This window comes from Pinus tabuliformis, chromosome J (assembly GCF_031772625.1).
Source record: "Pinus tabuliformis cultivar Carrire ecotype Pingquan chromosome J, CPIR1, whole genome shotgun sequence".
Lineage (NCBI taxonomy): Eukaryota > Viridiplantae > Streptophyta > Pinopsida > Pinales > Pinaceae > Pinus > Pinus tabuliformis.
This window is the reverse complement of record NC_142295.1, coordinates 1,046,600,783-1,046,672,871: the sequence shown is the minus strand read 5'-3', so window position 1 is coordinate 1,046,672,871 and position 72,089 is coordinate 1,046,600,783.

Below are 72,089 nucleotides of genomic sequence, written 5' to 3'. Positions count from 1 at the left end.
CATACCTTTGATACATCAATTGGATGAATCCTCTTGTGATGCAATTATGTCCATTTTTTCTACTATCCCCTTCTGCACTTTTTTGGACATCTCTTTTGGCGTGGAATTTATTGGTTTTCCATCCATTTTTTTATGTGGATATGCATGATATTCTTAAAGAAAAGCACATATTTTTTTTTTTGAATGAGATGAAAGTAAATATAGAAAAAAATTGTTATGGTAATTTTTGAGACATATTATAAAATAAAAACATGTTTAAGAGTAATCCTCTTTATGTCATTCATATTTTTTTACTTTAAGTTTTATTATTGCAATCCTCATAGGTCTCATTGGGCATTGCAATATATAACCTGATTTTTTAAGTCTTTGGATTGATTTTTGTACAGTAAGTGGAAAGTACCTATATAAGTTATTTCCATTATATCCCTCATAACTTTGTTAAAATCACCTTTCAATAGAAATTCAAAGAAAACTTCATATGGATGATCAAATTAAATAATTTCTTTTCAATATTTGCGTAAATCTTTTACACTTTTTTGCACTTAAATTATGAACAATCTTATCAAGTTTCATAAATTTCTTATGACATACAATAAGAAATACACATAATTAATCCAAACCTATGGATAATTCAAATATATTAATTTTTTAAATAAAAATTAAAGAAATCTCCTTCTAAAACTGATGCAGGAGCATGTGACTCAGAGGGAAAAAGTCTTCAAACATATTCCAAAAATCCAAAAAAATCTACAGGCAAGGGAGTGGGGTCCTTTAGCCTGCAATTTCCATGTTTTTTTAGTGCAAGATAGGATAAAATTGAGAATAAAACATGCTAATTATATCATAGATGGATAAGCTATAATAAAGCTTTACGCTTTAAATCATTCTATGTAAAGCATGCTTTTGTAATAGATAAGGTCCGAGAAGGCCTATCCATTAATATAAATAAAGAGGCAACGAGACTCGCATCAGAGAGGAGCGAGCCGGAAGCATTATTCTTGAAAAACGTTTCTCTCTAGGTATGGGAATTAATGGTTTTCTGTTAATATGTATGCATGTATCAGATAGCTTATTTTGCTGTGTATCGAAAGTGTTGAATTGCCTTATTTCCCCGCATGATACTTGTTTGAAGCCTTTATGGCCGTTTCCCTTTCATTGCTGCATCCACAGGCTCTCTAAGTCCTTTTATAAAGCCCAGAGGATAATTCTGTTTACACAGAGGATGCGTGATATTTTCCTTAAGCAGAACATTGTTCCAGACGTGACATCTTATTTAGATTGGTTCTTGCCCTTATCGGGTCCGAACCAAATATCGCATCGGAGAAGAGAGGGCCTTTGGAACTGTTAAGTGTGCGCTCCGACATACCGGAGCCGAAATATTATAAAGCGCAGCTTAAAGGGACGTCGGATCCGCGGGGGCATTCGCATCGCATATTGGAGGCATTGGCGCTTTAGAGATCGTCGATAGTGATTACCGATTGTCGCATCGGGGAAAAGGGAAAGGAAAGGCATTAGCCGCCACCGATAGTGTTTTGGGTGTATAACCCTCCATAAAGCCGCCGATAGTGTTTTGGGTGCATAATCCTTCCATAAAGCCGCTGATAGTGTTTTCGGGGTGATTCTTTAGAATTACTGCACCAATAGGAGTAGAGGCCCTGTTTGTCAATTAGCAAGGTTTGTGGGGGGGTCAGAGAGAAAGAGAAGTTGAGGCTGATATAGAGGAGATTGCTGCTAGATTTGGAAGGTTATCCTTATCGCCTGCGCCCACGCCATCATTAGTGGTATCAGAGCCACCAACTGACATTGAATTGAATCTCAGGAGCAGGAGAAGGATGGATTTTAGATTTGGAAGAGGACGAGGATGTGGTGGAAGAGGACGGCCTGTTGCAAATGCTGAATTAATGGAAACAGTGCAACACCTGCAAGCTAGATTGGATGCACTAACTTCAGATAGAAATATAGATGATGGAGATGTTAGTGAACCTGAGATTGAAGCTACAGAGGAGGAAGCTGTAGAGGTTACTCCTGAGATGAGGTTCTTTCAGTCAGTGTTGAGATCCACAGCCAGACCAAAGACCGAGGTATCGGTATACCAAGGAGGACTGAATCCAGAAGAATTGATAGAGTGGATTAATAGCATGGAGAAATTATTTGATTATGAAGAAACAGAAGATGAGAAGAAAGTACAGTTTGTTGTCACCAAGTTAAAAGGCCATGCAGCGCTCTGGTGGGATGGTGTGCAGGCAGAAAGGAAGAGACTTGGTAAGCAACCAATCAAGAATTGGAGCAGGATGGTAACAAAGTTAAGAGGTAAGTTTTTTCCAAGTAATTATCAGCAAACATTGTTTAGACAAATGCAAAATTTCAGACAGAGATCTTTGACAGTAAAAGAATACACAGAAGAGTTCTATAAGGTGAGCATAAGATTTGGAGAAGCCCAAGATACAAATGAGAAGGTGGCTAGATATATATATATATATATATATATATATATATATATATATATATATATATATATATGGCCTCAGGATGGATATTCGAGATGAGATAAGTCTACTGTCTCCAAAAATAGTAGAGGAAGCTTATCAGATAGCACTGAAAGCTGAAGAAAAACTCATGAGGAAGCAGTCTGCCAAAGGGAGAGGGACTTTCAGAGGAAAGGGAAGTCAAGGTGGTAGAGGAAGGTCTACAACAACTAAATATGGAGCTAGCAGTAGCTCAACCTAGCATGCACCCACAGGAGGTGATGCAAGAGGCAGAGGGAGTTTTTCTAGAGGAAGAGGAGGCAGAGGAAGAGGCAGAGAAATAAGATGTTACAGATGTAACAAGCTGGGACACAGAGCTTTTGAGTGCCCAGAGAATGTAGAAACAAAGCAGAGGAATGCAATCGTTGCTCCAGTTGAGGGAGAAACACCAGTGGCAGTAGCAGCAAAAGAAGAAAATACACCAGAAAGAGGAGAATCTTTGGTAGTTAATAAAGTTCTACTTAAGCCAGCAAAGGAGATGGCTGAACCACCACAAAGGAAGACTTTATTCAGGACAGTGTGTAAAGTTCAAGGGAAATGTTGCCAGATGATCATTGATAGTGGCAGCACTGATAATTTGGTCTCTACAGAAGTAGTGGAGAAATTGAAGCTGAAGACAATGAAGCATCCAACACCTTACAAAGTGTCATGGTTGCAAAAGGGACATCAACTATTAGTAAATGAACAGTGTGAAGTGGAATTTCAAGTGGGAAAGTATAAAGATAAAATTGTTTGTGATGTGATGCCCATGGACGTGTGTCACATATTGCTTGGAAGACCTTGGCAATATGACAGAGGAGCCATACATGATGGGAAAAGAAACACCTACAAGTTTGGAAAGGATGGTGTCAATCATACGTTGCTGCCTCTGCAAGAAGAAGATGTACCAGGACAAAAGACTGATCCAAAAACTCTATTACTTGGAGGAAAGGAATACCTGAAGCAGATTGAAGAAAACGAGGTAAATTTTGCTGTAATTTGCAAGCCCAAGGTAATAATGACCTCTACTAAAGTTTTTGATTTACCCATTGAAATTCAAGAAATGCTGGAGAAATATTGTGATATTATTGTTGATGATTTGCCTAATGAATTACCACCCATTCGAAGAATCAATCATCATATAGATTTGATTCCTGGAGCAAGCCTACCTAACAAAGCAGCATATAGAATGACTCCTGCAGAAAATGAAGAAGTTAAGAAACAGGTACAAGAATTGCTTGACAAGGGGCTAATCAGAGAAAGCTTGAGTCCTTGCGTAGTGCCAACAGTACTGAGCCCAAAGAAAGATGGAGGCTGGAGAATGTGTACAGATTTGAGAGCCATCAATAAAATCACAATCAGGTACAGATTTCCGTTACCTAGAATTGAAGATTTAATGGATTGCTTGATTGGAGCAAAATATTTTTCAAAACTAGATCTTAAAAGTGGGTATCATCAGATAAGGATAAGAGAGGGGGATGAGTGGAAAACTGCTTTTAAGACCAATGAAGGACTATATGAATGGAGAGTAATGCCTTTTGGGTTGTCAAATGCACCAAGTACATTCATGAGGCTCATGAATGAAGTTCTTAAAGAGTTCATTGGTAAGTTTGTAATAGTATATTTGGACGATATATTAGTCTATAGCAGGTCCAAGGAGGAGCACATGAGGCATTTAAATTATGTCTTACAGAAGCTACAACAAGAAAAACTATTGCTGAATCTGAAGAAGTGTTCATTCATGAAAGAGGAGTTGGTGTACTTGGGATTTGTTATTTCTGCTGAAGGGTTGAAGATGGATCTAGAGAAGATCAAAGCAATTATGGAGTGGCCTTCACCCAAGAGTGTTTTTGAGGTAAGGAGTTTTCACGGTCTTGCTAGTTTTTACAGAAAATTCATTAAGAATTTTAGTAAGATTAATGCACCTATTATTGAGACCATAAAGAAGGATAAACAGCCATTTAAATGGACTGCTGAAGCAGAGAAAAAATTTCAGCTGTTAAAGAAGAAAATAACTGAAAAGCCTGTTTTGGTCCTTCCTGATTTTAACAAACCTTTTCAAGTAAAGTGTGATGCCAGCGGAGAAGCAATTGGAGGAGTTTTAAGCCAAGAAGATAGACCAACAGCTTACTTTAGTGAAAAGCTAAATGATTCAAGAAAGAAGTATTCTTCTTATGATAAAGAGTTCTACGCAGTTGTGCAGTCATTAAAGAAATGGAGGCATTATTTAATGTCAAAAGAATTTATTCTTTATTCAGATAACCATGCATTACAGTTTATAATGCAGCAGCCAAAGCTCAGCCAGAAACATGCTAAATGGGTAGAATATCTTCAAGGTTTCCATTTTGTGTTGAAGCATATAACTGGGCAGTCAAACAAAGTTGCAGATGCCTTAAGTAGGAGAAATGTATTGCTTCAAGAAAGTCAAATCCAAGTGTTGGGTTTTGATTTTCTTAAGGAATTATATGAGATTGATTCAGATTTTAAAGAGGCATTTGAGGCTTGTAAAAATCCTATTTTGGCGGATAGGAGCAAGTGGTTGGATTATTTCCTACAAGATGGACTGTTATTTAAGAAAAATCAGTTGTGCATACCCAACTGTTCAATGAGAGAGAATATAATCAAAGAGAAACATAGTGGAGGACTTGCAGGACGTTTTGGTGTAGAGAAGACTTTTGAGCAACTCAACAGATTTTATTTCTGGCTGAAAATGAAATCTGAAGTAGAGAAGTATGTAAGAAATTATAAAGTTTGCCAGTATGCAAAAGGAAGGAGCCAAAACACAGGGTTGTATATTCCATTACCAATTCCAGATAGGCCTTGGGATATGGTAAGTATGGATTTTGTGTTGGGATTACCAAAGACTCAAAGAGGTTATGATTCAATTTTTGTTGTAGTGGACAGATTTTCAAAAATGGCACACTTTATTCCATGCTATAAAACTAGTGATACTTCTCACATTGCTAACTTGTTTTTTAAACAGATTGTAAGATTGCATGGGATGCCCAAAAGCATTGTCTCAGACAGGGATTCAAAATTCGTTGGACATTTCTAGAGAACACTATGGAAGAAGCTGGGAACTAAATTAAGTTTCAGTTCTGCTTATCATCCACAAACTGATGGACAGACTGAAGTTGTGAACAGAAGTTTAGGCAATCTTTTGAGGAGCCTTACTACAGAACATCCAAAGCAATGGGATCAAGTTTTAGCACAAGTTGAGTATGCATATAACGACTCACCGAACAGGAGCATAGGACAGAGCCCATTCCATATTATTTATGGAATGCATCCAAGAGGAATATCTGAATTAAGGAATTTGGGAAAAGAAGAAATGAGAAGTGCAGAGGGTGAAGAATTTGCTTCAAGAATGTAGATGATACAGCCCAAGATCAGGAGACTCCAGAGATTAACTGGGTAAAACAGTTACCCACAGCAAAGAATTTACAGCCAGAAAGAATTCTGGACAAGAAAGTGCATAAGAAGACAAGGGGACGAGAGTACTTCCAGTATTTGGTAAAATGGAAGGGACAGCCAACCGCTGAAGCTACTTGGGTTACAGAAGACGTTCTACAGAAACTGGGCAAATCCGTAGATGAGCTCATGGATAGGAGCCCATGAAGAATTTTGTCCTCTGGAGTTTGATGCAGGAGCATGTGACTTAGAGGGAAAAAAATTTCAAACATATTCCAAAAATCCAAAAAAATCTACAGGCAAGGGAGTGGGGTCCTTTAGCCTGCAATTTCCATGTTTTTTTAGTGCAAGATAGGATAAAATTGAGAATAAAACATGCTAATTATATCATAGATGGATAAGCTATAATAAAGCTTTACGCTTTAAATCATTCTATGTAAAGCATGCTTTTGTAATAGATAAGGTCCGAGAAGGCCTATCCATTAATATAAATAAAGAGGCAACGAGACTCGCATCAGAGAGGAGCGGGGCCGGAAGCATTATTCTTGAAAAACTTTTCTCTCTGTGTATGGGAATTAATGGTTTTCTGTTAATATGTATGCATGTATCAGATAGCTTATTTTGTTGTGTATCGAAAGTGTTGAATTGCCTTATTTCCCCGCATGATACTTGTTTGAAGCCTTTATGGCCGTTTCCCTTTCATTGCTGCGTCCGCAGGCTCTCTAAGTCCTTTTATAAAGCCCAGAGGATAATTCTGTTTACACAGAGGACGCGTGATATTTTCCTTAAGCGGAACATTGTTCCGGATGTGACATCTTATTTAGATTGGTTCTTGCCCTTATCGGGTCTGAACCAAATATCGCATCGGAGAAGAGAGGGCCTTTGGAAATATTAAGTGTGCGCTCCGACATACCAGAGCCGAAATATTATAAAGCGTAGCTTAAAGGGACGTCGGATCCGCGGGGGCGTTCACATCGCATATTGGAGGCATTGGCACTTTAGAGATCGCCGATAGCAATTACCGATTGTCGCATCGGGGAAAAGGGAAAGGAAAGGCATTAGCCGCCGCCGATAGTGTTTTGGGTGTATAACCCTCCATAAAGCCGCCGATAGTGTTTTGGGTGCATAATCCCTCCATAAAGCCGCCGATAGTGTTTTGGGGGTGATTCTTTAGAATTACTGCTCCGATAGGAGTAGAGGCCCTGTTTGTCAATTAGCAAGGTTTGTGGGGGGGTCGGAGAGAAAATCGATGAATCTATTAGTTTAATGACTGATACGCATATAGAAGGAGAAAGAGAAGTTGAGGCTGATATAGAGGAGATTGCTGCTAGATTTGGAAGGTTATCCTTATCGCCTGCGCCCACGCCATCAAAAACTCCCATGTTCCTTTTGAAACAAATTCCCAAGAAGGATTGCAGAACTAATTGGTGTCATCATCATGGAGGCTTTGGCTATTTTGTAAGTAATTTTTTTAATGGATCTCAACCTCTACACAATTTTCTTGTAATTTGATTGAAAGTGTAACCTCAGTGCACAAAACACATGCAATCATAGCCTAATTCAAATCCATTATGTTTTTGGACCTTGTCAATACATTTCTTATGTAGAGTCAATTCATATTCCTTGTTTCATTGATCAATGCTTTGTGATCCTTATCAAGATTTGACTATAGAATTTTGGTCTATACTTTAGTTCCCTGATACATCAGTAACTTTGTTACATGGATTTGAGTGATAATCATCTTATGGGAACAATTCCTCCCATCCTAGGCAATTTGACTCACAATGGAAAGTTGTAAGTTGCTTGCATACTTAAATGCTTGAATTATACCCTTTGGTTCCCTGCATCTTGACTATAACTTTCATTCATTTTCAAATTTCAAGAAACTGATTATGTTACTCTTTCCTTTCTAATTTTCAGATATTTACACAGTAATAATCCCGGAGGATCTATTCCACCGTATTTTTGAAACATGACAAATATGAGATACTTGTAAGAACTTTAAATCACATCTATAAAATCTTAGAAATTGGATTTGAATGATAAGAAAACCCCCACTAGTAGTGACCCATATATTGATATGGAGGCATCCAAATGAAAATTCACTTACAGGGAAGATTCCACCCAAGCATGGTGGAAGCACATTCAAATCTAGTTAAAAAGTACACATTAATCATTGAATTTTGTGGATTTTTGCTGCAAGCATTTAACGATACTAAGTTGTATTTTGTTAGGACATAAACCCTGCTAGAAATCATCTTGAAGGTCCAATTATAGAGAACATTAGTTGATGTGTTTCTCTTAAATACCTTAAAGTGATATAATATTCAAGTCTACTAGAGAAATTATGGTATATAATCTTGTTATTTGTCTAACAATATTGAGGTTGGGTCTTCTCTTGAATTTTTTTGTGTAGAAATGTACATGTGAACTGTTTGAATGGAACTATTTCTTTGGAATATTGTAAACATGACAACCTCACTTATTTGTAAGAGTCTGTAAGCCACAACCAATGAGATTCATTTATATAACATAATGAACCATTGAAGTTTTTAAAAGCACATTCAAAGTGATTAATAGATTTTGTTGTGGTTTTTACAAAAAATTGTCCTCCAACAACATGAAGGGAGCAATTCACGTATAGATGCAAGCAATTCACATAGCAATTCTTGCAATCCAAGGCTAGTAGAGACAATTTACTATGACTGTGTCCCTGTGATAAAGAATAAAAACCATTATTTTCTTCACTTTAGCAAGGTACTCAACTAGGAATCCTTCTCAATAACAGTGGCAAAGGACATAGCAAATTTTAAGAGTATTCTTCTTGGAATTTCATAGAGGGTAGATGTTCAAGTGTTTTAGACCTTAGTAAAGCTAAAAAGAATTTTTTTATGGCACATGAAGTCTGCTCAAATATATGACATATTTCATATGATTCTCCATTTAGTTTGAAAAAATAGGCTGAATGAAATTGGTTTTACAAATTAATTGGTTGAAAGGCCCAATCCAAAGTAACATTAACTTGTTGTCTTACTCTGTAGCTATGCTCTAGCTTGAAGAAATGATACTCTAGGTTCAAAACTTGGTAGGTTTTCTCTCTATGCTAAGAACATTACATGGGGTTGGACTTAGGATGCACTATGAGAGTCAACTTTTAGTTGTTAGATAATATTGTTGTAAATTGATATGTTTTTGTCTTAATTGTTAATTTTCTTAAAAGTGTTCCGTCTTAAGTGGCCATTGTCTTAAATGTAAATTTTTGCCTTAAAATATTTTTGTCTCAAATTGTCTTTGTTTTAAATATAGAATTTTCTCCTAAAATAATTTTGTCTTAAGCTCTTTTTGTCTTAAATATAAAGTTTTATTTTAAAATATTTTTGTCTCTAATTATTTTTGTCTTAAATATAAAGTTTTCTTAAACTGTATTGTCTTAAAATATTTTTGTCTCAAATTGTTCTTGTCTTAAATTAAAAATTTTGTCTTTTTGTCTTAAATATAAAGTATTGCCCGACTAAAAATATGCCAAATACATATCACCAATACATAATTTTAGATAGCCAATTATAATGTTATATCCCCTACTAATTTAACAACATAATTATAAATATTTTTCAATTATATAAAAAATAAAATTAAATAAATAATATCATCTGTTAATTTCTGATTAATTATTACAACTATAAATACAAAATTAAATCTAATAATACATACTAAAATTAACGCTTATATTAAAAAAATGTTGGTAAAATATAAAATTTTATTATTGATTACACTTTCCGATTCTTGCCATACTTCTTTAGGTAAAACCAAAATTTACCTATTACGTGAAAAATGCATACATAAAATTATTTTAAAATAAAAATTGGAATCAAATTAAAATCCAAAAAATGGCCATTTATAAATCTAAATCAATATAGACTTTGTATATTGGATAAAATATAGATAGAACAAAGCATTCCTTTTACAATATCAATTGTACGCGCTATAAACTTATGATATGTATGTCTTAGCTGCGGGTATCTTTAATCAATTTAATTATTTTAATTACTTTCTATTAATGTTGTTAGGATTAAGCTACTTTCATGTTAATTGTATATTATTCGAATTTTTAAAAATAAGATATGGGTTGATAAATTTATCATTCAAAAAATTTTAAGAAATTTTAAGGTCTAATTTATTAGATATTATTAAATATAATATTCAGAAATGTAGAATTTTTTTTGGATATCTTTATAATTTTTTTTCTTTGAAATTAAAATGCATTTGATTAATTGTTTATAACTCTTATAACTTTCTAACTTTGATATAACATTATCTAACTTTGATATAGATATAAGTTAATGGGTTATAATAATATAATGGTACTCATTAATAATGACAATAATAGTATTTTAGTGTAAATTTAATCATACGAAGATCCTAGGTTAGATTCAATTCTCTATAGAGATAGGAAAAGAGTTAACCATGCTACTTACATACTGCCACTGGGTAACTCAAGTGCTTTGACTATACTAAAGTAATAGTGAACGGATTGACTGGATAACAATTAGTGATATTGTATTGATATTGTATTCGTTGTTGATTTGAAAATGTAATTATCATAAATTTTATGAAAAAAATTAAGTAATTTTATCTGACAATTTTTTTAATTATTGTAATTATAATAACTATGATATATGTGAAAAAATAATAAGCAATATCATCTCATGCATTTTTTTTGTTTGTTTAATTATTGCAAATATAAATACATAACTATAATTGTTAATATATATTCAAAAAATTAACATTTATAAATCACATATAGAAAAATATTAAAAAATAATTGTCTGCAAACTATAGAATTTTATTATTGATTAAAACTTTCTATTATTTGTATGATATTATGTGGAAAAAAATAAATTTTACAAAAACTAACAATATATAATTGTATCTATTATGTGGAAAATGCATAAGTAAAGATATATAAAAGATATTTTAGCTGCAATTATATCTGTACATTTTTTGGATATGAAAACTGATATAAAATATAAGTTAATGGTCCAATACCTAGAGGCATTTCTCATAGATCAGTGCTCATTATATACCACCAATATATAATCTTATGTAACATGACTTTCTTAAAGTAATATTGATGAGTCAACATGATTAGTGATGTTATAAGCATTGCTGATTTGACAACATAATTATGATAACTTTTATCATTGTGTAAAAATAAAATCATCTAATGTATATTTTTAATTAGTTAAATCTAATAATACATACTCAAAAAATTAACATTTACAGACCATATATAGAAAAAAATTTATAAAAATAAATGTGTGTGAAATATATAATTTTATTATCAGTCTGTTGCAATCCTTCAGTCAAAGCATGTTCAATCTTATTAATTCTAGCAGTTTTCATATACATAACAAAAAACAATAGAATTTTTTTATTTAAATTTTTCTTAAATTATTAAAACACTTTTATAATTTTGAAAAATATACCTGTTATTTTTCAATAACATTTTAGTGAGACATAATAGCATTAGTGAAATAGATTCTTATTTTCCTATTTTAAAACGAAAACAAAAATAATTACTTTAACAATAAAACTACTACTACTCTCTATCCCTTAAAACCTGATAGCTACTGCCACACTCAATCCCTTAAAACCTGATAACAACTACTACTCTCAATCCCTTAAAATCCCTTGGAAATTTGAAGAATATGAGCTCCCTCTTACGTTCAAAACTTATTCACATCGAGCACCACTCCCGAACTACCGAACCCCTCAGCTTATCTCGATGGCTGACTTTTCGAATATTTGGAAATTTGAAGAATATTAGCTCCCTCTGATTGTTGAATATGAGAAGAATGAGCAATCAAGATAAAGATGCTCTACCTAACAATAAAATTATCTGTTAACAAACCATTTAATTTAAATTATTAACAATACAATTATAATAAAAAATTTCGGATTGAATTAGAGTTAATCAATATAATACATGGTCACTTTTATATATATATATAGTTAGCTAATCCATATATATATATCTATCTATATATATTATTATTTCTAGTTGACTAGTCCCTACCTAACAATACCTAACAATACAATTATTTGTTAACAAACCATTTAATTCAAATTATTAACAATACAATTACAATCACAAACTTCAGACTGAATTGGAGTTAATCAATATAATACATGGTCACTTTTATATATATAGTTAGCTAATCCATATATATATCTATCTATATATATTATTATTTCTAGTTGACTAGTCCCTACCTAACAATACAATTATTTGTTAACAAACCATTTAATTCAAGTTATTAACAACACAATTACAATCACAAACTTCGGACTGAATTGGAGTTAATCAATATAATACATGGTCACTTTTTATTTTTATATATATTATTATTGAAGCAAAATATATATATATATATATATATATATATATATATATATAATTTCCAGTTGACTAGTTCCTTGTAGTAGCTTATGAGGATAGCTCGCCAAGAATCAAATTGGATCACGGGGAAACATAAATCCTCCACCTCAAGAAGATCTTGTTGTCGTTGTTATCGGCGCTTTTCTTCTAATGCGGGATGAAATTTGATTTTAGCGTCATGGAAGTCCAACATTCAAAACTCGTGGTCCCTCGGAGTCGAGCAGCCAATGGTGTGTGGGAATTCAAGTTAAAACACCACAAAATTACTATTGCAAATGTTTTTGACATCTTCTATAATGGGATTGAGAGGAACATAGACATAAGCAAAAGCTTTCTACTAAGACATAGTAGAACACAAAATTTGGAAGTAAGAAGAAATTAATTGATGAAAAATAGAAATCACAGATTTCTATGATATTGCAAGTTTTTCTTTACATTTTCCTAGACATAGTAGAACACAAAACACAAAATTTGGAAGTATGAGAGGAACATAGATAGAAGCAAACGCTTTGTACTGAGACATAGCAGAACACAAAATTTGGAAGTAAGAAGAAATTAATTGATGGAAAATAGAAATCACAGATTTCTATTATATTGCAAGTTTTGCTTTACGTTTTCCTTGACATGGTAGAACACAAAACACAAAATTTGGAAGTATGAAGAAATTAATTGATGGAAAATAGAAATCACATATTTCTATTATATTGCAAGTTTTGCCTTACATTTTCCTAGACATAGTAGAACACAAAACACAAAATTTGGAAGTATGAAGAAATTAATTGATGGAAAATAGAAATTACAGATCTCTATTATATTGCAAGTTTTGCCTTACATTTTTAGGTGAGGTGAATTACAAATTTATAAATGAGGAGAGAAGTTCTAGAATTATCTAATTTTATCATGTGAAATACATGATTGCATAGTGAAGTTAGAAGTCGAGGGCGGTGGTTGGCATTGGTGGTAACTTTCAGCCTAAGTGTTGGTGGAGAGAAGATGACTCTGCGTCAGCGTCTACTATGCTCTTTGGTTTCACATATAAAATTTTCCCACTTGAAGCCAAGTGAAAAGTCCTGAATCAAGTCACACTAAGTCCTAACATGCCTCTATATAGCTCATGTTTATTTCTTGGTAGAATCTTAGTGAGCACATCAGTAGGTTCTTAACTATATGGATCTTTTCCAAGCATAGTTGTCCTTCCTCCAACACATGATGGATACAATGGTACCTTAAGTCAATGTGCTACTTTTGAATGAAATGTTGGGTTTTTTTCCAAGTGAATAACACTTCGACTATCACAATATAGCACATACTTGTCCTGCTTTATTCCCATCTCTCCGAAGAATCATTGCATCCACAACTTCTCGTTGCAAGCTTTTGTTGAAGCTATGTACTCATCCTCCGTTGTGGAGAGAGCTTCCATTCTTTGTAGCCTTGACACCCAAGATACTGTTGCACTACAAATGTATACAAATAACATGTAGTGGACTGTCTTGTGTCCATATCTGCATGTGTAAATCCTTGAAGCATGGTATCATTATGACCAAAACATAAACAGTAATTACTAGTACCCTTGAGATACCTCAAAATCCATTTTACTGCTTGCCAACATTTTTTTCATGTATTGGAAACTCACTACTCCCACTGAATATGCAATGTCTAGTCGTGTACATACCATGACATACATCAAGTTTCCCACTGCTCAAGAATAAGGAATATTGCTCATTTCTTCCCTCTCCTTGTCATCACTGGCACATTACTTAGTACTCAACTTGAAGGAGGTTGGAAGGGGTGTACCAACTACCTTGGCATCCTTCATATTAGATTTTACAAGCATGTTCTTCATATATTTTTCTTGTGACAGCCAAAACCTTTTTTTTCCTGTCACACATAATCCTCATGCCCAATATTTGTTGTGATGGACCCAAATCCTTCATTGCAAATTTGTTGTCCATATATTTCTTCTTCCTATTGATCATATTCTTATCTTTCCTAAAAATCAACATGTCATCCACATATAACAGTTATATGATATGCTTTCCTTGATCATATCTTTTGATATAGAGACATTGGTTAGCTTCCAACCTTTGAAAATCATGTTACAAAATTAACGAATCAAATTTCTTATACCATTGTCGAGGTGCCTGTTTCAACCCATAGAGGCCTTTCTTCAACTTGCAAACTAGGTCTTCTTTGCCTCTTTTTATGAAGCCTTCTAACTGCTCCATATAAATTTCTTCATGTAATTCACCATGAAGGAAATCAATCCTTACATCTAACTGTTCCCATTCTAAGTGTAAAGAAGAAACAATACCAAAAATTACTCTAATGGGTGGCATGTTTACAATAGGTGGGAAAATATCAGTGAAGTTAATACCTTCGTTTTGGGTAAATACTTTCACCGCTATCCTTTCTTTATACCTCTTGTTATTTTCGTCACCTTCATGCTTAATATCGTATACCCATTTGTTTTGTAATACCTTTGTACCTTTTGGGAGATTTACCAATTCCCAAGTTTCATTTTCTAGCAAAGAGTTCATTTCTTCCTCCATTGCTTTCTTCCATTCTTTATTGTTCTCAACTTTACAAGCCTTTTGAAAGCAATTAATCTCACCTTCATCAGTTAATAGGATATAGTTTTAAGGAGGATACCTTTGTGAAGGCTTATGAGGCCTAGAAGATCTGTGAACCAACTATGGTGGTGCGTTATAAGGTTGAATCTCCTATAAAGGTTCCTGTGAGTTTCCTCCTTCTTGATGTTCATCACTTTCCACTTGTTATCATTCCTACTCTTGCATTTGTTGTCGAGTTTCTTGCATTGGTGGGATGTTTTAATGTCACTCTTCAAACCTGTCAATAACTTTATTGACCTCTAACTGACCTTCAAACATATTAAACATTTCTAACTAATTAAATATAATATTCTTACTTATAATAATTTTGTGTTTGACTAGATCTCATAGATGATAACCAAATTCTTCATCCACATATCCCAAAAAATGCATTTCATATATTTATCATCTAGCTTAGTTCTATTTTCTTCGGGAATATGTACAAATGCTTCACATCCAAATATTTTCAAATGGTAATAACTCATATTCTTACCAATCCAAAATTCTTTAGGAATTATGCCATCCACGGTTGCAGTAGGACATTGATTTATAAGGTAACAAGTTTTCCTTACTGCTTCTTCCCAAAAATGCTTCTCCAATCTAGAATTTGACAACATACTCCTTACTTTCTCCATAATGGTGTGATTCATCCTTTCTGCAGCACCATTCTATTGAGGAGTATTAGGCACAATCTTCTCATTCTTTATGCCAAACTTATTATAGTATTACTTGAAGGAATTAAAGCAATATTCTCCACATTATTTTTTCTTAGACATTTTAGAAATTTGTTAGTCTCTCTTTCAACATCAACATGGAATTTTTGAAATATTTCAAACAGTCCATTTTTAATTTTCATACGATAGGTCCAAACCTTCCTGGGTGCACAATCTATAAATGCTACAAAATATCAAGCTCCTCCTAATGACTTTGTGTTAATGATCCCATAAACATATGCATGTATCAATTCTAACAATTTTTTTCTTTTATCATGGCTTCCTCTAAGGAATGAAACCCTTCTTTTTCTACCATATCTACAATTCTCTCAAAGATAAAGATTATAGGATTTCAAACATGGTAGTAAATTTTTACCAGCAAGGATTTTTAGGCCGTTCTCACTCATGTTACCCAAGCGCTTATGCCACATATTTTCTAAATTCCCTTCTTTTGTGACAACAACCAAATATGATTCTGGTTTCATTATATTCAATGTATATAATTTTCTTGTCTTGGGTTCTCTGGCCATGACCAATGCTTCTTTGCTAATTTTCCAACCTCCGTTTACAATGCTTGTGTAATATCCTTCATCATCGAGTCATCCCATAGAAATCAAACTCACACTCATTTATAGTACATTCCTTACTTGTTTCAACAATATATCTTATCCATCCTTCATCTTGATTTGGAAATCTTCCACTCCAACAATACTACAAAAATGATTATTCCTAAATGCACTCTACCATAATTTCAAGATTATATGCAACAAAGCTATCTTTGCATGGGGTTACATAGTGAGTTACCCCAAAGTCAAAGATCTAATCAAATATACTCCTAGATGTATATAAACATGCATCCTTTACTGAAACAGTAAACAACACATCACCATCTCTGGCTACAACAATAGTCTCACCTGCATTTGTGTTGTATGACTTGTGATTTGTACTGGATAGTTTCTAATCCTTTTGTATTTTCTTTTGAACTCCACATTCTTTCTTGATGTGCCCAGGTTTGCCACAATGAAAGAAGATGAGCCTTCCCCTCCTATATTTTGATGACCTCTCTTTCTTAATCGTCCTTATCAACCTCTAACAATTCTCCTATCGTCATTAGCTAGAGCTAGAGCTTCTCCTCCCTACTTTTCCATAATTGACTTGTGTCATAGATCCACGTTACTTAAATTATTGCTAAGATCATCAAACTTGAAGGTACCAGTAGGTGTTGAAGTCTCAAAGCTACAATTAAATTTTTCCAGTTGTCTAACATATAACACATTAACAAAATAGTTCTAATTTCATCATCTATAATGATTTTAAAGGAGGCAATCTAATCAGTAATAATATTGAATTCGTTCGAGTGCTCAACAACTGAAGCACCCACCTTCATCTTGAGATTATAAATCTTATTCATTAATAACGCTTCGTTTGATGCCATGTTCTTCTCATATATGTCATCGAGCTTATTCCATAATCCTTCTAATGTCTTTTCTCTGGACATATTTAAATACACATTCTTTGTCAGATATTTGCGGATTGTCACAATTTCCTTTGTGTCTAGCTTATTCCATTCTTTGTCCATCACTGATGAGGGTTTCTTTTCTATACCCTCAGTCAGAAAATACTGATTTTCTAAAATCTGTATATCCTCCATCTATGATTTCCATGGGGAAAATTTAGTTTCACTCCACTTCTCCATGTCAATTAATGTTGTTCTCTCCATTCCCAATACAACTCAGGCCCCAAAAATATCTACTTACAAAAAAAAACTTTAATTATTACACTTTTTTGAATAAGGACCAAAATCCATCTCCTTTAATAAAAAATTTATCATGTCACAAGGGACAACACTCCCTTTTTTTGTTGTAATATATTAAACTAGACTTTTATTAGAAAAAGAAGATCAAATGAAACTTAAAAAGGTGTGCCCATACAACAATAATAACTTTAAAATGAAACACTTCACACATACATGTTCATTTGAAAAACTCACGATACAACATTTAACAACCACAACCTCCGCTTAACATGATTGGAGCTCAAAAATGTGTCACAATCCCATACTATTCCACTATTCATCACCTTTGCCTATTCATTTCCCTCTCTCAACCATATGTCTACATCTTATTTTTCTTGCAACAATCATCTTTTTCGTGTCCAACAGATTCACAGAGACACCCAATAGCTTAACATCATGGAAGAGAATGACATCCACAGATATGCAGGATCCATACATCCATAGAATATGAAAGAAAAACTAACAATTTCAGCAACAGGAGGCTTCAAAGCAAAGACCATTAAGGAACATCTACACCTTCAGTTTATCTATGGAGATGTCTCACGTACATCACCAAATATTAGACTGTAACCTTCTACTTCGAATCTCAATGGCCTACTCAGACTCACTTCAATACTCGATTCATAGGGCCAAGAAATGGTTTTCATGATCTTAGAAGATGTAAAACATGGGGAAGAGAAAATAAGAGAGAGGAAACAATCAGTCTTAGGATCTGTCAGATATCTGATATCAGTTGATGGGATTCAGAGGAACATAGAAAGAAGAAAAATATTTCTATTGAGAGATAGGTTAACATAGAACTTAAAACATGGAAGCACGAATAAATTAATTGGTGGAGAAATAAATCATGGACATATATTACATTACAAGAATTTCCTTTATTGCATTCTCAGGATGAGGAAAATTGCCAATTTATAGATGAGGAGGGAAGCTTTAGAATTCTCTAATTCTATCATTTGAAATACATGAATGCATAGTGAAGTTAGAAGTCAAGGGAAGTGGCTGGTGTTAGTAATAACTTTTAGTGTAGGCAGTGGAGAAAAGACTATTGACTGAGTCAACATCGACTGCATTCTTTGGCTTCACATTTAACATTCTATACTTTCAAGTTTGAAATTGCATGTTACATAATTTGAACACAACTTTCATAAAATTAATTTTACATAATCTGAAAAAAATCATCAAGACATTAGTATGAACTCATAGAATTAGAATCAAAAATTAAAAGCTACCTTTACATATATCATATCCACTCATACAAACTCCATCTTATGATTGTTCTCCCTTGAATATTTATAATTCAACCTAAATTTATGAAATATTTTTTTATCACAATAATTCCATACTTCTTTTTTTTGGTAAGTTGAGGCACATGTTGTAAACTTATTATTTGATTAATACAATGATGGATGTGGATTTGGGTTTCATAGAAATTTCCATGGATAACATGATCACATAAAAAGTAAAAAATTGGTCCAAGTAATAGGTTTCAACCATACGAGTTTCATGCAAACATACTGGAATGGAATTTGTGACTATTCAATGTGTTTGGAGGCATGGGTGAGTTTGATTTTTGAGATCTGAAACTCAACACTTAGATGTGGTTTGTTCGGAAGTCTAAGCTCACTATTCCACTTCGGTTGTTTAGAGACTGAACCTTGCTACTATAAATTGTTTGTTTCTTTAAAGGCCAAACAACTGAACCTCATTGTTATAAAAAAAAATTTTATTCATAGGACAAACCTCTCAAAACTCTGCACCCTCCATTATTGCTTTAGGGACCCCCTCAACATAATTTAATTAAAAATTTTATCACTAGAAGGTTTGTTCAAATAGAGTACTTTAAAAATAGAAGGCATAGCATTTATGACATCCTAAATCCAAATGGCTCTTACCAAGATTCAATCCAAAATCTCCCTAAGTTCCTTCTACCTCCACCCACGAAGTCCAGTTCCAAAGGTATTATTTGAGTTTCTTTGATGAGTGTCTTGAAAGGGGGCCAAGTTCTGCCTCCCCACCTTCCTGTTTCTGAAATGTTGTTTCAAGTACAAAGTAGGATCTACCAAATGTGAGAAATAAAAGGTCATCTCCTCGAAACTTTACATTCTAGGTGAAAAATGGAAAACCAACGTACAAGGTAGATCCATTTCTAAAGCACCTCAGAATCCTACCTTCGATATTCCTTCCAAAAGCCTAGAGGACCACCAAAACAAGCTAAAATACCATGCCTTCCTCTGCAAATTTATAGGAGGTTGGCCCTTAAATAAAGAATTAGAATGATGGATCTCACAAAAAAGGAAACCAAAAGGGGAAATAGATCTTTCCCTGGGCCCCAAAGGTTTCTTCACTGTTATTTTCTCTAAGTTGGAGGACAAAGCTAATTTTTTTATGGAGGAATTTACTTCTATAACAACACATTCTTATACATAAGGCACTAGGAGAAATGCTTCAACCCTCATAAAGAGTAACTCTTGTCTGCATCAGTGTGGCTTCACTTGTATTCACTTCCAATTGATTTATGGATCCCATAAATACTAGAAGGAATATGGAATGTAATATGACATTTTGTGAAGCTCTAAAAAATCAGTAAACGGGGTCGAAAAATGTCATATGCTTGTCTTTGTGTCTATATGGACATCTCCCAGCATTTCCTGAAGTCCATGAAGTAGAATTATCAAGGGGAAAACTAGTCTCAGCAACTTGACTATGAACATGTACAAATTCAGTGCAGGCTCTACCATGAGCATGGCCATTTATTGAAGGACTCTCCCAGACATATAAAATACCTTGACAACATAGGCTAGGTGGAAAAAGAAATTTTTAACAAAGATAATAATCATAGAAGTAATTTTAGGCTAGGTAGTAACAATATTTTGTCACCACTACTAGGGAAAAATAGTTTTGGGACCCTAGCAGTGATGGAAGAATATCTTATGGAGGAATTACCAAATGATATTCAAATGTGGGAATGAAACCAGTATGCAAAGGATGAGGACATAAAGAAAGAAAGAAATAACAAAATGACATATAATTAAGAAGGGGCAAGTGAGAGGATTAATAGTATTTACTTGTTAGACACCAAGGAGGATGCCCAGTTGACAAAACAAACATGAATCTTTGTCAAGGGAAGAAAGTTTTCTAGTTAACTTGCTCAATGAGTGGGTAGAAAAAGACCTCGAAAACCTGTCATTCACACAATGAGGTCATTATGTGAGGGATTTGTTTTACTAGAATACCCAATATGGAAACGAGTGTCAAAGTTTCAGGGTATACACTCAGTTGCATAATTTTAGGGAAAAAAATGAACTCCTAGTTAAGGAGCTAGTAAGGAGGCCAAAAAGAGGGATATAAAATACAATAGGGATTCGTTGTAGGAGACGTAGGAATTCCTAGTAAATTATGGTGAATCCATGGTGCTTGAAGATTATTACCTGGCAATCCAAGACTGTCTCAATGAATATTCACACATGGAGTATATGAAGCCCTAATGGGAAAGGAAAACAAAGGTGTGTGAGAGGGAAGATAAGGAAAGAGAAGCCCACAATCCTAATTTTTCAAAAAACAAAATTATTATGGGAAAAATTTAACAATATTGTTTATTATTGTGTGAAAGGTTGTCAATGTATGGAAATTGCTTCTCAGGGTAGTGTTGGGAGATTAACAATATTGTGGAATATAAGAGAGGTCAATTTATAAGATTGGTTGCCAAGAACCCATGTTGTAACAATAATCTTCAAATATCTAGGTACAAAGGACATAGTGATCTTGAAAACGATTTATGGGCCTCTAATATCCATAGAAAAGTCAAATTTTATAGAGCACATTCATTATCATAAACAACAATTTTTTCACCTATTTTGGATTGTAAGGGGATACTTCAATATAATAATATCATTAATAAATAAAAAAGGAGGCTCTTATAGACTAGAACCAATATTGAATTTTTTTAATAATCTCATTGAAGATGTCGGTTTAGTGTATGTTTCTATAATTAATCACATTTTCACTTGGAATAATAGAAGGGGGGAAATGTTGTGCAACCAATTTACAAAATAGAAGAAAATATAGATCAACGACTTCAAAATCAACCATTTCAAGGGGGCAACCTCCTTTACATTACCAAATGAACAATTCTTTGATGATACAAATGACAAGAGCTCCTTTCTATATATAGGAGTCTAAGGGGTCACAATATAATCAGAGCTGACACAACAATAATAATGTAAGGGCACAATAAAAAGATAGTGGGCTTCTGTGGGGAACAATAATAACAATATGGGGACAACATGGGCACATAATAACAATAAGGGGCTAAAATGATAATAATAATGATGGAATACACTAGTATTATAGGGACCTAACATGCCTTTCTCCTTTAAAAAAGTGTTGTCCTCAATGCTTGAGTAGTTCTAGATACTTTTGTATAAACTTCTCATCCTACCATGTCGAATCTTAAGAAGGTAAGTTCTTCCACTTGATGAGATACTCCGAAATTGATCGATTTTGTAGTTCTCGACTTCTTGTTTCAGTGATTGATTTAGGTTCCAATGTGATTTTTCCTTCCTCGTCAAGTTCTAGTAATATTTTTTGAACTGGGAGCTTTTCACCTATAACCTTCTTTAAGCATGAAATATGGAAAACTCAGTGCACTTGGGAAGATGCAAGAGGTTCCAATTTGTATTCCATAGTACAAATATTTTCCAACACCTTGTATGGACAATAATACTTTGGTGATAATTTATTATCCTTCTTAGCTTTCTTGAGGGACATTTGTTTGTATGGTTGTAGTCGTAGAAATACCCAGTCACATACATCAAAACTTCTTTCTCTGTGATGTTGATCTTCCTATTATTTCATTCTATTCTACATTAAAGTCAAGTTATCCTTTAAGAATTGGAGAACATTTTGCTAATGCTCGATATGAATTTCCACTACTTGAACCTTAGAATTTTCTCCTAATATGATGTGATGGATAGTGGATGCTATCCATAAAGTGCCATAAATGGGGTCATTTTTGCTACAATATGGAAGGAAGTGTTATACCACCATTTCACTAGAGGCAACCATTTGATGCATTATGTCTGTTTAGTAGATACAAAGAAACAAAGATATCCTTCCAAACATTTGTTCACTATCTCAGTTTAATCATCATAGTGAGGATGATAAGATGAGTTATGAGCTAACTGAGTACCGAGACAAGAAAATAATTATGTCAAAAATTTTCTAGTGAAAATAGGATCTCTCTCGCTTACAATAATATTTGGGTTTCCATGTAGCCTTTGAATTGTTTCCATAAATGCAATAGAAATTGTACTAGATTTAAATGGGTGAGATAATGCAAAAAAGTGTGCATACTTGGTAATTCTATCAACTACCACCATGATGACACTCTTTCCATCGGACTTGGGTAAACCTGTAATAAAATCCATTGAAACCTCCTCCCAACGTTGACTTGGAATAGATAAAGGTTGTAATGGACCTAGGGTCTTAATTATCTCAACTTTATTTTGTTGGAAAAATAAACATTCCGCCACAAAATTTTGAATATTAGATTTAAGGCCATCCCAAAAAGACTCCTTCTTAACCCTATGGTAAGTTTTTAAAAATCCTGAATGCACTCCTAAGGGATAGGTGTGCAATTCAAGAAGAATATTTTCTTTGATTTGGGAATCCTTATAGAGGTACAAGTGATATTTGTACCACAATGAATCATTTTTCCAGCTAAATGTATCATATGTACTATAATCTTGCTGCAACTTTTGAATGACTTCCCACACTTCTTCATCATTCTTCCATTCCTCCCTTGCTTCATTTATCCAATATGGTTGGATAATAGAAATGGCATAGAGCAATTCTTCCACATCCTCATCCTTTCTCAAGAGTGCATCTACAACAACATTTTTCTTCTCTTTTTTGTAGATGATTTCAAAGACATAACCCAACATCTTTTTGACCCATTTTTGTTGCTCTTCTGAAGATAATCTTTGCTCTAAAATGTATTTAAGGCTATCATGATCTGTTTTTACCTTGAAGTGTCTTCCCATTAGGTAAGGTCGCCATTTCTTAAGTGCATGTAGTATTGACAACATTTCCTTCTCATAAATAGATTTGTGTAAATACTTTCCTTTGATTGGATGAATTTCAAAAGCAATGGGTCTTTCTTATTGCATTGAAACAACACCAATTCCATTTCGTGAGGCATCACATTCCATAATAAAGGTTTTTTTGAAGTCTGGTGTAGCTAAGCCTAGTGCTTGGCACATTTCCTCTTTAAGATGTTCAAAGGCTTTCGTTGGTTCTTGAGTCCAAGAAAATGCATCTTTCTTCAGTAATGTTGTTAGAGGTGCTGCTATTCTCCCATAATTCTTAACAAACTTGCGATAATGCCCTATCGACCTGAGAAATCCTCGCAAATGCTTTATGGATGTAGGGATTTTCCATTCCTTAATGGCTTCAATTTTTCTAAGGTCTACCTTAAAACCTTCATGAGATACAATATGACCCAAATATTCCACCTCTTGTACTCCAAAGAAACATTTGGAAGTTTTTGCATATAATTTTTTCTCCTCCAATAGTTTGAGAACTCTATCAAAATGTTGAACATGATCCTTCCAAGACTTGTTGTAGATTAGTATATCATCAAAAAATACTAGCACAAATTTTCTAAGGGTTTGAAAATGGAATTCATAAAACCTTGAAATGTAGAAGGTGCACTGGTAAGTCCAAAAGGCATGACCAAAAATTCATAATGACTGTCATGAGTTCTAAATGTTGTTTCCAGAATGTCTTCAGTCTTCATTCCGATTTGATGATATCCAGAATGAAGGTCCAACTTGGTAAAGTAAATTTCTCCATGCAATTCATCCAATAATTCATCAATGGCCGGAATGGGAAATTTATCTTTAACAGTGAGCTTGTTGAGCTCCCTATAATCCAAACACATGCACCATGATCCATCCTTCTTGTGCACCAACACTACTAGAGTAAAGAAAGAACTTTGACTAGGTTGAATTATACCAACCTCTAGCATTTACGCAACCATAGATTCAATTTCACTCTTTTGGGCATATGGATATCTGTAAGGCCTAATGCTTGGAGGAAAACTTCCTGGAATTAAATGAATAGCATGATCATCATCAAAAATAGGTGGGAGGCCTTTGGGAGTCTCAAATACCTTGGAATGATTATCTGAGACATTTTGGAAATCTGGAGAAATAGATGATTTCGATGTGGGAACCTCTAGTGAACATAATTGTGAAATTACACCACATTGTTCTTTCTTTAGAGCTTTGTCATGCCATTAGAGCTTATTATCTTTCTCGATTTCCCTACGATACTCCTAAATTAAAATTATTTTCCTTATGAAAAAATTCAAGAAATTTCTTGAAAGTTAAAAGCTATTGTACCCAAATACTATAACCATTGGACTCCTAGTACAACATCATCACCACCCATTGGGATGGAAACTGTTGGACTATTCAACACATATTCTCCCAGGGATAGCTTGATATTATGGCACTTCCCAGAGGAATTTATGGTTCTTCCATTTGCAACCATCACTTGACACTCTGGTACTGGATATAGGAAGCAATTCAATTCCTTTGTTATCTTACAATAAATAAAATTATGGATATTGCCTAAATCAATTAATATTATTACCCTTTTCTTCTTGATATGTCCTTCCATCTTGATAGTTTGAGGAGTGGTAATTCTGTCCAATGAATTACATGATATGTTCGGATTCATTTATTTTGTCTCTAGTGTTTGTTCCTGGTGTGTATCCTCTTCTTTTGATGTTTCATGTTCCTTTTCTTCTTCCTCTTCAAAATCTATGTAAAATAATTTCTTCTCACCACATTTATGACCTTTAGTGTATTTGCTATCACAACTGTAACAAAGCCCTTTTTATATTTTTTCTTCCAGTTGTTGTGGTGTTAGCCTTGTAGGTTGGGGAAGGCTAGGGGAAAAAACACTTCCATATTTATAGTTGTGATTGCTATGATTTGTTGTTTCCATAATTTTGCTTTCAATTTTTCTTGCCAACTTGAATGCCTTCTCCAATGAATCAGGTTCCCAAAGGTGAACCTAATGTTGGATGTTATCCTTTAAAGTCCCTATGAACACATCAATCCTATGCTCCTCTGGAATATCTTTTACCCTTATATTCAATTTTTGGAAGTCCTCAATGTGCTCCACCATTGAACCCTTTTGTTTCATATTTATCAATTTGTTAAAAAAGGTGTTTCTTTTTGCATCCACATAATCAGCTATCATTTCTTCCATAAAAATTGCCCAGGTGACAATTTTTTTACAATAGAAAAGTCATTGATACCATGAAAATTGATTGGGTTCCAAATATAAAGTCGTAATGCGTACCTTTTGTGTGTTTTGCACATTATGGATATCGAAATATTGCTCCATCTGTAGTATCGATGTTATAGGATCCTTTCCATCAAACGTCTACATATTGTTCTTTGGAACATGGTGGGTCTTCAATCCAATGTTAGAGTCTATGAAATCATGACTAACATTTCTTTTGTTCTCGTTATGAGTTTCCTCGACTACCTTTTCGCCATTAGGAAGTACTTCTTGTAGCAACTTTGCCAAACCTCCTTTCAAACCTTCCATGTCTTTCTTCAAATCTTCAACGTTGACTTCTAAACCATCCATCTTAGCTTCCATGCCTTTCTTTAAACCATCCATATTATCTTCTATGCATTTCTTTAAACCATCCACCTTAGCTTCTATTACTTTTTCTGAGAGTGAAATTTGTTGCACTTGGTCTCGTAACTTTGATATATCATGTTGCATTTCTTCCTCTTCTTCATGAGTCATGCTAGAGATTTCAGTTTTGTTACCAAGTGTTTCCATTTTCTTTCTTCGGGGCATCAATTAATGATAATTATGCTTCACTATGCCCTTTTAATTCCTCCAAACTATTTTTTCAAACCAAACCTACACAAAAGTTTAAAAAGACTACACACCTTTTTTCGCTTTGTAGGAGCTCGATATTGAATATGTTGTATCTATGTAATTATGGATCTCCAAATTTTTCAATTTCATCCTGCGGTAACCCTCTGAGTCCTCTTTCTAACCCCACAAGTCTGATAAATATTGGATTCTCCAAGAAAGGGTTATTCAAAATCTCCCACGATGACTTGATTATAGATTGGTTCAATAGAGTGAACTTGTATGAAGTGCCACTAGTTTAGTAGAGTGAACTTATAGAAAAACCTATAGTTTGTCTTCTTTCTATACCTTTTTATGATATTTAAATTTGATGCTAAGAGAGAAATTTATGAAGATTTTCCCCAGGTCACATGTTTGAGATGTAAATCGGGAGTATGCAAAAACCATAACTTCCTTGGATCATATCTCCAAAAATATAGCGATACAAGATTTGAAATTCATACTTGAGTTTCAATCAGATTGCGGCTCAAATGGGTTTTAATTTTATCTTCTACAACTTCGCAGAAAATAAGGTATAACACAAAATTCCACAATAACCTGTTTGAAGCAGCCAAACCTTAGAATCCAAAGCTATGATACCAAATGTTATGCGACCAGCTCACAAAATAGAAGAAAAGATATATCAATGACTTCAAAATTAGCCTTTTCGGGGGGGAAACCTCCTTTAAATTACCAAATGAAGAATTCTTGGATGATACAAATGACAAGACCTCCTTTCTATATATAGTAGTTTAAGTGGTCACAATATAATCAGAGTCGACATAATAATAATAATGTAAGGACACAATAAAAACAATAGTGGACTTCTATGGGGCACAATAATAACAATATGGGGACAACATGGGCACACAAGAACAATAAGGGGTTACAATGAAAATAATAATAACGGAATACACCAATATTATAGGGACCTAACAAGAAAGTCACCAGATAGCTAGTAGGTTGGACTGCTTCCTTATTATGGAGGAAGCATTACACATGGATATATTTGTTGAATCCATTATCTTTCCATGTTTTGGGTCTGATAATTTTCCACCTAGATTAGAAATAGACCTAAAAGCAACACCAAAAGGTTGGCCTTTTGGGCTGGAAGGATTTTGATTGGATGAACCAAACTTCCTTGAAAAATTCAAAGCCTGGTGGCAAGAAGAATCCATCCATGGAAGAAATAAAATGCACACTTTCCAACTCAAGCTGCAAATCTTCAAACACAAAATCAAGGTTTGGAACAAAACAAAATTTGGCAGTACTTTTGAAGAAAACCTTAATTTGGATTGAAAAATGCAAGACATACAACAATGTATCATCATGGAAGGACAAATTATGGATCTGGTGGTGGAGGAGGGTCTCACTCTAAACAAACTTGAACAACGATGAAAATAGGAAGAACTACTATGCAAGAAAAAGTATAACGTTCAATGGCTAAAAGAGGATGAACAAAATACCCGATTCTTTCATAATTCAATGTTGCGACATAGTCATAATAATAGGATATTTTCTATCCTAGGAGTGATGGTCAAGGAAAGATTCTTCATTTAGATCTTGAGGCTAAAATCATACATCATTTTAGGAAATTTTTAATAGAAAATTCCTCCCAAAGGCAACACCATATCAACAAAATCATAAGAGGAAACCCAAAAATCATCATAATGGATAAGAATCTCAATTTGTTGGACTCAGTCTCCCTTCGGGAGATGTAACCAATTTTCATGCTTTTTCCTAAGAATAAAGCACTTGGACCAAGTGACTTTACTTCTGGCTTTTACCAAGATTATTGGTTGTTTATTGGGCAGCGAATCTAGGAGTTAGTGGAGGAATTGAGATAAACTCATTCATTGTGGAAATGATTAATCGTGACCTTTGTAACTTTGCTTCCCATAGAGGGTCACTAAGAGGATCCCAATGGCTTTCAACCCATTGCATTATGTAATGTTATACGTAAACTTATATCGATGACCATGGTGTTTGAAGCCTCTGATCTATAGTCATATTTCACCAGAGAAATATGGCTTTATGAAAGGGCGATAGACCATGTATGGCATATTTTCTACTCAAGAAATTATACACTCACTCAAAGAGATGAAGAAACTTGGTATGTTTCTTAAATTGGATTTATCTAAAGCATATGACCATTTGAATTGGGATTATTTACTCCACATCTTAGATGCCTTTGGATTCTCTTGGCAGTGGATTTCATGGATTTTCTCACTAATATCTTCCCCCTTTTTTTCCATAGTAGTCAATAGCTCGTCTTATTTTACATTCAAGTCATCAATGGGATTAAGGCAAGGGGAACCTTTGTCTCGATTCCTCTTTCTCCTTACAATGGAAGGCCTAGGTAGATTCTTAAAGTAATCTTGCTCTAAATGAATTATTAAAGGGCTCACTTTGTTTGGGCAAGATTTACAAGTTACACATCAACAATTCATTGATGATGTCTTCTTATTTGGGTTTCCAACATTATCTGAGGAAAATAAATTCAAAACATTGAAATGATCTTTGTGAATGCTTCATGAACTATGATTAATAAATAAAAAATCGAGCTATTATTTTTTAATTGCAAATAATCAATAGAAAGTCACCTGACTCGGGTGTTGGAAATCAAGAAAGGTTCCCTTCCTATTCAATACTTGGGAGTACTATTATTATTCCATCAAAAATGCGTAGATTGTTTGTAGATGCTAGTGTACAAGCTGGGGAGGAAATTACAAAATTGGACATTTCGAGCACTTAATTTTGTAGGTACATTAGTATTAGATAAAGAAATTTTGCAAGTTGTTCCTCTATATCAGATGACCACCATGCCCCTTCCCAAAACTATCGCTAGTAAATTCAAATCAATTTGGAGAGATTTCTTATGGAAAGGAGCAACTAAAGAAAAATGATGGATACTTGTAGGCTGGGACAAACTTAATCTACCCAAGTCACAAGGGGGTTTAGGGTTGTGAGACCTAGATGTCACGAGTACAGCTTTTGGAGCGAAAATATGGTGCCTATGGGTACAAATATGGAATCACAAATATGCTCAATTGTTAACACTAGAGGAAATATTGCAAACAAATTATTCTTTGGCTAGATCAAGTATATGGAATTGGGCACAAAATAGAAGAGAGATGGTGAGGAAAAATTCATTTTAGGAAGTGCACTCAAGTGATAAGGCCCATTTTTGGGATGATTCTTGGCAACATATGTCAAGGCTCAATTCCAATACTGAATTACTAGAGATGCAAGTACATCTGGAAATTCTAGGTGTGACGAAATTAAAGGATTATTGTAACATATCCAATGGAAAACCCTTTTAGAGAATATGGAAAGAGCAGAGAGATTGGCATATACCCCTCTAAACACTCCCATGAGATATGCAAATGCAAGAGTTATTTCAAAGAAGGATTCAATTATCGAATGGAGAGGACATACTATGTTTGGGGACAAAGAAACATGTATATTTTATAGTTAACAAAGTGTATTGTATTTCAAAAAACACCAACTAGTGGAGAATCAACAAATCTAGACATGGATTTGGTTGGGGTTTTGGTGGCCCAAAATCTCTAAATTCCTATGGTTGATTGCATGGAGGTGACTGTTAACTTGGGATAAGATTATACGAAGAGGATTTGAAGGGCCCTCTATTTGCTTTCTTTGTAGGGAAGCACAGGAAATAATGGAGCATATTTTCATCTCTTGCACTTTTTCTAACAAAGTTTGGGAACTTATTATGTGATTTTCTATGTGTCCCATTCCAATTTGTCAAGATATGATTTCTATTTTTAATTATTGGACCACTATTCAGTTTCAAAATAATATAGTCAATAGAGCTTGGCATTTAATCCTTAATTTTATTCTGTGGAATCTATGGAAAGAGTGGAATCATATAATTTTTAGACAACATGTCAAAACCTTGAATATACTCAGAACAATCTCACTGAAAAATATACAAGAAACTATATTGTCAATTGCTTGGTCAGAGGGATATTGGGAAGAAAATGATGTGGAAACAACAATATTAAGAAGGTTCTAATTAAACAGTAGTCTGGCCACTTCTAACCCTGTAAATTAGATACAATTAGTTGTAATGACAAATGACTATTGCTAACAACCACCACTTAACTTCATTTCATTATTTTTTGATGGAGAGATGAAATGAAACTTAGGACCAATAGGTTTCAGGGGCATATTGTGAGACCAAAACTCTAAACTAATCACAATTTTTGCACTTGATTATGGTTTCAAAATAAATAAGCTATCAAAATTCATCACGATGGAGAGAGTATTACATATTTTCACTCGTCTAGGATTCAAGTTGATACAACTACATGGGGATTAAATTTTGGTGGTACAATGTGTTTGTAAACTGTTGGATGGCAAGGAAATACATAAACGTATTCATGGATAGAGATTAGAAAACATAGTAGGTAATATTGCGAAGAGCCTACAACAATTTGACTACATCCTTATTGAGCATACTCAATGGGAGGGTAATAGGGTGGAAAATTACTTGGAAAAATTGGGATGTCAAGTGCAGGGTCTGGACATGGACATAGAGTGGCCAATCTAGGGATGGGACATGGGAAAACAAGCTATTAAAATGATAGAAAAAGATAAACAAGTTAGAGGATCCATGATAAACGTTTTAACCAACGCCATGACATCCTCGATTAATGCATCATAGAAGAAGCTATAGAATGAAGATCACTATCGACAAGTGTCCCCTCTATGCGGCCACATGTAATATGAGCACGTTAATAATTATGATGTATCAAGTGGTAGTTATCCCTATTCTGAATGCAAAGGTAATGGGAGATGGTGAGAATTGTTTTTTGTTTCAGGTTTGTGCATCATCTCTGTCATTTTCACTCTTCGGAGTTTTTTCCTTAATTTCTCTACAGCTAGGAATCATGCGAAGGAGTGGAGGATGTTTGCAAACCATTAATGGATCCTAGCAAAGTAGGTATAATTTTTTTCTTAATTTTTTTGCAATAGTACACACTTGTCATACCCTCATCCTCTCCTGAAAGTGTGATCATCCCTTGATGGTAAGCAATGTCCTGACTTTGTGTGATTATAAAGGACCCCAATCAGGTAAGGTCTAGTGTTGGTACATAACATTATGCAGCGAGGCTGGAAAACTTGAAATACCTTTGGTTTTATGTGTGTCGCTCATGCTTAGTACAACTCATTCAAGGAGTAGATGATCACTTCCTCATCACTGCTAGAAAATATACCAGGATGACAGAGATTACATATACTTCCAAAGGTTTTGTATTCGACATTTTTCATTTTATTTCTGCACAATGCAACCTTCGGGCTAGTTTTTGAACTGGTGGTTGTGTTACCCTTGTCGATGCTTCAGGGTCTTGACTTCCCTGGTATCTCTTTCAATTTTCCAATTTTGGTATGTGGGGTCTAGTACCAAGGTAATTTCTCTATCTATTTTTAATGGTGTATATATCTTTTCCTCCATAAAATCATGGAGGATTTTATTCAGTTTCTTTAGATGTAAAATTGGGAAGTCTCTTATTCAATTAAGGTTTACATGGTTTTGGTCGCTAATTTTTTTTAACATAGTCTACATAGTGGTTCCATCTAGTTTTCAGCAAGGTCTGAGTTCACTTTACATACAAGATTTTCTCCCTCAGTTAAGTATTGTGTCTCCCTCTCCTTCCTTGGTTATGGCAAACACAAATTTTAAGGTGTATTGGCAACCTAGACGATCTTTATCATTCCAAATTGTGTTTCCCTCTATGACTTTTGAAATTATGGTAAATCCTATCTTTGAGTGTTATATACATATTCCACTGGTGATTTTCATGCTATGTTGATGATATAACTTTGAGTCAAAATAATCAATGTTTTCACTTTTCTAATTCAGTTTCATGTCTTTTTAAATATCATCACATTTATCTTGTAAAGAAATCACAATATCTTTCTCATATACACGTCTAATCCATCATGCCACCTCGAAAGAAAATGATAAGTCGTAAGGGCGAATCCAACAGTAGAACTAGATCTCACTCTAGGTGATTGTTCAAGTGGAATTCTATGGCAACTATGTTTGACACAATTCCCCTAGAATTTGGAGGGAAATTCGTCAATTGGAATCCTGCGAATTTGGAGACAAAGAATATTGTTCACATTCCAAAGTGAGTAACTTTGACTTCAACTTGATTCCAGATCCTAATAAATTTTAGAAGATTGCATTTTCTACATTATGTTGTAGGATACCAATAAATTGACTCTATGCTTTGTTTGGTTATCGGGTAGAAGCAGGTGGAGCACTACAAGATATTTGTGGGACAAGAGGAATTGAAAGGTCTTATCAAGATCATAAGGTATTATTTAGATGATATGCTTATTCAGCTACAAAGGGTAGAGAGGTGTGTGGTTTCTAACTTAGACTGTAAATCAGGGAGTGCTTCTGACACGCCAACAATAATCAACACTCCACACGACCATATTGTAGCAATTGATTCTATGGTCAACTCTGTATCGTCTATTCATAACGTTCCTTTAGAAAATTGGACTCCAATGTCCTTGTTAGTTATATATGACTAAGCCTATCACTCTTCAAGTTGCTCTTCAATTTCATTTTGGTTTCTGTGGTTTTTGGGTCTTAATGGTGAAGGAGAAGGACTCTTACTCTACATGTTTTCTTGTAGTCTCTTATGCTATCTATGACGGTAAATGTTTGCTTATTTTCATACTTAGTCTTTTTGCAAATTTTTTTTCTTTGGGCTGAGTTTCCTACTCCTGAATTGTCAAGGCAGTAAATTAGGGATTGGGGAGTATTTTTTGATCAAAATAAGTTCCTTATGGAAAAAAATGCCTTACAAGCCTCCATGGCTCAACATTAAACTTTTGTAACATCTAGTATAATACTAGCTACTACTATGTACTTCCTGTAAGCAATATTTTTCATTAATGAAATCTTTTGTGCCTATTTACAAAAATAAAAATAAAAATTGGTCAAATCATTTTCTCTTAGTGCACTCTCATAAAAAATTTCCTCATATCATATATTATCAAATATGAATTCACCGTCATATATGTTTTACACATATTAAATGCATTTAAGTTAAGACGACCAATATCATAAAAGGATTGAAATATACTTTAAGAAAAATAGCATAGGAAAATTTTCATTGAAAATCACCATTGCCATCATATCCTTGAATAACTTCATCCAAGACACCTTTCTATTGCTGGGTGCAGCCCAATTTATCCTAGTTTTTGGGGAAAACTCTGCATTTTGTGGAGTGGAGTGCGCAGTGGAGCACGCAATGGAGTGAAAAGTGGACCAAGAAAGAGAGTGGTTTGAATATAATGCATGATATAAGGCCCTTGGGATAAGGCAAAGCCCCTTCTTTTTGTAAAAACATAAAAAAAATGTAAAGGATCAATGGTTTTGGGTGCTCGTTTTAGGGAGTCCATGGTATGTGGACCATGGTATTGTAATGATGTAACCATTGATCTAATAGTATATAAAGGGTGAAATAATGAGAAGAGAGTCATCAATGAATCAAATTGATCCAGATTTGTGTTATCATTGAATATTTTTGATTTGTTGTTTGGGAAAAGAAGGAAAGGCTTCAACTAAGTGTGTAGAGGCCCGAGTTTGTAGTTGAGTGCACAGATGAGTTGCAGCTAAGCGCATAGGTCAAGAACCTTTTGTTGTGCAAAGAATAATTATATTAGAAATAGTTATTGTGGATGTAGACGCACATTGGGGTGAACCATGATAATTTGGTGTCTTCGTGTCTATACTTTCTTATTATCTGTTGTAGCATAGCATTTTGCCACATTTACACTTTATTTCAGCGCAGCGATGATTTATGGCTTCGTATGATATGCTTAAGTGATTAAATGAATGTGGAGAAGTAATTTATGAAAGTTAAGGATAAAATAGCATAATAATACCACATCTCCAAGTCCCACAAGGCTGTAGAAACCTAGTTCTGCATCCTCCCATAGTCACTTCAGGTGAGACTACAATTTTCTTGCAAGTCATTGCTGAAAGGGCCAGTGATTAAGGGTTTTATTGGTGCACAATATAGATTAAACCTTAGCCAGCCCAATCATAACCAAAAATTGGTTCCATAGTCAGGACTGAGATCTGATTGAGGGATATATTTATGTGGCATCTGTTGAAGAAATAGATTCAAGACTCTCTAGAATTGAAGGAGCGAGAATTTGCAGATCAAGAGAATAAAATTCCTCGTCTAAAGTCAAAAGCTTGGTTACAATGATATATTTTTACAGATCAATGCAAAATTTTCTTCGCATCATTTCCTATCAATTTGTACAAGTGGATATCAACATTGATTGAAAGAAAGACCTATTTTAAAGGTGGAGAACCTATGACATGGACTTCTGAAATGATACAACAACTCAAGAGCACTAACAACAAGATTTCAAGGGCTATCAATTTCTAGATTGATAGCATCTTGGGAGGATTCATTATTGAGTTCATAGTAGACTAGACCATGTCTTACAATGAAGTAGGGCGATGATTATTCAAAGGACAGCGAGGTAAGTATTTGTAATATCTGAAACTTTAGATTAATACGCTTCTATGTGAAAAGGGAGTTTTACGGATGCAATCAGATTGCTAGTTTACTTATGTTTGGAAGAAGAGAGAATAAATGTGAGCCAGAGATCATAGTAATGCAGAATGGAAAAATATATAGAGTAGATACCATAAAAATAGCTCATGGACAAGATCCGAAGGCCTTTGTAGAAGCTAAGTATAGTTCTTTGTTGAGTGAATCTAAAAGTGAAAGAGAGGAAACCCACCCTGACAAACCCTAGGTAACTTCATAGTATTCACCTTCCCAGCCTGAGAGTTCATAGAAGCTAGAATCTACTTAATAACCAGGGTGTTTTCAACTCTACCCCTCCCTCTCCCCCTCCCCCTCCCCTTCGAAGAAGAAATATGGTTGATGATATTAAGCTACATATTTTCAACGGAACTGGATTAGAGGATACATAATAGTTTTGGTTTTTATGTGAAGCATTATGGATTGTGAAGTAGGTCAACGACAAGAATATAAAGAAAGTGCAACTCATTATGACATTTCGAGATAGAGTATTAATATGGTATATGAAGTATTCAGACAATCAGATTAGAAAATTTTCAAATATTAAAGTAGGACTGATAAGAGAATTGAAGGAGGAGTCTAAGTCGTAGTGCATAACTGAGTTAAAAGAGATCGATCATAAAAATACTGAGTCTTTTTAGAAATTTGATCAGATATTTAAGGTGTTGATGGATCAGGTGAGCTTCGACATAGCTCCCAGCAACATCAAGAATAGTTTATAGCCACGATGTTACCGCATATCAGATTACCATTGACACAACAAAAGATAACAAGTCAAGCCGAAGCTTTATAGATTACGATGAAGTTGGAAGCTTCACCTATAGGATATACTAATGTTGCTATGCAACAGATACAAAGTTAGTTCGTAAGCCTAACTCTGTAGATAAAAGATATCAAGAAAATAAAAGAAGTTAGAGAAGACTTATGGTGTACAAACTATAGATCAGAGGGCCATTCTAAAGAATAGTGTCCTATTTTCAAGGATTACCTAGCTAGTGGTGCACCAAATCCTTCTAATGCAGGATCCATCTTATGGTGCAAAGTACGTAAGACTAGAGGTCAACATCATTCACTAATGGCAGAAGTGTCCTCAGACATGTAATTTTATTAATCAGAAAAACAATTACATAATTGATTTTGCAAGAGTTTACACCCGAACAACCAAACACTCTTGCAATGAGCTATTTATAAGCTCCATGTCCTAACTACCTCTAATTATGGATCACTTATTAAATAACAAGTGTCCATTTACATTAAATGCTATTCAAACCAACTAGCTAACTAATCTCCTAAAATAGAGCATAAGATACGACACATTTGGAGAGTCATATCTTGTTACAACAATATACTAATTTCTAATTGTCTCCATTAAATAATTAATCATTCTAGAATAATAATTATTAATTTAATTTCTTAAATTAATAATTATTTTATTTCAATTTTATAACCTATGATAATAAATTATTTTTGGATCATCTAACATTCCCCCCTATGATCCAAAGATACATTACAACAGATACCAAGTTCATCCCTGAACTTAGTAAATTTTATTCTGCTAGGCAGTTTCGTGAAAATGGCGGAGATCTGATCTTCGGAAGGACAATAAACTGGCTTGAGGACATCTTTGGCAATGAGAGATCTGATATGATGATACTTGGTGTCCACATGCTTTGTCTTTGAATGAAAAACTGGGTTCTTGGCAAGTTTGATGGCTGACTAGCTGTCAATAAATAATGATGTAGCTTCTGCCTGAGAAATGCCCAAGTCCTGCAAAATTCGACGCAACCAAACAATTTCACATGCTGCTTCCCATGCTGAAATGTACTCTGCTTCTACTGAAGAAGTGGCCACTGTAGCTTGTTTCTTACAACTCCAAGATACTGCTGCTGACCCCATATTCATTAAATAACATGATGTTGATGCTCGATCATCAATACTCCCAGCAAAGTCGACATCGGAATATCCACCAAGTACAAAATTTTTAGTCTCTGTGTAAAGAAGACCAAAATCTTTTGTTCCTTGGATATATCGAAGAACTCTTTTGGCTGCATTCCAGTGGCTGTCTTGTGGTTCCTGCATAAAACGTGAAAGAATACTGAATGCATAAGATAGATCAAGACGAGTATTTGTCAAATAAATCAAGCTGCCAATCAACTGTCTGTAAGTTGTACTATCCACCTTTCCCCCCCCCTTCAAATTTTGAAAGTTTCAAGTTTTGCTCCATGGGGGTAAGAACGGGCTTGCAATCCTGCATGCCAAAACGCTGAAGAACCTCTGCAGCATACTTACTCTGAGAAATGAAAATATGATGTGGACGTTGGAAGACTTCAACTCCAAGATAGTAGTGAAGTAATCCCAAATATGTCATCTTAAAACCGGCATGTAACTCCTTTTTCACTTGTGCAATATGATCATCATGATTGCCAGTGATGATCAAATCATCTACATACATAACAAGAATTACCAGATATTTTCCCTGTTGTCGCACATACAAAGTATCATCAGATTCACTTCGTTGAAAACCAACTTTCTTAAGGTATTCATCCATCTTTTCATACCAAGCTCGGGGAGCTTGTTTTAATCCATATAAAGCCTTGATCAATTTGCAGACTTTATGTTCTTGTCCTTCAACTTCAAAACCTGGAGGTTGGGTCATATACACTTCCTCCTGTAAATCCCCGTTGAGAAAAGTACTTTTCACATCCATTTGATGAACTTTCCATCCTTTTTGAGCGGCTAATGCAAGTGTTAATCGGATGGTGTTCCATTTAGCTGTAGGAGCAAAAGTTTCCTCATAATCAATGCCTTCCTGCTATGCAAAACCTTTTGTGACAAGTCGTGCTTTATACTTTTCAAGTTCTCCCTTTTGATTATACTTAATTCTGTAAACCCATTTGCACCCTATGGGTTTAACATTTGCTAGACAATCAACAAGTTTCCAAGTGTTGTTATCAATTATCGCTTGATATTCTTCAACCATAGCCTGTTGCCATTCTTTATGTTTTACTGCTTCTTTGTATGTGGAAGGTTCAGTAAAATCATTTGCTATCAAGGCAAAATTGTCTTCACTTCTATGTGCCCTTCTGGTGCCAGTTTTATTCTGTTCATCAGGCTTTACATCTTTCAAAAGTTGAACTGCCCATTTTGGAAGTTGGTGCTCACTTGTTTGCGCTTCTGTAAAGTCTCCATCATTGTATAGAGGATTAATATAAACTGATGTTCGTCGTTCAGGTGAAGAATGTGGAGAATCACTGTCAGGAGAACTGCTGCTGCTTGGAGATGCAGATGAACTGCTAGAAGATCTAGATGATGTAGATGGACTGGATGACTCATCTTCAGAGGAAGGAAAATCAAGTTCATATCAATTTGGTGAAGTTGGTTGACTTTGCATTTTTCCATTTCTTTTACTTCCTTTGGTTTCTAACTTGTGAAGAAGATTTTCAATTTCTTCAGCACTCTTACTCTCTGTTTCATCAAAAATGACATCCCTGCTCACAATGAATTTTCCATTGGTCAAAAGACGATACCCTTTCTTCTCATCAGAATAGCCAATCATTATGCATTTTAAACTTCGTGAGTCAAGCTTAGTTCGTTTTTCTTTCGGAACTAAGGCATAACACACTGAACCAAAAACTCTAAGATGTTTAACTCGAGGTTTGAAACCAAACCAAGCTTCATAAGGTGTGATTCCGTCTAAAGAAGCAGTTGGAGATCTGTTTCTTAAGTAGACAGCTGTATGAATTGCTTCCGCCCAATATGTTGGACTTAACCTCTTGAAAGTTAACATGGATCTCGCCATTCCTAACAAAGTGCGATTCATTCTTTCGACTACTCCATTTTGTTGTGGAGTGTAAACATTAGTAAGATGTCGTCTTATGCCATTTTCACTGCAATAAGTTTTGAATTCATTCGAAGTGAATTCTCCCCCATTATCTGTCTGGAGAGTACCTATCTTTTCTCTGACTTCATTTTCAACAAGTTGGCGAAAAATTTTAAACTTATCAAATGCTTCTGACTTGTTCTTCAAGAAGTAAACCCAAGAAATTCTGCTGAAATCATCAATGAATAGTAAGAAATATTTACAACCGCCAAATGAAGTTTGTAGTGGACCACAAACATCACTGTGAACTAGTTGTAGCCGCCTGTTTGCACGCCATGAACTTGTTGGAAAACTTTCTCGATTTTGTTTGCCATAAATGCAAGCTTCACATTTTGCATTTTCCCTTTTGAATGTGGGAAGTCCTTTAACCATTCCTTGTTTCTGCAATTGAGAAAGACTCTCAAAATTCAAATGTCCATATCTTACATGCCATAGTCTTATAGGTGAAATACCTGTAGTCACTGCCCCTGCAAAATCATAATGCCTTGGAATAACTGTCCCTTTCATCTGTAACAGTTTTCCATCTTCATAACCTGTCATGATTGTTTTCAAGTTATGTTTCACTGAATTAATCTTCACTAAACCATCTTCCATAATCACCTGATGTCCTGCTTGTCGAATCGTGACTAAAGAGAGCAAATTTTTCTTAAAACTGGGTACATACCATACATTGGAAATCATTTTTTCTCCAATGCCAGGGAGAAAAACTTTTACTGCTCCTTTGCCATAAGGAGTATGTTTTGTATCATCAGCAAGAAAAATGGAATTAAGTTGGCAATCTTGAAAATTCCAAAAAAAATCACGTCGACAAGTCATGTGCTGAGTTGCCCCGGAATCCAAGATCCAGGCATCTTCGTAGTCACTTCTAAGATAGGATGAAATTTGTGATGCTGGTGAGGAAGTAAAAACATATTCGGAGTTATCTTACTCTTGATCATTTTCAAATTGTGCTGAATGCTGCTGAAACTTGGGAATTTTATTAAGTGATGTTCGACAATCTTCAGCATAATGGCCAACTTTGTTACATCTTCGACACACAATTTGACTTAAGTCTCTTCCTCTTCCTGAAGATTGTCCTCTGCCTCTGCTTTGACTTCTATTTTGAGATTGTCCTCTACCTTGATTATTATATCCTTGTTCTTGAAAATTGCCTCTTCCTTGGTTGTTTCCTCTACCTTGAAAATTATTTCTTCCTCCTCTGTTAAAATTGTTTCCTCTGCTTTGGCTTCGACCTCGATTATGTGCTGCTTGATTCTGATTCCATCTGCCTCTTCCTCGAGAACTGTCTACTGATGACTTACTAGTGCTGGCCTCTGTGAGAAAAACATCTTCACCAACTTTCTTCTTCTTCCCAAAAGTTTTATCATGTTGACTCAACATTTCACAAAGCTCATCAAACTTTAGTTTCTCTAATTTCCCAGTTACTTGTAGAGTCTCTAAAAAATGCGTATAGGAAGAAGGAAGCCTAGCAATTACAATTGTGACCATAAAGCTATCATCAATTACGAGAAAACTAGCATTAATAATTTCTTGCCTGATATTCTTAAGTCTTGAGAGATATTCAAGAACATCACCACCTTCAGTTAATTTTTGTTGCAACAATTTTAATTGTAGATCGACTTTCTTTGATTCAGGCTGAGTATCAAAGAGGTCTTTAAAAGTTTTCAAAGCAGTCCATGCATCTATAGCATTTTCTATATGGACATACATTTCATCATTCACAGAAGATTTAATAAGAGCTAAGGCTTTAGCATTCTTGATTTCCCATTTTGCTAGTGCAGCTGCATCTGTGGGTTTATTCGGCTTAACATCTCCATCACATATACCCTGCCATAATTCATTGTAAATGAGAGTGCTTTCGATGAGTCGATGCCATGTTTTATATGATTTTGTGCCTTCAAGTTTGTCAGAATCAGAAAACAAATTAATCAACTTAGACATTTTAGCGTTGAAGCGTCGCACCAAGAATCAGAACAGAAATGACAAGATAGTCAACACAACACACCACGCAAAAAACAACACGATCTATCGGGGCTTGGCCTTGACCCTCGAATAGTCATCAAAATAGGAGAAAATTTACTGAGATTTGCACTTGGCTCTAGTCAATTTCTCAAATTTTTACAAGGCAACTTTCAAAATTTGACTTTTTACAATGGTGCTTTTGCACAATATGGTAAAAAAGAAATTACCCCCCCTCAAAGTAAAATTACTTTGAGTTACAATGTGATGATCCCAATTAAAAAATAGCTTCTTGAAAACAAATTACCAAACACACCTTATCTCTCCAAGTTACAAATAAAACTCCTTATTACTCCAAAAAAAAAAAAAAAAAAATTCAAAACATCACCCTTATTACTCCAGAAAAACTTCATCTCTCCTTAAAAAAAAAACTTATCTCGCCATTACAAAAAAAAACATCGAATGTCAGTGCCCTCATGGGCAGCCCTGGCATTCTATCACAGTAGTGCGAGACATGGCCGCGCGGTTCAGTAGTAAGAATATCCACAGTAGTAATGTTGCTCCTGTAAAGTTCAATCACCACAGCGCTGCGGTTTGAGCAATGAAGTGTTTCGATTTGTGACCCGTCAGTTTGTCATTTTGAGAAATCAACCTATGGTGTTTCATTAACCCATGTATTGCTCATTCCATTACTGTTGAATGTTGATTCGGCTCTCTATCCCCACATCCTGATTTGCTTGGCTTGGCGTAACAGACATTTTAAACGTGTTATTGCAGTGTTAGCTAATGTGCTGAGATTGAAAATGGATGACAAAAAAACATGGGGCAATCTGAAATGGCGCACCCACTGCTTTTTCCCAGTCTGCAACAAGCGAAGTAATCAATATTCCGTCCTCTAAATTTCCCAGTCGATCTCAAAGATCATTCGCTTTTTTTTCCTCGGCACCCTCACTGCCCTTCTTCTTAATCAAGTTCAGGTTCTTAGAAAGCCGAAGCGCCTTCTTCTCCGGGTTTCATTTCTCTGCTAGCATGGCAGTCCTACGTCCAGATCAGATCAGAGCTTATCCATGGTCGAGGCCTCTTGTCTTCATGGGGGTGTTTACTGAAACGAACACAATGTCAGCTTCAGCAACATGCTTCTCAACATCGGAACTGAAAAAGAGGTTTTTTCCCTTGCAGGCTTTGACAACTTCATCAAGGCCAGGTTCATAGATCGGAAGCTGATCGCTGTTCCACGCGTCAATCCGAGGCTTAGAGATGTCAACTACTACGACTTCAATGGCGGCCGGATCAGAGCTGTTCTTCTTATTACTCAGCTGAAAATGTACTATAAAACCGTTTTTTCTTGGGGTTTTGGCTTTCCACACAAATCACAAGTATTCGCGTGGCGGATTGTGTTCAAACATCAAACTTAAGAAACCAGTGAGAATAAATACTCGTGTAGCAGAAATTTTTACAATTGATTTTTAGATTTAAAAAATCTAAAATCACAAAAATACTAATTTTTTTATTTGAACATAAAACTGGACAAATTCATACCAATCATTTGCTGATCAATTCCATGGAGTTTTCCAAAAACTTGTAGAGCTAGAATCTCCTCTTCACATCCACTGCAGCATTACTGAAGCTCTGATACCACAATAATGGCAGAAGTGTCCTCAGACACGTAATTTTATTAATCAGAAAAACAATTACATAATTGATTTTGCAAGAGTTTACACCCGAACAACCAAACACTCTTGCAATGAGCTATTTATAAGCTCCATGTCCTAACTACCTCTAATTATGGATCACTTATTAAATAACAAGTGTCCATTTACATTAAATGCTATTCAAACCAACTAGCTAACTAATCTCCTAAAATAGAGCCTAAGATACGACACATTTGGAGAGTCATATCTTGTTACAACAATATACTAATTTCTAATTGTCTACATTAAATAATTAATCATTCTAGAATAATAATTATTAATTTAATTTCTTAAATTAATAATTATTTTATTTCAATTTTATAACCTATGATAATAAATTATTTTTGGATCATCTAACATTCAGAAGATTGTAACCTATTACAGAAATATGTGAAGAATCCAAGGAACCTATATTGCAAATTCTGTAAATCGATAGGACATGATGAGAATGATTGTCGAGCTTACGAACTAATGATGGAGTGTAGTGATGACACTTATAGAATGCAAGCAGAAGAACTTGGACATGAGGGAAGTGGAAATCATGGTGGTTGAGGAGGCTAATAAGCAAGAGGTCAAGGTGTTAGAGCTAGTCGAGGATGTGGAAAAATTATTTTTTATAAGTTTGGCTAGGCAGGTCATTTTGTGAGGGATTGTTAGAACCATACAATGACATGTAAGTACGGTAAATCCTTTGACCATGTAATTGAATAACGTCCTGTACTTATGGAAAAGATGCAAGAAAAAATAAATAAGAAACAGACACAGAATATTCAAATGACGACCACTAAAAGGAGGACTAACTAGCTTCGACACAGGATTTAGCTCTGACACAAGAGTAGGATTCAAAAATTCAAGAAGGTATTTTAAAGCCTTTTCTGCAAACATGTATGAAATTGTGAAGAGATTAAAAGGCTATAAAAGGGCTTCAGGATTTGATAGACTCCTTTACATCTAAAGAAACACCATGAAATGATATGCGCGCAGTCAATAATTTTCATCGACATAAGAGAACTGGAAGAAAAATGAGGCTTAGTGCACAAATACGAGAATATGAGATGGACCAATTATTCTAGATTTGGGATCTGATGCTAATGTATTGATGAAGAAGACATGAGAATTAATGGGTAAGCCAAAGCTACAATGGTCACCTATTCAATTAAGAATGGAGAATCAACAAAATATCTTTCCTTTGGGAATACTACTAGGTGTCACAGTGAATATTGAATGAGTATGTACTACTACTGATTTTAAAGAAATACAAATTGTCGATGATAGTAACACTCATCCTACATTGCTTGGAATTTATTGGGCATTTGATAATATGGATATAACTAATTTGAAGAAGAGATAGATGATGTTTGAAGGAAGCAGTATGAGAGTAATTTTTCCCTTGGATCCACCAGAAGGAATAAGATATACAGAACCAATCAATGAACAATTTTGCGCAGCTGACACAGAAAATATTTATCAACTCAAAAAAAAGAATAGGATTGGATTAACCATACTACAGAGGTCAACTTGATTTGGGAGCATGATAGTTCTTGTACTTTAGACTCAAAAGAAGAGTTGGAGAATTGGCATAACACACTGCATGAAGTATCCACAAGACGATGTGAAAAAATTACCAAATCAGTTCCTTGTATGACATCTGAGGTATGTAACCTTCCTTCTTATGATGGTTTAGGTGATGTAAATGCTTTTTTTAATGATTATAAAGAACACGTTCCAGAAAATCAAAGGTTGTGAGCCTTAGATATATCCCTAAAATCTACTCCTGCCATATGGTTGGGCGCACATAAGAAGAATAAAGGAAGTTGGCAGGAATTTTGAATATTGATGTGGATAAGGTTTGGACAGATAAATACATAGATAGAGATTAAATATGATGGTGAAAATGATCCTACGAGGCATATCTAGCTATGTACTACAACATGGAAGGAGATTCAACAACAATAATGGGTACATGAATTCATTCATACATTAGAGACAATTCCTAAGAGCTAGTACCTAGAAACAGAGCTTCGACATGGTACCATGGACTCGATAGACATTTTTTATTGAATCATATTAACATTTAGCTTTGAAGATGATTGTCCATACATAGATGTGGCCCTTCAGACAGTTAAGAAGAAGATATTTGAGAATGTAACCCCACAGACATGGAAGCAACCTAATTGGGTTGTGCAAATATAAAATGCACTAGAGTGCTATAAGCTTATTGCAGATGAAAAAGAAGACCCTTGCAATGTCGACATAGCAGAGTCAAAAAGATATCACGAAGTAAATGGACCTGAGTTGGAGATACCAGATATAGCGAATCCACTAAAGACTAAGAAGGTTAACGTAGGACTAGGAAAGGAACCGAACTTTTCAATAATAGGAGATTACTTAGATGAAGAGACAATGAGTAAAGTTACTGAGTTACTTCATGAATATCAGGAATTGTTTCCCACCAAGTTTTCATAAATGAAGGGTATAATGGGATATATAGGAGTCATGAAGATCCCGCTTAAGCCTGATGTGAAGCTAGTTAAACAAATACCTTACAAGTTGAACCCAAAGTATAAGGAGAAAGTGTAGGTAGAGATTGATAAGATGATAACAACAAGAATTATTGAACCAATAGAAGAATCAGAATGGGTGAGCCCTGTGGTGGTGCAAGGAAAGAAGACTCAATGAGAAATTAAGATATGAGCTGATATGATAAAGTTGAATGATTCATGTTTACATGATCCCTTCCCTACCCCTTTCATAGATGAAGTACTAGACAATGTAGGAGGTCAGGAAGCTTACTGATTTACAGATCAATTTTTAGGTTATCATCATATCAGGATTGCACCTAAAGATCAACATAAGACCGCATTTGCTACAGAATGGGGCTCATATCAATACTCAGTAATGCCTTTTGGATTAAAGAATGTCGTTGCTATGTTCTCTACAGTGGTGCTCGCAGCTTGCAAGGAATACATTCACAAGTTCCTAGAAGTATATTTTGATGATTGGACAATATTTTGATTGTTGAGAAAACATGTTGGAAGCTTAAGGCTTATGCTCGACACATGTAGACAATATCATATCTCTTTGAACCTAAAGAAGTGCATATTTTATGTACCTTTTGGCATATTGTTGGGACATTTTGTTTGTAAGAAAGGACTAATGGTGGACCCTGCTACTATTTCTATCATTGTGAATTTTCCTCCACCTATGACAGTAAGACAGCTTCGCACTACATTGGGACATACTGGATATTACAGGAAATTCATCAAGTGGTATGCGTAGATCACTAGACTATGTAGAAATTGTTGAAGAAGGATGTGACCTTTTAGTGGAATGAAAAATGTCAAAAGAACCTCGGCATATTGAAAGAAGAGATGGTTGTGCCTATACTAGTGTTTCCTGATTGGAATAAGGAATTGCATGTCCATGTAGATGCCTCTTGTATAGAATTATGAGTGGTACTGGAACAACCTTGTGCAGGAGAAATTGATCAACCTATAGATTTTGCAAGTAGAAATGTTCTAAAATAGAAAATAATTACATCACTAAAGAAAGGGAAGGATTCTCCATGGTGTATTCTTTGCAGAGGTTTAGACGCTATTTGCTAGGATGACACCTTAAAATTTTTATAGATCATTCTGCATTGACGTATTTGATTAATAAGCATGTCTTAGGAGGAAATATTTGCATATGGTTACTATTATTCTAGGGATATGACTTTGAGATCATTTTTAAACCAGGAATACTAAATGCAGGACATGATCATCTGTCAATATTGGAAATAGGGGAAGTACCAACTAGAATAGAAAATAATCTCCATAATGCGTAGTTATGTGCAATCAAAGTTGCAAATGACCATTTTGCAAATAATATTGTTTTTTTACCATAGGGATGGCTCCTTCAGAGTATACTATGTAGCAAAATAAGGAATTAGTGGTTCAGATAGCCAATTTCTCATTAATAGAAGGACACTTATATAAGACGGGACCAAATGAGATATTACGCAAATATGTTCCTCAACATGAAAGACAAATGATTCTAGCTAAAGCTCATGATGGTGCATCTGGTGGACACTATGCGAGAAAAGCTAGTATGGAGAATATTTTGAGAGAAGGATTGTGGTGGCCTACACTACACAAATATGTGGAGTATTGCGGAGCATGTGATGTGTGTCAAAGAATAGGGAAGCCTTTAGGAAGAGATGAGATGTCATTACTACCACAAGTTACATTATATGCCTTTGATAAGTGGATCATTGATTTTTGTTGGACACATAAACCCACATGGAAAGAGGAATGGTGTGAGGTACATAATTACAACAGTTGATTACATGAAAAGATGGGATGAAGCATGACCAGTAAGGGACTACAGCGTAAAGACTGTTGCGAAGTTTATTTTTGAGTAAATATTGTCTAGATTTGGATTTCCAAAGATTTTGATGATTGACCAAGGATCACACTTCATGAATAGGACTATTGAAGCATTGACTGAAGAGTTCCAATTTTATCATTAGAAGAGTACCCCTTATCACCCTCAGCCCAACATAATAGTGGAAGAATTTAATAAGGTTTTGGAGAATGCACTTACTAAGTTATGCAATTTGAATAGAGATGATTGGGATATTAGAATTCCAGCAGTATTATGGGCTTATAAGACCACATGCAAAAAATTGACAGGTCAAACACCATTCAAGTTAGTTTATGGGAAAGAAGTTGTGATGCCTAAGGAATACATTGTGCCTAGCTTGAGAGTTGTAGCTTTTACAAATATGGTAGATCCTAATATAATGGATGAAAGAATGTAAAATTTTCTTGATTTGGAGGAAGACATATTTATAGCAAGATTTCATCAGTAGGTATAGAAGGTAAGAGAAAAGGCCTCGCGTGACAGACATATTAAGCAGAAGAAGTTCCAAGTAGGAGACCTTGTTCTCCTCTATGAAAGTAAGTTTATAAAATTTCCAGGGAAATTCAAGATGCATTGGTTGGGCCCATACATTATTAAGCATATGACTAAAAAAGACGCAATTCGTTTAGCATAGTTAAGTGGAGAATTGATTCAAGGAAGAGTAAATGGCAGCATGTTGAAGGTGTATAGGGACAACCCTATCCCTATAGCCTCGCTCTAAAGAAGAAACGAGAAGGGTCTTAATGCAACCTACAGTTGAAAGTGGGCATTGGAAGATAAACTATGATGGAGGGAGATTTTATAGAGGGAGAGAGTGATGGCGCAGAAAGCTATAGAACATGTTACAGAAGAACTACTGGAAGAGGTGCATAGTGAAGAAAAGGAAGTCACAAAAATTTTGCAATAGTTCAATAATGCATACAACAACATCGCAAAAAAAATTAGAGGCAAGGACATTGAGTGACTCGGGATGAGTGACATGTGAGTGTTGGGGGCCTATTGGGTGCAACCCAACTTGGCATAGCTTTAGGTGAAAGCTTTACATTTTTTGGGGCAGAGTGTGTAGTGGAGCGTGCAGGAGAGTGCAAAGTGGACCATGCAATAGAGTGCGAAGTGGACTGCACAGTAGAGAATTTTGAATGTACCGGATGGTATAAGGGTATCTCGATAAGGTGAAGCCCCTTATTTTTTTAAAAGCATGTAAAAATGTAAAGGATCAATGGTTTTAGCTACCTGTTTTAGAGAGTCCATGGTATGTGGACCATGGTATTGTAACGATGTTATCCTTGATGTAATAGTATATATAGGGTGAAATAATAAGTAGAGAATCATCAAAGAATCGAATTGATCCAGATCTCTGTTATGATTGAATATTTGTGATCTGTTTTTTGACAAAAGAGTAAAAGAATCTAACGTTGAGTGCATAGATTCTTGACTCTACATATGAGTGTGTAGACGACCTGTAGCTAAGTGTGCAGGTCAAGAACTATTTTTTGTACAAGCAATCATTATATTAGTAAAATTTCTTATTGAAGTAGCTCCATATTGGTGTGAACCACAGTTATTTGGTGCCTTCATGTGTGTATTTGCTTATTATCTGTTGTAGCATAACAATTTATCGCAGTTTCACTTTATTTCAGTGCAGTGATGATTTATGGCTTTATATGATATGATTATTCGACTAAATTAATGTGATTAATTAATTTATGAAAATTGAGGATAAAATACCATAATAATGCCAAATATTCACATCCCACAAGGCTACATAAATCTAGTTCTACATCCTCCCATAGTCACTTTGGGTGAGACTACAATTTGCTTGCAGGTTGTTGCTGAAAGGCCGGTGATTAAGGGTTTTGTTGGTGCACAATATAGATTGAACCTGGGTCAGCCCAATCATAACCAAAATATATCCTCGATTAGAATGTGCATAGGTTATGCTACCATCACTCTTTGTTCTAGAAAAATATATGATATAAATACGCATACTAAATAGAAAACTATATGTTACAAAACTAACTACAACACTTATCGAAATTAAGTCTCCATTACAACAAATATTCAAAAAAATGATAAATATGATAATAAGTAGCTTACCTCCCTATGAATCCTCCAAAGTGTTTCATCATCTTGTAGAATACTCCATGTTTACATTCAAAATGAATTGAGACATTTCCTATATAGGGCTTACCATACCTACATGAATATATGTCAGACTAGGAGGTAACTCCTCAAATCAATTCATGTTTTCATTCAGGTTGTTCATTATTATATACTAGAGGGAGTGACTATTCAGTTCATCTCCCAGTGACTCTCCATCTTTTCTATTATTTATTTACATTAATTATAGTTGTTCACCCAATCCCTATGATTAGGTGTCAACATTCACCCCCTTAATGTGAAGGGATTTTGGTGAGTCCAAGCATCGTTATGAATCTGTCAAGATTTTCTCTTCCAAGTGCTTTGGTGAAGATGTCTGCAATTTTCTCATTAGTGAAACAATGGCAGAGATGGATTGTTTTGTCCTCAACATGATGTCGAATTAGATGATATTTAGTATTGATGTGCTTCATTTGATCATGGAACTTTGGGTTCTTAGCCAACTTTATTGCTGAGGTATTGTCAATCATGAGTGGAGTCTATTGTACTTGTTTTACCTGCAAATATTCAAGAATTTTCCTGAGCCACACAATTTCTTTTGTTGCCTCAACTATTGCCACATATTCTGCCTTTGTTGTGGAATCTGTTGGAACTGATTGTTTGTGTGATCTCTAGGAGAGAGCTCCTGATCCAAGACTCATAGCATAACCTGAAGTAGATACCCCAATTTCTTTGTCTCCATCAAAGTTTGAATTAGACTATCCAATCAAGCTGAAGTCGCCCACTTGTGTATATTTGATTCCAAAGTCTTGAGTTCCCTTCAAGTACTTTAGAACTCTTTTTGCAGTAGACCAATGTCCCTCACAAGGCTTTTGGATAAACCTGGAGAGGATTCCAACAACAAAAGAAATGTCTAGTCTGGTAGTGATTAGGTAGTTGAGGCTTCCTACAAGCTGTCTATACTTTGTTACATCCTCAAATTCTTTTCCTTCAATGGATGTGAGCTTTAAGTTTTGTTCCATTCTATTAGTCAGAGGATTGCATTCAGTCATGCCAAACCTATTCAATAGATCTCCAATGTACTTCTTTTGGGAAATGAATATGGACTTCGGATGCTGAGTTACTTCAATACCAAGATATTAATGAACATAGCCTAAATCAATCATTTCAAAACCTTTCCTCAATTCCTTCTTTATGGATGCAATGTAGCTTTCATTGTTCCCTATCATCAAAAGATCATCTACATATACCACAAGATATACAACTTTTTTGCCAACCTTCTTGACAAAAAAAGTTTCATCATCAAGATCATAATGTTTGAAATTGAGTTTCAGAAGATGCTCAGTTAGTTTTTCATACCAGGCTCGCAGTGCTTGTTTGAGGCCATACAAGGATTTCACAAGTTTGGATGCTTTATGTTCATGTCGTTTCACATCAAATCCTTTAGGATGGGACATAAAAACATTCTCTTTTAGATCTCAATTCAAGAAATTACTTTTTACATCCATTTGATGAACTTTCCAACCATTCTGAGCTGTTAGGGCAAAAAGTGTCTGGATGGTAGCCCATTTTGTTGTGGGGGAAAAAGTCTCCTCATAGTCGACCCCTTTCTTCTGTGAAAAACCTTTTGCCACAAGCCTGGATTTTTTCTTGTCAAGTGAGCCATCAACTTTATACTTGTTCTTGTAGACCCACTTGCAGCCAATTGGTTTGGTTCCTAATGGAGGATCAACCAGCTTCCAAGTGTTATTCTTTATCAGCGCATCATACTCCTTTTGCATTCCTTCTTTTCATTCATCATGAGAAGCAACTTCTTTGAAGGAAGTTGGTTCAAAATCTATAGACAACTTCAATTCACAATCGTAAGAAACATCCATATCAACAGGTGAATCAGATTCATCTACATCACCTCCATTTTGTTGGTTTTAATTTCTAGTTCCTATCTTTCCAACCTCATCAGGATGAACACTTTCAAGTGTCTTTGTTAGCCACTTTGGGGGACCTTTCTCAGATGGTTGAGGCTGCTCCATTGATTGAGTTGGGACTGAATCAAGATTGATTCTCCCAATTCTGTCAATCACATCACTCAAAGTATCATCCATTGTTGGAATTTCATGCGGGGGAGAGAGTGCTTCAGAAGAAGATTCCACAGGTTCATCTAGTATAGGAATCCCCCCTTCAAGATGTGGAATCTGATTATCAAATTCTTGAAATGATTTTTCATTTGTGAATCTATCCAAGCAATCAAGTTCCCGCTCAACAACGTTGTCAATTTTGGATGATTCAAGAAAGATTACATCTCTAGATAAAACAAACTTTTTATTGACTTCATCATAGAGATGGTATGCTTTGGAGGTGTTTGAATACCCTAGGAAGATACACTTACAACTTCTTGCACCAAGTTTGTTTCTATGTACCTTTAGTATCAAGGAATAACATGTGGAACCAAAGACCCTGAGATGCTTTACCAAAGGAATGTGCCCATACCACATTTCACAAGGAGTCTTGTTTCTAAAAGCATTAGATGGACATCTATTATTTACATATACAACACATAGAACTACATCAACCCAAAACATCAATTTTACATTTTTGAAAAACATCATGGAGCGTACCATATTTAAGATTGTCCTATTCATTCTTTCATCTACTCTATTCTGTTAGGGATTATAAGGCATAGTTGTTTGATGTTTGTTCCCATGTTGGCGAAGATAGTTTTCAAATTCATTTGAAGTGTATTATTTTCCATTCTCAGTGTGAATAGAGCCAATATGAGATTGTGCATCATTTTCAATCCATGTATGAAAGTTCTTGAATGTTTGAAAAGCATCAGATTTGTTCTTCAATAAATAAACCCAACACATTTTGGTGTAGTCATCAACAAATGTCATCATATATTCATTTCCATTTGTAGAAGGAACAGGCATTGGACCACATAAATCTGAATGAATGAGTTCAATTTTTCTATGTGCTCTCGAATGTGAATCATGAAAAGACTATTTGCTATGCTTTCATAGAGTGCAAGCATCACATTGCTTAAGTTTCCTAGGAATTGTAGGCAAACTAGTAACACCATTTTTCTTCAATGAGTGGAGGTTGTCATAGTTCAAGTGTCCAAATCTAGCATGCCATAATAAACTTGATGGAAATGTACCTTCTTGATAATGAGAATTGTATGAGAAATTTTGTGCATGAGCAGAGGTACCCTGCAGCTTGAGAAGCCTTTCTTCTTCTATCCCCATCATGACAAGTGACTGGTCTGAAGCTTTTCTCACCTCAAGCTTGCCATCAAACATATGAATGGAGTGTCCTTGCTGGCAGATGTGGAACAAGGACAACAAGTTTCTCCTCAGTTGTGGGAGATATATAAGATGATGCAAAAGAAGGTCTGGAAGACCAAGCAATGTAAGCCTGATCGTGACAAGCCCTAATGGGTTGAGTTTTGATTTTTCTAAAGTATAGTGCTCCATCAACATTGTCAGTAAATTTTTTAAAAAATCTCTTCTAAAAGTCATGTGGCAAGTAGCTCCCGAATCAAGAAACCAATCATTTTTCCAAGAAGCAAGTGAAGCATTAAATAAGCCTTCATTTACTCCAATATTGAAATGTGCCACAACATAGTGAGCGGATTCATGTGCTTTACCTTTGTCTTTGTCATTAGTTTGACCTTTTGGTTGATTTCTTTCCTGCTCAATTCTATCCCAAAGAAACTTGCATGTGGATGCATCATGTGATCCATCTCTTTTGCAGCGTATGCAGTGAAAATATAACTTTTCTCCTTGAGAGTGTCTGCCCCCCCTGCCTCTGAAATTTCTTCCTCTTCCTCTTCGACCACCTCTTCCTCTGGAAGAATCTTGAGCAATATTCTTTGCTCTATGAGCAAGGCACATAGCTTCTTCAGAAGACTCAAGAGTTGTCTTCTTGCCAAAACCTTTCTCTCTTTCAGTAAATTTTTTCACAGGGGAGTCAAAGGTAATATCTTTGAGGTTTCCATTTGCTTGCAATGACTCAAGATAATTTGAGTAAGTGGGATAAAGTTCCTTGAGAAAATATATTAGAGGAATATCCAGTTCAACAGTAGTGACTTTGATATCATGTGTTATAGATTTTACTTCTAATGCAAGAGCAAGATGATCATTATTTTGTAATTCAAGGGTGAAGAGTTTAGTCATGAGTTGAACAACTTCAAGTGCAAAGTGTGAGTCATAGAGTTCCTTCAGTTTTCTTAAGGCTTTGAAAGCATTTGAAAATGGTGAAATATGGTGACTCACCTCTTCATTTAATGATGTTGCATTCAATGCATAGGCCTTGCTCTTCTTATTTTCCCAAATGGCGAACTCCTTATCTGAGGTAGACTATTCTAGCTCTTTGTCTCCATCTCCAACACACACTCCTTTCCAGAACTCATTGAAAATGAGGGTGTGCTTTATCTTCCGAGACGACTCAGGATAGTTCTCCTTACCAGTGAGAACTACTCCCACAATAGATATGATTGAATGAATTCTTAAAAGAAGGACTATGTGGTTCAAAATAATGAAGCCTTATTCTTCCTTCTTGATTAGGTAAGAAATTGATTTAATATACAAAGAGAAAATCTATATTATATCCATATAGAATATCACCACTCGTATAATATTATTATATTACCACTCACCATTCATAATATATGACATACCATCACATTTTCAACCTTCTTTCATATGATATATCAAGCATTCATGCCCTCAACATTAAAAAAGTAACCGCTAATAGCACCATTTTAATGCATAAATCTTATAGTACGCTCACTGCACCATGCACTATATAAGGCTAACCATACAAAAATTTCACACCTCTGTCATACAATATATATGTTGACTAGTCTTAAAAAAATAGAGTATTGTGTGATATATATATTCAACTCTCAGTTAACATGTATGCACATGTCACATAGTCTTAAAAAAAATCGACTTACACTATACGCAACACACTAGAGTATTTCAATGCACCAACGCTCCAAAGCTCATGTCCAGGTGGCACCACCAGCACGGGGTCTCGGCTTCCACATTACGAGTACCACATGTATATGGAGGACTCTGTGTCCAGCTTCATTCTTGACAAAGGAGAGCATATGGCAGTCAAAGCGATGGATACATATGGGATTTGATGTGTTTTGGAGCTGAGTAGGGTGGACTATGGACTACACAACATGCAATCCTTTCACACAATATAGAAATTCTAATCATAGTGATGTTGACAGATAGTGCATAATGGGAACACAACAGTTCAGTTTTGAACGTCTTGAGAAGAGAAACACGGTCCAGGGAATGGTATGAGTGCTACAAAGCTTGTGAAAAGATGCCTGTAGCTGCAGGCTTGATGCCCTAAATTGGATTAAATGATGGCTCAATGCCACAATGAGGGCAGACCGTAAGAAAGGAGCGCAGAAAAGGCTGAGCGTTTTGTATGCAGGTATCGTCCAACGACAGGAGCAGAGAAGGCAGCACTATAGAAATCTTCAATTCAATGAATAAACTGTTAGACCAGTGGAAGCATCAGCGTCAGAGCTGCTAGGCTGAGCCAGAATCAGTAGAATAATGGTGAATCGCAGGGGATATGAGATAGATGTCAGTTTGCAAAGGATTCAGAACATAGGCAGAATAGGAGTTACAAATTAAAGAGGGAAGCCAAAAATGGCATTGGCTCTGATACCATGTTAGACCAGGAGGTAACTCCTCAAATCAATTCATGTTATTCATTAAGGTTGTTCATTATTATATACAAGAGGGAGTGACTATTCAGTTCATCTCCTGGTGACTCTCCATCTTTTCTATTATTTATTTCCATTAATTATAGATTTTCACCCAATCCTTATGATTAGGTGTCAACAATATACAATCACACAAACTCACATACATTATGATGCGCTCGTAACCTATAGATCATGTAAACCCTAATTGGTAATTACCAATCATAATGAGGACCCTGTTTGGGTTTTGGTTACAATGTGGTAGGAACCTACTGTTAGCACCTAAATCCGCCTCACGCTGAAAGAAGGCGAAAATCAGGGTAACCACAAACCACGCTCAGTCTCGTAGCTAGCCCTACGAGAGCAGAAGAGGGCTCTCTCCGAGTCACACTCAGTAAATAGATGAATGAAAAGGACTGAGATGACTTTCTAATGAACAATTTATCTTAGGCTAGTAAGTGAAAATGAACATAAAGAGGGATTTTTATGAATGACTGTGTTTCTGGGATGTTATGGGACCACTGGACCTCAATGAACAGAGAACTTAACATAAAGGAGCAGATCATTTCGTGAGGCAAGGTAGGTGGAAATCATAGCAATTTAGTTTTAAAATATGGTGGAATGGAGAGATTGATTAAGAAGGTGAAAAGGGCATAGGAGATGAATCCTTTTCAACAGAAGAATGAACACTAACACGAAAATTTCCTCTAGGTAGAGCAATAAAATTGAATTCTACCTAATCTCATTCGAAAAACTTCACCAGAAATGAATATGAAATGAAATATGGAACATAACAAGGTACATATGAAACATAAGATACACACTTCCTACACTCACAACCACAGGAATCTCATGAAACAGAGCCGCTGCCTCTCATTAATTCTCTCTAAAAGTATACAATGCAGAAACAAACTTTCTTTGCCACAGTCTCCCAGAAGTTACAAGCCAGCCAACCCTTTGCAAATAACTTGCTTACAATATACAAAAAGTGTAGAGAAGAGATGGAATGCCCAAGGGTTGGGAAGTTACTCAAATCATTTCGAAAAGGAGATGGAGATCCAACCATCAGTTACAGGTGCAACGCTCTCAAGCATGACATTTGGCTTGGGTGACCCTTTGCATTCTTTTACCACTTGGATAGATGCCCACCTAGAGAGAAAACTCTTTGAAAGGCGTCCTTGGTGCCAAAAAAATGAAGAGTAAATGACCGGGCCCACTTGGAGAAGTCGCGACCTGAAATTTCATGAAACGGGAGCAAACTGGGCAAAATTTCCTCTGTGCACCGCACGCTTTTCTCTGTCTGTCACACTAATTTGGGGCCTATTTTGGGGCACTTGAAGATGTCCAAAATGTACCCAAGTGGTCTTATTGGAAAGCTTGGCCTGTCTACTTTCTAACCCCACTAGAATTTCTGAATTTGGTGCTCATTTTCCCATCCAAATCTTCATTCTCCCAAGACTGCTTTCTGTGTGTCCAAAAAGTGGCAGAGAGGCCATTTTTGGGTGTTTTTTGACCTTTAGGAGACCCAAAACTTATCAAAATTTCTAGCTTGGACACCAGTAGACGTATTTTTCGATGTTGAATCCAAAAATGCAAGCCGTTCCTCGATCTAAGTTCTAGAATTTTAGCGCCGCGCGGGGTGCGCGACGCACAGGGAGAAAAACCCTGTTTTTTGACCAAAAAATTTCAAAATTTCAAAATGTGCTCCAAATTTCTTGAAATTTGGTCTGGAGCTTCTTCATTAAGTGTTATGGTGGGCCAAGGATTGCCTCAGTCAATATCCAGAGTCGATCATGCTCTTTTTGCCTCTTTTGCCTTTTTGATGCCTTCTTTAGGTTTGCCTTCAAATTCCTTATTTCGTGCCTTGCAAACCTTGTTCTGTGCCCAATAGTGGTCTTTCATGTTCCTGAGCATGTCCCTGTCCTTGTTTGCTCTGAGGGAAGCATCAGCAAGTAAATCTAACTTAACCCTCTCTTTTTTCCTGATTAGGGTTTCCTGGAGTATTTTCTTCAACTGCTTGATTTTGAGTTTGGAGACCTGATTCCTTCTGTAGCAATGAGTAGCCATGTGTCTTTGAAATTTGTTGTCTCTTTTGGCCCTCTTAAGAAGATTTTTTAAATGGAAATTTCCTTTGTCGTGCCAAAACTCCCTATTTTCATTGATTTCTCCTGCAATTAGGTCAACTGAAGACCTCTGCTCCCTTTGTTGCTGAAGTTCCCTTTTGAGTCCTCTAGTATTTGGATCCTTCCTTGTCACTTGCTCTTGATGCTCATCTGAATCACCTTCAATTGCTTATTATCCTGCTCTAGGAATCAAACCATGAAATTGGCCTTAGAAACATTGTCCCTAAGCTCTTTGATCTTAGCATCTTTCTCCTGAAGCTGTGTCACTGTGGGTCTCCTCCTCATACTCTGACGAATGCTGTGATGTCATGACTGCAGTATGGACTGTGATTAGGCTGCTCTTTGATGATGGTGTGAGGCTGGGTGCCTTTGTAATATCTGTTACCAAGGGGAACAATGAAGCAGGGAGTATTAGGAAGGGAATGATGTAATGGGAACAGGGGTTATAGGGAGAATTTTGTTTAGGGACATGGGAGGAGTTTGGGTATTTTGATAGGGTAGGGTTTAGGGTTTCATGTTGACCAAATAGTGGAAGGATAGGGGAGAGGGTTGGGTAGTAATTTAGGGCAGGGATATTAGGAAAAATGAGAAAGGGAGGATAGGAAAAATGGTAGGTGAGGGGAAGATGATGGGTGGAATGGAACCTTGGCACTACCAGCACACTTTAGCAACCCTAGCCATCATGGTTCTTGGTGATTTCTTATGGTTGATTTTATGCATTTGGTTGCATTCAAACATCGGTATAAACCATCATATCATTGATAAAACTTGATGAAAAAATGATGTCAAAGAGCCTACCTTTCAATTTGATAGGCTTCACAAAAATTTGGAGGTGATTTGGCACAATTTCAGCCCTTTTTTCCCTGTGCGCCGCGCCAGTGTAAATTTTACACTGGACAACCTCTCCCAGTGCACCACGCTCTCTCTGTGCATTGCGCTCTTTTCCAGGCAAATTTTGGAGGCCTTCCCAGTGTCCAAATTGGGTGAAGTATATCGTGTTGGAAAGTTCTTTGAGTCTACTTTCCAACCCAATTGGAACTTTTCAATTTGGATTTCATTTGCCCTGTTGAAAATCAAATCTCCCAAGACTGGTCAAAATGTGCCCAGTGAGGCTGCCTCAAGGCAGAGTGCTGTTACAGTCAACTTTTGAATGCCTTACTCAACTCCAAATTGAGCTGATGATAGCGCATGGGAAATATCTTTGTATCTAGTTATCATTTGGCTCATCAAGCAAGTCATTTGGCCAACTGAGCTAGGAGAAAACTTGATTTTCCCAAGGTCACTTCAGAGGTGCATCAATTCTCCCGAGGCGATTGTATTTTTTGACATTTCTCCAAAACCATGACACCTGTGTAAAAATTGAAAGAGGTTTTTCTTCCTTGGCATGTTTTGGACAAAAACCTCTCTCAGTTTTCCCAAATTCATCTTCTATTGCTCAGAAACATCATTTGAGTGAAACCTATCCTGATGTGTGGAACAAGGGATTTGTCGAAATGAAGCGAAATGAAGGGGATAGGGAGCTTCTAAATTCTTGAGGAAATTTTGGGAAGTAGGGAGGGATGTTAGGAAGTAGGAGAAAGTGGAATTTCAGAAATTGAGTGAGGGTAAGGGGTCCAAAAAGGCAAAACATAGGCCCAACCTAGAAAATTGCCAGGTTGTAGCAAGAAACTAGGGTTTGTGCGAAAATGAGGAATTTGGGGGATCTCAGTGATGGGAAGTGTTTGATAAGGTACTTTAAGGATAGGGGAAGGTGTATGAACATCAGGATACAAGTTTTGCCGATGATTTGACCATCCAAGAGAAATTAGCTTCAAAACCCTAGGAGAGGGAAATGAACCTTGCCTAGGCGCAACTGAAGCATGAACAAGGTGTAAAATGACCCATTGGAACCTAACATGATGATGGAAACCCTCTGAGTGATGGTAGACTCAGCTGAATAGTGACATAGACCGTCATTTGGACGACTTTGGAAGGAGTGAAATCAAACCCTAGACCTAATGCCTAGTGACCAAATTTTGCTTGAAAACTCACTGAAATGACAAAATTTGACCTTGACATCTTAAAATCACTTTGTAAGAGCATGTTTGATCACTGGAGGAAGGCTGCAAAGACTGACACTAACATTGGCTCCAATAGGGATGGCAGCTCCTTGGAGGTGCCAAGAACTGCAGATCTTTGGGTGAGCAGACAGTGCCTTCGTCCATTGGGCTATGGAGTCTGTTATTCCGACAAACCAACATGACTCAATTTATTGACTGAAACTTGACTGAAACTGACTCAATGCGAACTGAAATGACTGAAAAACTTGACTCTAACAAACTAGAAAGATGCTCATATTTGAGCTTATTCAACAAACCTACCCTAATTACTCTTTCCACCACCCGATCAAGTGGGATGAAAAAGCCAATGCAACCAGGTAAGCATCATGGCTGATATGTGATTTCTTCCCAAATGCTTTCTGCTGCACAGGAAAAGGGAAGAATCGAAAGGCAACTCCCATGGAAACTTGGAATCAAGTTCACTGCTGACAAACTTGCAAAGCATGAATTGGTTGGATGACTTCAAGAATACTGCAAAAGGATCTTCATAAGCATCGCCATTGATTTCCATTAACACATTACTGTTCTGGTCCAAGTAATCTTCATAGCTGGATATTGAACCATTCCTCACATCTGCATTGTCTTTCTCTGATGATTGCAGCAAGCTGTCAAAAGGATCCTGAATTTCGTGAAGGACCAAACTCTGTTGCTGTTTCCAATCAGAACAAAAGTCTCCTTTATCAATCTCCTCATATGACTGAAAACTTTGATCTGAGCTTTGTAATGAAAAATCCATTAAACAAGACAATGAAGGTGGCCTTGGAATCATATTATTATCAACATTCTCTTTTATCACATGGTTGGCTGATGGAGAAGAATTTTTACAGCAAACAGAATCTAACACATGAGCAAAAGGATCATCAAAAACTTGAGGAGACTGTTGCGATGTATCTATTGAAACTGTATGACATCCTATTGGCTGTTCATCTTTTTCTTTAGAGATATTACGAAGATTCTGCCTTATAAACTGAAATGCTTCGTAACACAAGGGTACAGAATCCTCTTGCATCATTAAATCATGTATTTTGGCTGCCTCACCTTCATCTGTAATCTGACCTTGAATTGTGTGTGGTGGCTGCAAATCTGGTTCCGTATCCAAAATGATTTCATCAATCATCTCAGGGGAAGATTTCTTATTAACGATCTGCTCAAAAATTTCGCCATCTGTCTCATCTTCAACTTTAAAACTGAGAGATTGTTGATTTCCTACAAACTTTTCATTTGAAGATTTACTATGCAATTTATCCCGCAAAAACTGAAATGATTCAAAATAGAGAGGTAAGGAATCTTCTTGTATCGTTTGATCATATATGCCAGCTTCTACGTCTTCATGTGCAACCTGACTATTAATGGCATTTGGGGGCTGGAACTCTGAATATAAGAAGTCTGGAACAAAGTTTTCATCTCCCTCAAGAGGATCCACATCAAGATTTGTCGATAGCTGATGTTTGATTGCATGGAAATTATCTCTGATGAACTGACATGAATCAAAGCACAAAGGCAAAGATCCTTCACTTACTTCAAAATCTGCTGCACTTTCCTCATCGTTTCCATAGCTGATATGCCTCGGTTGATCACTGTACTCTAGCTGTTGTAAGCAAACTTCCTCATCCCATAAACTGGCTACTGATTTGTCTGCAAGATTAGCTTTGGTTTGGAGAGCATAATCATCATCATCATACTGATCAAACCGAGGCAAATCGTCAATATAAAACATGTCATCAAGCATACATGTCATATCAACAGGTCTTTCTTCTCCAATATGATCTACAAAACATACCTTATGACTACTAAGATAAGAAACAAAATGTTTTGGATCAGCCACTTGTTCATGAACGCCATTTTCATCTTTTGCGGTCATTTTTCTCACCATCTCTTCTACTGCACTCACCAAAATGTCAAGATTTTCCTCTGAAGGTGTAGTTTTCTCTAGATCCACATTTTTCATCTCTTCTTCTTTCAACCTTGCCCTTCTGATCAGCAAATGAGCCTCTACATTTACTGCATTGTTTTGCATCTCTTCAAGTGTTGCGACATTCTTTTCTCTCAGCTGAAATTCCATTTCCGGATCAAAGGCACCTGGGTAGTGCAAGAGAGCAAATCTAGGAGTGGGTCTTATATCAACCAGCATTGAATAATAAACTTGATTAAATCTGGATGAAAATTGATGTACTGTCTCCCCTGGCAGTATTTTCAGCTGATTATACTCTTCTATAATAAGGAAAAGGTTCTGTCCGATCCTCCACCTATCAAGAAAAACTTTGATGAACTGCATTAAATTTGTGATGCTCACATCAGGCAGGGCTTTGAACCAACTCTTGACTTTGCCTTGCAAAGAAAGAGCAAAAAGCCTTATACTGACATCTTCTTCATGAATTTCGAAATGGTCTAGCAAAGTCTCAACATTCTGCACATGTTGCTCAACATTGACACCCTTACATTCACCGTCAAATCTTGGCAAGTATAGATCATAGTTTTTGGGGAAAGCATGAAGAACAGAAGGTAAAACAAGAGGTTTATACCTATCTGGGATTATAGCAGCTGTAGGAATATATACAAGAGCGACGGGATCAGGTTGGTGTTCTTTAGGCTCATCACTCTGAAGAGAGTCATCATAAGATGTAGGAAAAGTAAGGAAGCTGGGATCAAAGGGAAACTCACTATTTACACTTTTTGAATAGATCGAGTGAAGATTTTGATCACCTTTATCATACAACAAGTTCTGAAAAATTTTTAGGGCAGCTTCAAGAACAGTGAAGAAGTAATTTAAAAGAAAGCAGAGTAGAACCTGAATACCATTCCACTTTGGATACCTGAACTTTGTGTAAGATCCTTCCATTTTCACAGAGAAAGAGTTAGTCCTCCATTGGAGTCATCATGCAGCACCGATTGCTGGGTTCTTCAGTAAAAGTAGTCGCCAGGTGAATGATTTCAGCCGTCTTCTTATGTCTGATCGTTGTTCACCATCAACCATCAGATCTGAGCTTGATAGATGTATTGGGGCAAAACAATCTTCAAGAAAACCATTTTGTCCCCAGTATGGTTGCCACTATGTTAGCACCTAAATCTGCCTTAGGCTGAAAGAAGGTAAAAATCAAGGTAACCACAAACCACGCTCAGTCTCATAGCTAGCCCTACGAGAGCAGGAGAGGGCTCTCTCCGAGTCACACTCAGTAAATAGATGAACGAAAAGGACTGAGATGACTTTCTAACGAACAATTTATCTTAGGCTAGTAAGCGAAAATGAACATAAAGAGGGATTTTTATGAATGACTGTGTTTCTGGGATGTTATGGGACCACTGGACCTCAATGAACAGAGAACTTAACATAAAGGAGCAGATTATTTCGTGAGGCAAGGTAGGCGGAAAGCATAGCAATTTAGTTTTAAAATATGGCAGAATGGAGAGATTGATTAAGAAGGTGAAAAGGGCATAGGAGATGAATCCTTTTCAACAGAAGAATGAACACTAACATGAAATTTTCCTCTAGGTAGAGCAATAAAATTGAATTCTACCTAATCTCATTCGAAAAACTTCACCAGAAATGAATATGGAACATAAAAAGGTACATATGAAACATAATATACACACTTACTACACTCACAACCACAGGAATCTCATGAAACAGAGCCGCTGCCTTTCATTAATTCTTTGTAAAAGTATACAATGCAGAAACAAAGTTTCTTTCCCACAGTCTCCCAGAAGTTACAAGCCAGCCAACCCTTTGAAAATAACTTGCTTACAATATATAGAAAGTGTATAGAAGAGATGGAATGCCCAGGGGTTGAGAAGTTACTCAAATCATTTCGAAAAGGATATGGAGAGCCAACCATCAGTTACAGGTGCAGCGCTCTCAAGCATGACATTTGGCTTGGGTGACCCTTTGCATTCTTTTGCCACTTGGATAGATGCCCACTTGGAGAGAAAACTCTTTAAAATGTGTCCTTGGTGCCAAAAAACTAAAGAGTAAATGACTGGGCCCACTTGGAGAAGTCGCGACCTGAAATTTCACGAAACGGGAGCAAACTGGGCAAAATTTCCTCTGTGCGCCGCGCGCTTTTCTCTGTGTGTTTCTCTACTTTGGGGCCTGTTTTGGGGCACTTACAGGTGTCCAAAATGTGCCCAAGTGGGCTTGTTGGAAAGCTTGGCCTGTCTAATTTCTAACGCCATTGGAATTTCTAAATTTGGTGCTCATTTTCCCATCCAAATCTTCATTCTTCCAAGACTGCTTTCTGTGCGTCCAAAAAGTGGCAGAGAAGCCATTTTTGGGTGTTTTTTGACCTTTAGGAGACCCAAAGATTATCAAAATTTCTAGCCCGGACACCAGTAGACGTATTTTTCGATGCTAAATCCAAAAATGCAAGCCATTCCTTGATCTAAGTTCTAGAATTTTAGCACCGCGCGGGGTGCGCGACGCGCAGGGAGAAAAACCCTTTTTTTGACCAAAAAATTTCAAAATTTCAAAATGTGCTCCAAATTTCTTAAAATTTGGTCTGGAGCTTCTTCATTAAGTGTTATAGTGGGCCAAGGATTTCCTCAGTCAATATCCAGAGTCGATCATGCTCTTTTTGCCTCTTTTGCCTTTTTGATGCCTTCTTTAAGTGTGCCTTCAAATTAGTTATTTCGTGCCTTGCAAACCTTGTTCTGTGCCCAATAGTGGTCTTTCATGTTCCTGAGCATGTCCCTGTCCTTGTTTGCTCTGATGGAAGCATCAACAAGAAAATCTAACTTAACCCTCTCTTTTTTCCTGATTAGGGTTTCCTGGAGTATTTTCTTCAACTGCTTGATTTTCACTTTGGAGACCCGATTCCTTGTGTAGCAATGAGTAGCCATGTGTCTTTGAAATTTGTTGTCTCTTTTGGCCCTCTCAAGAAGATCGTTTAAATGGAAATTTCCTTTGTTGCACCAAAACTCCCTATTTTCATTGATTTCTCCTGCAATTAGGTCAACTGAAGACCTCTGCTCCCTTTGTTGCTGAAGTTCCCTTTGAGTCCTCTAGTATTTGGATATTTCCTTGTCACTTGCTCTTGATGCTCATTTGAATCACCTTCAATTGATTATTATCATGCTCTAGGAATCAAACCATGAAATTGGCCTTAGAAGCATTGTCCCTAAGCTCTTTGATCTTAACATCTTTCTCCTGAAGCTGTGTCACTGTGAGTCTCCTCCTCATACTTTGATGAATGTTGTGATGTCATGACTGCAGTATGGACTGTGATTAGGCTGCTCTTTGATGATGGTGTGAGGCTGGGTGCCTTTGTAATATTTGTTACCAAGGGGAATAATGAAGCAGGGAGTATTAGGAAGGGAATGATGTAATGGGAACAGGGGTAATAGGGAGAATTTTGTTTAGGGGCATGGGAGGAGTTTGGGTATTTTGATAGGGTAGGGTTTAAGGTTTCATGTTGACCAAATAGTGGAAGGATAGGGGAGAGGGTTAGGTAGTAATTTAGGGCAGCGATATTAGGAAAAATGAGAAAGGGAGGATAGGAAAAATGGTAGGTGATGGGAAGATGATGGGTGGAATGGAACCTTGGCACTACCAGCACACTTTAGCAACCCTAGCCATCATGGTTCTTGGTGATTTCTTATGGTTGATTTTATGCATTTGGTTGCATTCAAACATCGGTATAAACCATCATATCATTGATAAAACTTGATGAAATAATGATTTCAAAGAGCCTACCTTTCAATTTGATAGGCTTCAAAAAAATTTGGAGGTGATTTGGCACAATTTCAGCCCTTTTTTCCCTGTGCGCCGCGCTCTCCATGTGCGTCGCGCCAGTGTAAATTTTACACTGGACAACCTCTCCCAGTGCGCCGCACTCTCTCTATGCGTCGTGCTCTTTTCCAGGAAACTTTTGGAGGCCTTCCCAGTTTCCAAATTGGGTGCAAGATAGCGTTTTGGAAAGGTCTTTGAGTCTACTTTCCAACCCAATCAGAATTGTTTAAATTGGATTTCATTTGCCCTATCAAAAATCAAATCTCCTAAGACTGGTGAAAATGTGCCTAGTGAGGCTTCCTCAAGGGAGAGTGCTGTTACAGTCAACTTTTGGATGCCTTTCTCAAGTCAAAATTGAGGTCATGATAGCTCATTGGAAAGATACTTGTATACAGTTATCATTTGGTGCATCACGCAAGTCATTTGGCTAACTGAGGTAGGAGAAAACTTGATTTTCCCAAGGTCACTTTAGAGGTGCATCAATTCTCCCCAGGTGATTGTATTTTTTGACATTTCTCCAAAACCGTGACAAATGTGTGAAAATTGAAAGAGGTTTTTCTTCCTTGGCCTGTCGTGGACAAAAACCTCTCTCAGTTTTCCCAAATTCATCTTCTATTACTCAAAAAAAGCATTTGAGTGAAACCTATCCTGATGTGTGGAACAAGGGATTTGTCGAAATGAAGTGAAATGAAGGGGATAGGGAGCTTCTAAATTCTTGAGGAAATTTTAGGAAGTAGGGAGGGATGTTAGGAAGTAGGGGAAAGTGGAATTTCAGAAATTTAGTGAGGGTAAGGGGTCCAAAAAGGCAAAACACAGGCCCAACCTAGAAAATTGCCAGGTTGTAGCAAGAAACTAGGGTTTGTGCGAAAATGAGGAATTTGGGGGATCTCAGTGATGGGAAGTGTTTGATAAGGTATTTTAAGGATAGGTGAAGGTGTATGAACATCAGGATACAAGTTTTACTGATGATTTGACCATCCAAGAGAAATTAGCTTCAAAACCCTAGGAGAGGGAAATGAACCTTGCCTAGGCGCAACTGAAGCATGAACAAGGTGTAAAATGACCCATTGGAACCTGACATGATGATGGAAACCCTCTGAGTGATGGTAGACTCAGCTGAATAGTGACATAGACCGTCATTTGGATGACTTTGGAAGAAGTGAAATCAAACCCTAGACCTAATGCCTAGTGACCAAATTTTGCTTGAAAACTCACTGAAATGACAAAATTTGACCTTGACATCTTAAAATCACTTTGTAAGAGCATGTTTCTCTATAATAACCTTTCTCTCTCCCTTCTCTCCTTCTTAGGCCTTCCCTTTGAGGTCTTTTTATACCACTCCCAAAGTAGTTTTTTAGTTAGGAGTTGGTTGGGAACAGTTGGGCCACGAGCACTAACAGGTGATTAGCAGGTAAAATCCGCGATCTCCGCTCGAAAATAAGGAGTTTTATATTTTTTTAAGTGTTTTAATACATACACGCGAGTTGTCTATACACATACCTGCGTATACACACGTTTAACTCAAGGCAATGTCGCGTATAAGGGATAAAACACTGTTTTTTAAATTTTAGGACCAGGTCTGGAAGGAGGGGTTGCCCTAGGTCATGAGTACAGCATCACAAACCATAGGAGTGAGATTTGGAGCTATAACAGATGCCCCCTAATATATGAGGTCAGAAGGGGTACATGATGGCCAAAATATATTATGCAAGTACATGGAAAGGAAGTCTGTCAAAAATCGAGGACTTCACCAGAATTCAGCCTGCCAAGCCACCAAAGGAGATCAAAAAGAAACACTTTCTGAGGTGGGCATACCCATGCTCAGAAAAAGTAAAGCATGTCCGCATATCAAGTACAAGCGGATCCACTAACTATACAAGTATAAATGACTGAAAGATACATAATGGATCATCTGATCATAATGAACAAGTACATGTCTGAATATCACATATAAGACTGTCAATGATGCTGAAAGATGCAACGGATCATTGATATCAAAGACTGATCCCAAAAGGTACCAACTGAAGATGATGGAATAGGATGGTACTACACTGCAAACTCAGGTGCCAGCATATAGAATGTCGCCATGACTCACTACAACATATAAAGTGGAGTGGTATCAACTAGCAGCAACATGAGCAACTGTCAAGTGAACCAATGAATGCTAATACAACCTGAGGTCTTCACCGACCGCCGTGGTACATTTCTACACCATGGGAATAAATGATCTGAAGTCGACCATGTGAGAAATCATTTGATTACCGGTCATTGATGTATACCGTTAACAAACGCGAGACTACTCACCGATAATGATAATGAGCGTCAAGGTACCCAGTACAGTCTAAAAAGTGTGAATAGATGAGCTGAAGTTGAACACCTATAAGAATCCATCGATCGGGAGACAATGATGGTTTCCCACTGTCGATAGCGAAGGATCTGCCACTAATGACTGCAAACCCCAAGGTACTATCAAATGGACTCTAGATCTTTGCCCCAGAGCAATGAGTCGGAGTCGATAGGGAAAGATCTGCTAGAAGGAAGGCATTAAGGCATCCTTCATCAATCTAGCGCGAGTGTAACCCGTAGGCCAATAATGTGGAAGGAATCGGACGAAAAAGATGCAGTAACCCAACCGAAGTACATTTCCGGTGTACACAAGATGTGGCTAGCGCACGGCAGAAACCCTCTGAACCAACCAATAATGAAAGCTGACACAGAGGCGAGGTATCCACCAATAGGGTCAAATGGAAACCAAGGTACTGAACGAATTCCAATGTGTGATAATGTAAGCTGATGTCGAACACAAGGGAAACCACTCATTCAAAGACCCATGATACTGATCGATGCTGAGCACAAGGTGACCTATCAATAATGAAAATAGGGCCAGGGTGTAGCTCTAGGCCTGTCCTCAGAGCAAGATGTCATCGTCGATAAGGACAAGACCCGCCAGCAAGAAGTCAATGGGGACCTTCTCAAACCGGCACGAGTAAAGGACCAATATAACTGATGTGACGATAGACATGACACTGACAACCAGGGATGGCCGACTGAAAAATGAGTCAAGAGACACCGCAGAGAGGCCGACTCAGGCTAACTTCCCTTGAACAAAAGCACGACTCAATGTGACTATGTGGCAGCATATGATGACTCTGTATAAGTTCTCCATGCAGGAGGTATGAACGAACCCTCCATATGATTGGAAGAGATAACCAATCGGGGGAGAACTGACTCAATAACAAGATTATGGCGTACCTAACTCAAACTAAATCCCACCCATGCGGAGGAGACTTTGTTTTGAGTGCTTTGTTCAAGGGCGACACGACTGACTCTAGCTGCCAACAATAAATGGAAATACTGTCCCGTTCCTACTCTTTTTGGAATATTTAATTTTTTTGTCTTTTTCTGTTAAGCCGGAAAAAGAATAAAAGAATGCTATGGTATAGTGGAAAGAACGAGTGTCGGTGAAACAGATGATCTAGTTCCTAGGAATGGAACGTTCCTTTGCTCAATGCAGGGAGGTGAAAACTGGTCAGTGACACTCAAAGGTGTGTTCCTTCCACGGGTCAAGGTGTGTCAAGTCAGAGAAGTCAAAGGTATGCAAGGTTGATTTTGCAAACGTCATGGTCAAAAGTTGGCTTAAACACGAGTCCAAGTGAAGCCAGCTCTAGGCCAAAAGGTGCAAGTGGTCAACATGCAATGCAGTAGTACAACTCAACACAAAGGAGCCTCTAGGGTATAAGGCCAGAATGAAGCGAAGAAGCAAAGAGGGATGAGTCTTCATCGCATAAGTCATGGCGGGGCTACAGAGGACTCCTGAGCCTAGGGATGAAAGATCAGCATGAGTGCCAAGTGACAACAAGGTACTAACTAGGGCACCCATGATAGGGTAGGCTCTACCACACAAGTCATGATACTTCTAATCAATGAGAAGGTTCCACACCATAACTTGGTGGGGTCAATCCTAAGGCAAAATGGGAAAGGAAACTGATAAGTGCACAATGCAGGCGGAAAAACCTAACCTATATGCCAGTTTCGAGAACCAATACCTGTCAGAACGGACCAACCATAAACTTCCAAAGGAGACATCTTCCAAGTTCTGTAAACATAAATAGGAACACTAGACGAGAAGTTAATACATCCCACATATAAACTTCATATAAAATCTTTGTGTTATAGAATACAAAATTTGAAAATGCGTACCTCATATATACAATATGGTACAGGGAACCACACAACCTTGCGGCCTACGTATAATAGTTCTTTTGGACAAACCCCTTGCAGGGATTGGACCAAGGGCTCCTTTGGTAGTCATAACTCATGGCTTCAAGGAGTTCCTCCTGTGAAGTCAAAACAAGTTCTAAGAAATCATGAGAACTACAAGGATCAAAAGAGGGAATTAAGGGGTCCCATGTCCCTATAGGAAGAATCTCTCGGTCAACAGCCGAGACCAAGTCCCAAGAAGGAGAATAATAAGTCAAAGGATCCTTCTTAGAAGCAATTGAACATTGAGGATTCAATGCCACATAATTGACCCGTGTCGGGGTAGAGTCTACTTGAACACTTGGAACAAACCAAGGGGCATTCTGCAATAAAGTCGAATTAGGGTGGTGATTATCAGATGCAAGCTGATCAATAGTAACAATATTCCCGTTATGAGGAAAGCACATTACTCAAAAGAGTGAAGACACCACAGCATTCATAGCATAGACATAATCACACCCAAGTAGCATATTAAAGTCTAAAGGGCTATCAACCACCATCATATCGATTAAGATAGTCTTCCCACCTAAAGTGATAGGCAATTGAGGAAGAACACCCATAGATTCACCAGGTCTTCTATCATAGGCTAACAACTGGCTCTGAGCTGTCAAAAACTTTAGGGAACGCAAAGCTTTCCAAGTCAAAGAGGATATAATACTTGCAAAGGATCCTTCATCCACCATACATCGATAGATATTTGTGGAATTAACCCTGACCTTTATTTGGAAAGGTGCAGCAGAAGGAAGATGAGGCTCGACAATGCTATCCCAATCAAAGGAAACACTCTTAGAACTTGGAGGGGGAACACTCGAAGAAATCGGAATGCCCCATATACCAGAAGACTCTGTACTAGAGATCAAATAGACTCTTTTGTTAGGCGCTTCACCCCCCAAAAGAGGAGTGTAATCAGCAAGTGATTGCACTGGCGCAACCACGTTATCAACCAATGGTTGATGGGATTGACGAGAAACCGTATCAGATCTAGAAGTAGAAGTACTTTCATACTCGGACCATATCCTTTGAACTTCTGGAATACCAGGGCATAAATGAGTAAGATGGTCTCCCTTGCATATCTTACAAGGGGACTTAGGTTTAAAACTTCTAAGTCCAGGTTTCTTATCAACCTCCATTCCGCCAACATGACTAGCAGTGGTTTACGGAGAGTCCTGAACATGACTTGCAGATGTCGGTGACTCTTTGCTAGTATGAATCGTAGTGACTAGACCTGTGCCCCCAGCATGACTTGCAGTGGCTGAAGACTCATCTTCAACATGACTCGCAGAGGTTGATGATGAAGTGCTAGTGTGACTCGCAGTGACTAGACTTGTGCCCCCAGCATGACTTGCAGTGGTTGAAGACTCATCTTCAACATGACTCGTAGAGGTTGATGATGAAGTGCTAGTGTGACTCGCAGTGACTAGACTTGTGCCCCCAGCATGACTTGCAGCAGCTGAAGACTCATCTTCAACATGACGCGCAGAGGTTGATGATGAAGTGCTAGTGTGACTCGCAGTGACTAGACTTGTGCCCCCAGCATGACTTGCAGTGGCTGAAGGCTCATATCCAACATGACTCGCAGAGGTTGAAGATGAATGGATAGAATTGTTCTTCTTCTTTGACTTCCTTTTTCTCCTCTTTTTAGATTTCTTGTTACAAGAAGGAGGAGAAAAGGAATCCTATATTTCTCTTTGAAAGAAGATGAACAATTAGCACCCATGTGATGCCCTTGAAATAAAGAATTCAACTGAGAAGCTTCAAGAGCATTTGGAATATTTGGAGTGGACCACAACCAAACATGTAGTCCAACATTCAACCCAGGAATATTCAAAGTGGCCATCAAGGGAGTACCAACGTTTCCAAAGAAAGGAAAAGCACAAGGATCTCCTTTTGGAAGGGTACCTTGGTTGGCTTCCACAGGAATATTGGCCATATCTAACTGATCCAAAGACCCTTCCCTTACGGGAATATAGAAATAACTTTTCAAGGAATATGGATAAGAAATCAAAACCTTTGCCCTTGAGGAGGCAACTCCACAAATTTTGAAAGAACGACCAAAAGCCTTTCAAGATCGGTAGAGTGGTAAGCCGGTCACTCAGAACACAAAGTCCAAACGTGACTAGACAAAAATACCTAAAGCCAACTATATACAAGGAACAAAGAGCACACACTATAAAGTCCCTAAAGATATCAGCCAATCAAACAACTTCCAAGTATTTCCGCTCTGGGTGATGAGGACCGGACACCAAAATACAAGAAAGTGGAGTAACGGGCCTTCCGAAGATAGTCTGGGATAATGACGGCCCAGTCCTATCAGCGAAGGTAACAAAGGAAGTTACACTGACCTCCTAACAACAACCTGCGCCAGTCAAGCCCCCAAGCTTCACAAGGGTGCCCTCCAGTAGTACTGTCGAGAGTGATGCAACGTCAACCTCAGGTGCCATGGGATTCCCCTCCGCAGCCACATGTGTAGATCCCTAGGAGTAGCAACTATGGATACCAACTCGTCACAGAAGCCAGGCGAAACAGTCATGAGGTAAGTTCGGACAAGTAGGAGAGGGGGTATCTCTCTTCTCTGTCTTCATAGACCCTCGTGCTTAACTCCCAGATCCGAATCTTTCCTGGTCTTCCTAACGCTATTGGATTTTCTCTCGTTATTCAGACTCCTACGTTTGACGTTTATATGGCCTTGGAGAGTTAACTCTCCACTCGCCTAATCCAAGGCCCTAAAATCCTAAACTTGTTGGTGTAACTGACTAAAACAAAACGTTCTAGCGAATTTTAGTTAGCGCTTGATTTTAAAATAGGATGTTCTTTAAGTCACAAGGTAACAGAAGTGAAACTAGTGGTGCTTTTTGACGCAAAAGAAATTAATAAAAACATAACTACATGCACATGCACTTTTTCGTTTTTCGATGAAGAGCAATTTCTATAGGGTTCAGAGGAACTTCTAATAAAGCAACTTTTTCTTTTCTTTTCGTTAATTCACACTTCACACTCACAAAATCTAACAAATCTATGTATGCCTAAGAAAGTATGCAAATCTATCCTAATGCCACAAATATATGCGGATGCAAGATTCAGAACTACT